Below are 72,089 nucleotides of genomic sequence, written 5' to 3' on the forward strand. Positions count from 1 at the left end.
ACATCGGTTATTATGGAACGCAATAAACAGGAGACAGAAAATATGGGGCAATTTTCTACTTTTTAAGAACAAATTGGAACACCTGTGATAGGGCTTAAAAACAGGACGTATGGTCATCCTAGTAGTGCCCATATTTTTGGTGCCAATAGTGCCATTCCAAAATGACATCCATGGTATATACACACATTTATGGTGCTGGTTATCCCAGATGCCATTTTGGCAAGAAGGCTGGGAGAACACAGAGAACATGATCAGGACATCCATAAATGTGTTCAATAACAGGAGGCACCTCGGCATCTGTGGTATTCAAAAGAATTATCCATTCAGGTTAGTTGCTGATTGATTTTCACTGGCCTCTTGCTGAGTTGGTAGAAGTGTTTGATGGTTTGTATTGCCACTTAAAATTGGTGAAGTTGATAGGGCGTCGTGCGGCATGTGGTGAAAGCAATGGTTATGACTTCAAGGGTTTATGCTCAGACCACCTACACTCAGGCATCGGTGCTATCCCCTTTGGCCTTTACAGCATGACCAAGACAGTGAGCAGAAAAAGACAAACTGCTCAAAGAGGAAGTAAGAGGAGGGGGAGAAAGGCTCTCAGCAGGTCACATCCAGCCAGGCTTTTCAGGGAGCAATTTCCCTGCCTCAGCCTCAGCAGTGCATCAGATACCCCTGCTTAACTAAGAAGGTGCACACTGAGATCTGCCACCTATTGCAGCCTGGAACCTCAGAGAAGGGCGAGGACAGCGTTGTCAGTAGCTGTGAAGGTGACTGTGGACATGAACCTTTATGAATTGGATTCCTTCCATGCTGTAGAAAGTGATATTTGCAATATTTCCCAGTTCACTCTCCACTGTTGCATAAGGGGTGTCACTGAGGCTCTGTATGCAAAGGGAGCTGAATGAATTTCATTCTCTTTTGCCAGAGAGAAGCAGGTGGGGCTAGAATGCAACTTTGCATCAGGCAAGTGTCCCAAAGTCAAGACGCACTCACACGATATTTCGGTCGGTGGGCACACATGGGAGACAGAACCACGCTCACCATTAATTAAAAGGCCAGTTAAGGTCCTTAGCACCCCAATTGTCGGCGATTTAACATTGCCCGTGTGATTTCTTGCCGTTGCATGGGCAAAATGGGCAGACAGGCAGCCCACAATTTGCAAAAACTCATCCACGGGCAGGATAAGAAGGTTCAGCAATCTTGTCAATATGAATAATGAGATCTTGTGCTGCTGGTTGCTTATTTGGACTTGACAGTTTCATCTCAGTTCAGAGCTTCATTCTGAGCATTTCTAGGCTTCATTTCAGGACTCATTGGTGTCTTCCAGGCCCCCGGAGGATTCAGACTGTGTGGGCCCTTCCAGGTATCAGACAGCCTTCCATAACCCTGGTAATGGGGATTGTAGTTTCCGCTGGAGGAACCTCCTCTGAGGAGGAACAGAGGGGCAGAAGGGAGAGGAGGCCAGGTGTCCCAGTGCAGCTTCCAGGGGAGGGACCTTTGGAGGAGAGGCGCAGGGCCAGCAGGAAGTCCAAGGCAGAAGGGGTCGCAGAAGACAGTACTATCCAGCTGCCAGGGTTTACAGGCGATGTCCGAGGTTCAATGCTGAAGGAGGCTCCACCTCTCCAGGGAGACTGTTAACCCCATTTGTCAGATGATCAAGCCTGAGATCAGCTCTGACTGGGTGGGCGGATACCCTGTGACTGCTCTGAAGGTCACAGCGGCCCTCAACTTCTATGCCTCCGGTTCTTTTCAGGGCTCAGTGGGGGACCTGTGTGGAGTATCCCAATCAGCTCTCCGCGTTTGCAACAAGCAGGTGACAGATGTTCTGTTCAGGCAGGTAATGACTTTCATTCATTTCTGCTTGGACGTGGCAGCCAGACTGCCCGAGCCAGAGGCTTTGCAGCGATTGCTGGGTTCCCTGCGTCCAGGGTGCAATCGACTGCACACATGTGGCCAACAAAACACCAGTGGGTGAGCCGGGTGCCTTCGTCAACAGGAAGGGCTTCCACTCCGTGAATGTGCAGATACTGTTTGATAAAAAAATACAGATTCAGCAAGTCTGTGCAAGGGACCCTGGCAGCTCCCACCCTAGACCCCAGAAAGGAGCATTTCCTTGGCCACCAAGATACACTCAGTGCCTGTGCAATAAAGTTTCAAGAGACCCACGCCCAGCATTAAATACTGGCCTACCCTGCACCTACAGAACAAATGAAGAATACTCAGGCCAATAACACAAAATCAAATGTCACTTAATGTTGGAACTCACAGGTTCCTGAACTGAACATTAACCGGTGTTGGTAGTCACACCATTAAAAAGCTAAAAGCAAAATGGGGGAACAAAAGATCACTCATGACCAGCCCCTCTTGAGCTTAAGGTGCTTTAAACTAACGTTTACGGGTGTTACGTTTAGGTGCTCCCCCCTCGCTGGCACCGGCATTGGACACAGTCTGCTCACTCTGCTGTCTTGTTAGCCTTGATGACCTTGGAGTTTGTCCTCTGGACAGTGGAGCCTGTGCTGGCTCCACCAGCGGCCAGCGGCCAGCGGCCACGGCTGGCATCTCTCTAGTTGCCGCAGCCTCATCAGATGGCACAGTCACTGGCAGAGGGGCGGAAGAGTCGCTGCAGTCATCTGGAGCACCCTGAGAGGAGCCCAGAGAGACTCCAGGCAGCTCGTAGCCAACGCGAGGTCGCTCCGGACCTCCTTGCTCACCATTGATGGACGGGCCTCTAGCTGGGATACTGGGTGCCCCATCCATCTCACACATGGACACTGACCAGCTGAGGTCATTGCCTGTGTGAGGGCTTGCAAGTCCAAGCGCAACCCCAGGAACCCCTGATTCTGCCCTTGGAGGAGCCTCTCCATAAGAGTCACCACTCTCTCCATGGAGGAGGCATTGCGCTCGGCCATGAGGGTTAACGCAGTGATCATGCTCCACAGGGACTCCTCCACAGTGGGCACCATGGCACACATACACTCATGGATCTCCACCAGATCCTCCTGCACATCTCGCTGGACAACCAGCACCTGCTGCATAATGGACGACTCCAGAGGCCCATCATCAGCCTTCGATTGAGCATTGTCCTGCTCTCGAGCAGTCCTCCAACTGCCAGCGCCCTGGGCACTCTCTGTCTCCATCTGCACCTCAAGCGAGTGTGAAATGCCCTCACTGCTGTGCACTGAGGTATTAGACAGTGATCTAATGTCCACTGAGGTGCTGATATCTGCGGTGGTGCCTGCTTGACAGAGCGAGTGTGACGCAGGTGCGTGGGGAGCATGGTGGTCCTCCGGGGTCAGGGGTGGGCTTTCAGGGTCCTGAGTGCGAACGCCTGTTGGTGAACCTAAAAAGGAGAAGAAGGACATGTCATTAGTTAAAGTCATCACACTGTCACGGTGCATGCCAGGCACCCTGGTGAGACAATGGAGATCTGCATCATGATGCCTTCGTCTTTCGATTATCAATAGGGACTCTAGGTTTGAGGTTCACATCAATGAAGAGAGTCTGACACCCCAACCTCACCGTGGCCGGTTGATTGAGGTGCATGATGCCTCTCAAGTGCCAAGGCCTCCTGTTCATGGCGGGAGAGGATGAGGAGGTGTCAGGGTCCCCCGCCAGTCCGCGACCTCTCAATACTGTTATGGGGTTTCTTCTTGTGAAAGGGCAGAGGAGCATTGATTAGTCCACTCTCTACCTGCAGCGCCATCGCAGCCTGGCCAACCCCAGCTGAGGAACACCTCGCAGGGCACATCCAAGTCTTGGACTTCGAGCGGCAAGTCACTCAGTCCAAGCAGCCAGGGCTCAACCCCTTGGCCAACTCCGGCGTCATTGGCAGGTGGCACTCAGACTCTAACACCCCTGATGTCCATGGGGGGATGGCCACACTTTAACACTTTTGCACACTGATCCATGCCAACACGGTACTCACCCTTTCTGAGCGCAACAGGTCATTGAAGCGCTTCCAGCGCTAGATCCATGTGCACCACACCACATCGTGGCTGCTCTCCCTGGCTGCCTCCTCCTCCCATGCCTTCTTGGTGAGGTGCGGTGGCCATGTCCTCCTATCTCTGGGGACAAAGGTGTCCGTTCTGGCAGCCACCTCCTCCAGGAGGGCAATGAGGCACTTTCGGAGAAATACGGGGCTGACTGCCCTGCTGACCTCACCTCCTGCATGGATTCTCCTTCCTGGATCGCAGCCATGTCGCTGTTCCAACTCCGATGCGGGCAGCCTCCCTGGGGCTGCCTGCGCTGCTTTTGGATCGGCCGCCAGGTCGCTATTGGACCCGGCGGACGACAGGCCCCCGTCCCCGCCCCTTCTCGGAGGTTCTCCAGCCGGCTTTCATGCTAGGCAGGCCTTAATTGGCCCACCAGCGTGAAATTGCCTTCCAGTATCAATCGCTGGCGGTGGTCGACTTCCCGACCGCCCCGTCCACCCCCGCCGAGCCCGCCCGCCCGCCGAGGTCAAAGTTCTGCCCTATGTGTTAGTGGTCATGTAAGAGAGTTTACAAAATTTGCTGCTATGAGATGTCACCATCGTTGATGTGACGTGACCAATAGCACGTCAGGATGAATCCTTTGTTGAATACTTGGCAGAATTCGAGATGGGCTGAAGCAGACTGGGTGGTGCTGTGTTGTCAGCCTGTTCGTGAGTGATAAGGAATCATGGTTAGTTCAAGGGAATACTGTTCTTGAGCTTGTTCTTATCCTTTCAAACTCCATCAACAGGAACATTAAATATATATAAAATATGTATGTATGTATGTACAAAGAAATAGGTTAACTTTGAATCAGTGATCATTGGAAACACAAGTATGAAGAAAAACATTCAGAATTTTGAACCCAAACATTTTGATTAACTAATTAATATCAATGATGCTATTCATGTTGTTTAGGTCTCTTGTTTATGCCTCTTAGCAGCCACTTCCTCTTTCAGATAAGAGTGGTGTTAGGGGTGTGGTGAATGCAGACTTTGAAGTTCTTCTTAGTCATCACTATGATTGTGTCATCACGTGTTGTTGACAGAACACACTTCCTGTCAACAGGGCATGAGGGAATCATCCCTCAATGACACTGAAGAATTTTGGAAGTAACCTCCCACCAAACTGTAAGACAACATCATCATTCTCCTTCCCAAATGGTAGGCTTCAACTTCACTGTTGCTCCTTCTACCAACTGAGAATTGGTGAAATTTAGCACACAGATGTGATTGGGAAATGGGTTATATTTGAGAAGTTTCAAAAAAATATTTTTAATTCAATCAGTAAATGAATGAAATTTATCCACAAAATCTAAGATTGGATGATTTTGGTCATTTTGTTGATATACCTGTCAACCATTTTAGCACATCATTTTCAATACAGAAACAGGAAATGTTGGAAAATCTCAGCAGGTCTGGCAGCATCTATGGAGAGAGATACAGAGTTTCAAGTCTGTATGACTCTTCTTCAGAGCTAAAGAGAAGTAAAATATGATGCAATTTATGCTGTTTAAGAGGGGGTGGAACAGGTGGACTGAGATAGAAGTTAAGGGATAGGTCACTTCAGGGGTTCCTCAGAGTAGTGTCCTCGGCCCAACCATTTTCAGCTGCTTCATCAATGTCCTTCTGTTGGATCCTGTACCCTGGTTTGTTGGGACTTAAGAATCCGGGTTGCACGCTTGCTGCCATTTTGCGTGGGCGGGCCAATTAAGGCCTGCCCAGCGTGACGCACACCAGGAAGCGCTCAGTGCTCAGGAATCGTAAGATTCAGGCCCGTGTGCTCACCTATTACAACATTTGTCTTAAAGGCATATTACACATCAGATTACTATACCATCCTTCCATCCTAAGGTCAGAAGTGGGGATATTCGCTGATGATTGCACAATGTTCAACACCATTCGCAACTCCTTAGACACTGAAGCAGTCCATGTCCAAATGCAGCAAGACCTGGATAATATCCAGGCTTGGGCTAACAAGTGTCAAGTAACATGGCACCACACAAGTGCCAGGCAATGACCATCTCCAATAAGAGAGAATCTAACCATCGCTCCTTGACATTTAATGGCATTACCATCACTGAATCCTCCACTATCAGCATCCTGAGGGTTACCATTGACCAGAAACTGAACTGGACTAGCCATATAAATACTGTGGCTACAAGAGCAGGTCAGAGGTTAGGAATTTTGCAACGAGTAACTCACCCCCTGACTCCCCAAAGCCTGTCCACCATCTACAAGGCACAAGTGAGAAGTGTGATGGAATACACCCCACTTGCCTGGATGAGTGCAGCTCCCACAACACTAAAGAAGCTGGACACCATCTAGGACAAAGCAGCCGGCTTGATTGGCAACAGATCCACAAACATTCACTCCCCCCACCACCGATGCAAAGTAGCAGCAGTGTGTACCATCTACAAGATGCACTGCAGGAATTCACCAAGGTTCCTTAGACAGCACCTTCCAAACCCACAACCACTACCATCTAGAAGGACAAGGGCAGCAGATAGATGGAAACACCACCACCTGGAATTTCCCCTCCAAGTCACTCACCATCCTGACTTGGAAATATATTGTCATTCCCTCAGTGTTGCTGGGTCAAAATCCTGGAATTCCCTCTCTAACAGCACTGTGGGTGTACCTACACCACATGGACTGCAGTGGTTCAAGAAGGCAGCTCACCACCACCTTCTCAAGGACAACTAGGGATGGACAATAAATGCTGGCCCAGCCACTAAAGCCCACGTCCTGTGAATGAATGAAAAAAAAAACAGCTAAGGAGAGATTGACAAAGATGTCATGGACACAAAACAAAGGAAGTGGTAGTGGTGAAGAGTAAAGAAGGTGCTGAGAGTGGCATAAAGGTAAGAATGCAGAAGGTGTTAATAACCTAACAAGGGTCAACCCTCATGAAAGCAAAACATAAAAACAAGTAACAGGTGGCCCTGTGGGGGAGGGGGCTTTGGGGAAAAGAATAAAAAAATGAACAAATCATTAAATATAAAAAAAGCAAATAAATAAAAATAAATAAATAAAAATTGGATTAAAAAGGATTCAAGAGGGAGGATACAGTTCATTATTTGAAGTTGTTGAACTCAATGTTATGTCCGGAAGGCTATAAGGTACCTAATCGGAAGATGAGGTGCTGTTCCTCCAGTTTGCTTTGGGCTTCACTGGAACTTTGCAGCAGGCCAAGGATGGACATGTGGGCATGAGAGCAGGATGGTGTGTTGAAATGGCAAGCGACAGGAAGGTCTGAGTCATGCTTGCAGGCTGAGTGAAGGTAAAGTAGTCACCCAGTCTACGTTTCATCTCCCCAATGCAGAGGAGACTGTATTGGGAGCAGTGAATACAGTAGAACAAATTGAAGGAGGTACAAGTGAAGCGCTGCTTCATCTGAATTGAGTGTTTGGGCCCTTGGACAGTGAGGAGGGAGCAGGTGAATGGGCAGGTGTTGCACCTTCTGTGATTGCATGGGAAGGTGCCGAGGGAAGTGGGTGAGGTGTTGGAGGTGATGAAGGAGTGGACCAGGGTGTCCCGGAGGGAACAGTCCCTATGGATTGCTGACAGGGTGGGTGAGTGGAAGATGTGTTTGGTGGTGGCATCATGCTGGAGTTGGTGGAAATGGTGGAGGATGATCCTTTGAATGTGGAGGCTGGTGTGATGAAAAGTGAGGACAAGGGGGAACCTACCATGGTCCTGGGAGGGAGGGGAAAGGGTGAGGGCAGAGGTGCAGGAGATGGGTCGGACACGGTTGAGGGCCCTGTCGATCACAGTGTGGGGAATCCTTGGTTAAGGAAAAAGGAAGACATGTCAGAAGCACCGTTTCGGAAGGTGGCATCATTGGAACTGATGCGATGGAGCTGGAGGAACTGAGAGAATGGGATGGAGTCCTTACAGGAAGCAGGGCATGAGGAGCTGTATTCGAGGTAGCTATGAGAGTTGGTTTTCTTGTAATGAATATTGGTGTACAGTCTATCACCAGAAATGGAGACAGAGAGGTCAAGGAAGGGAAGGGAAGTGTCAGAGATGGACCATGTGAAAGTGAGACAGGGGTGGAAATTGGAAGCAAAATCGATAAATTTTTCCAGGTCCAGACGAGAGCATGAAGCGGCACCGAAACAGTCATCGATGTACTGAAAGGAGAGTTGTGAGAGGGGGCCTGACTAGGATTGGAACAAGGAATGTTCCATATACCCCATAAAGAGACAGGCATAACTGGGGCCCATACGAGTACCGATAGCCACACCTTTTATTTGAATGAAGTGAGACAAGTGAAAGGAGGAATTTCAATCTGCATGTCAGCTAGTTAGTGTTTTACAATGAGCTTTTCTCACTGGAAATTGAGATTTTTGGTATCAAGACCCAGCAGCTTGCATTCATTGAGTACTTTTAAAGTGCCAAGGAACTTTACAGAGGTGCTTTCTACAGCTTCTCTGTGCATCAAATTAACAAAAGTCAGTGACAATTCCCACCTCCCTCCCTCCCTGGGACCAACGCTGTTACTGGGGAACACATATTTGGTTCCACATAGTCTTCACTCTCATTGCCATTTCTCTCCATGGCCATGGCATGAGTTGTAAAGGCTCATAGCACAGGGATGTCTCCAAACACTGTCCACAAAAGGTTTGTCAGTAAAATGCCCCCACATCCTGAGACTCAGATTCCACACCCTGCACTGCACAACCTCAGCCATTGCTTTAATATTTCTAATCACAGTCAACCTTGTCAGTGTATCAGTGGCATGACTGCCTCTTCTGTTTAAAATGTTAATATGGTGTTTTAAATGTTCTTCCACTAAATCTTTCAGAAATCCAATATCAGTAGATTTAAATTCATAATTGATATTATAATTTAAATGGGGAGTCCATGATTAATAATTCATTTGAAAAGAGATCCTTCAACCAAAAAATTTGAGACTGGGTCCATGGACCCCTGAAGGTTCTGCAGAGACTTTCTAAGGGGGTTCTGAAATAACCTCTGCAGTGGACGACAAACAGAGCAAACCACAAGGGAGGAAGAAAGAATGGAAATAAAGGACAAGCTGTCTGATCTGTATGCATCAATAGTAGTTAGTCACACCCAATTTTAGAAAGTTTTTTGCTGCAGTCAATATACAATATCCACCAGAAACCTGCCTCATTCATCACCACAAACCAGAGATACTAGGCTGGTAATCATGATTCTTTGTCTTTGAAACAGCGATAACAGGAAGGATTTTTTTGCAGAGCATTTTCAGAGGTGGTAATATAATAAGAGCTCTGACCTGTTCACAATTAAATAAACCATTAATGAGGCTTATAAACCAACTCATCAGTTTATATTGGTTTGTAAAAAAGAAAGCAACTCATAATCTTTAAAGCAGTATCCCTTGATTTTTAAGGGTCTGTCTCTTGATTTATGAGATGATAGGGTTGGCATGTCTGCAGTGGTAATGCACTGGAAAGATTGAGGGTTTTTGGTTCCAATGTTGAAAAGGTCTACATATGTAACAGCAGGTTTGTGGGTATGTAAAGATTGCTCTGATCAGTGCTTTGTAATCTTTGTGTGTTGGAGAACTATTCCTCAGCTGAAAAATTGAAAGGAACTGAGCATAAAGTACAATTTTGGGCAGGTGATGTTATAAATTATAATTCAATGTAATTATAGCTTTTGTGATGCTTAGAAAAGCAGTCAAGAAATGTCCATTCTCTGAAAAAGCAACAGTACACTACAGTGCAAGTAAAAAGCAGCTGACCACAAAAGCATTGCCCTTATCCAACATGAAAGAAGATATCATCACTAACATGTGATTTGGTTAAATTGTGAATAAAAACCATCATTGGTACTTAATCTTGTTTCACACTCAGCATCTTTTTTGTTGTACCCCACCACTTAATATAAAGTTTTGCTGCATCCGTTGGCGAATATCATTCTTTTCTCCACATTGCAGTTCTTCAGGGAAAGTAAGCTGCATCAAAATATTTAAAATAATTTTAATCCGACACAAACAGCAGGAGGGTGACAGGGTCAGGTAAAATGATGATTTTACACCGCACTTCAATTCTGCTCTCCATCAACTTCAGTGGCTAGTATGGTAATTTTAACCAAAGATAAGCAGCAGGAGGGTGACAGGGTCAGGTAAAATGACGCTTTTACAGAGCACCCAATTTTACTCTCCAGTGGCTATGATTAGGGTGGCCTGTGAGGTGAATTACTAAATGCCATTGTTCTGGCCACAGAGTCAATTGCACAAAGCACTGGATATAATTGATGCAATAAATTAGCAAGTATTTTAATGGATCTTCCAAAACTGTAACCGTCTGATGGGTTCAAATAACTCATAACGCAATCCAGTTTTGTTCTGCAGGGATGATATATGGTACGAAGCTTTCAATACGTTACCTACTTAGAGCTTCTTCCTGATTACATAGTTTTTGTTTTTATAGCTGAAGTATGCACGGAGCATTATCGTTCTGTTGAGAGGCTCATGAATGGCTTTTTATTCAGAAAAATAGACAAGCTTGCAAAACCAGTAATATGATGGTAGTCACTCTCAGTCACTTCTGAGTGTGATAGTAAAGATAAAACATTCTTTGAATAACTGTATTAGGCCAATATATAGTAAATCAATGAATAATAATCATGTAAGACAAGAACATTGTCCATCATTGTTGTTACTGCACTAGTCAGATAATCTACGCCTGTCGCTTCACATTAGAGAGTCTGGAAATTCCTATCATTCGCTGGTAAGGACAGGAGCAAACTATATTGCTGAAATTGTTCATTGCATATGCAATGGGTTTGTTCCATTCATATAATCTGAACATTGGAGCTGCAGCATCACCGAAGCAACAGATATCTATAGTGATCAGGATTTCCCACCAGGCAGGTAATTTTGACAGAAGCGCAATCTCATATTTAGTATTTTTTTCAACCTATTACATTGTTTTGTTTATACTATCAACATCCCTCTCAAGAATGATCACTTTGTAATACATGGATTAACAACTTTGTTAAAAAGATGAACTTGCATCATTACATCTCTTAGAAACACAGCAAAGTGCTCCAGATACAGCAAATTGCTTTGATATGTGTCACTTCCATTTTGGTGAATGTACAGGGCAGAATTTTCCAAGCCCGCTGGCGGTGGACTTGATAAGTGGCATATGCGGAAAATATGGCATGACCTACTTCATGATGGCGTGAAGGCAGGTCGCAATCATTCGCTCAGCCCGCCAATGGCGGGCCGAATTTCCCGTCATCGGTCAGCAGGGAGCTAATTGTAATACATCAGCATATAATTAATAGGTCACCCCGCCAGGCTTTTGGAACCCCACCGTATCGTCCGTCCACATCGGCGGGAAAGCACGCAGGCAACGTGCACTTGGCGGCCTTCACTTTGGGGGAACTGAGGTGAGTGAGCTGCAGTGTCCTCCACAGCTCGCCCATTGTTTACAGGCCTCAGGGGCAGCTGTGGGGGTGGGGGGGGGCAGAGGAAACTGATGCCTGTCCCCAGAGGCGACTGCTGAAAGAGGGGGGTGTGCGGGGGCAAATGCTGGCCAGCCTCGGAGGTGACTGCTGGAGGTGGTGGGGGGGGGGGCAGGGGCAAGTGTTGGCCAGCCTCGGAGACAACTGCTGAGGGGTTGGGGGTGCCCGGGGGCAAGTGCTGGCCAGCCTCACAGGCGACCGTTGTCATTGGGGGTTGGGTCAAGTGCTGGCCTGATGCTGCATCCTGCGCACAGGCAATCAATGTGGGGGTCAGGGTAAGTGAAGGAAGTGGCCATGCATCAGGGACACCTGTATAAACTGACCATGCCTCTGCAACTGAGGCTGATCAGGCGCAGCCACAGTGATATGATTGGGGACAGGCTCCTACCCTACCCGCCAAAGGGCTACCAAGTGCTCCGTAGCTTACCACCGCACCCCTCCGCCCCCACCTTCCTCCCACCCTCCCGGCACAGACTTCGAGTCCGTCACCACTTTATTGGACCGCGGAGCAGTTGGACTGCACACTTTATACAATCTCCTCGCCAACGCTGGCCATGTAGCAGTCACTGCGGGAAGTGCTCACATCCCCTTGCAATCCAGCATCCTGGTTTGGACCAGTGTCCCCCATGTCGTAGGTTGACAGGGCAGCCATGCAGCACACTCATCTCTGGCCATCTGACGGGTGACCAGCACTCTCCGGGAAGCGTTAAGGGGCGGTCACACAGGGCCAGGAAAGGTGCTAAGTACAGCCATGATAACCACGTCTCTCTCTCTTTCATGCTGCAGGAGGACCGCGTCAGGATCATGGATCCTGGTGACCTAGCTGTATGCCTGATGGCCTACAGAGAGCGAAGAAGATGGAGGAGAGAGCGACTGAGGCTCCTTGTTGTGCAAAAGCAGGAGCAGCAACCTCATGAAGAAGGGACAGCAGGGGCTTCCACATATGCTAGCCAGGACTGACAGTGAGCCTTGGCTGGTCAGCACCTAGCGACGCCCAGGGTCTATAGATGCCGCCTGCCATCCCCGCAGGTGACTGAGAACCAGTGTCGCCGACGACTGCGCATGTCTAGGGACCTGGTGGCTCACATTTGTCACTTACTGCAGGATTTGGCACAAAGGGGACATGGATGGCATGTCCCGGTGCTCAATTTCTATGCCAGTGGCTCCTTTCAGGGCTCCACAGGTGGCCTCTGTGGGATTTCACAATCTGCCACCCATAAATACATTCATGAGGTCACGGATGGTATCTTCTCCATGGCACACAACTTTGTGCATTTTACCCAGGACAGGGACAGCCATGATGCAAGGGCCATTGGATTCGCCCGGATCTTGGGATTCCCACAGGTGCAGGGTGCGATTTGGCTGCACTCATGTGGTGCTCAGGTCTCCGTCACAACACATGTTGGACTTGATCAACCGCAAGTGCTTCCACTCACTGAATATGCAGCTGGTATGCGACCACCAGAAACACATCCTGCAGGCGTGCGCATGGTTTCCAGGGAGTGTGCATGATGCCTACATCCTGAGTCACTCACAGATCCCTGCAGTCTTCCAGGGTCCACAGAGGCTGCAGGGTTGGCTCCTCGGGGACAAGGGCTACCAGCAGAGAACGTGGCTGATGACACCTCTGCAGTGGCCTCAGACTGCAGCAGAGCGACGGTATAATGAGGCTCATGCAGCAACTCGCAATTTGGTGGAGCAAACCATCGGGATGCTGAAGATGAGGTTCCAGTGCCTGGACTGGTCTGGTGGAGCCCTGCAATATAGTCCACAGAGGGTGTCACGCATCATCGTTGTCTGGAGCGCCCTTTACAACCTGGCACTGCAACTGGGAGAGGAGCTGGCGGAGGGGGAGATGGAGGAGCTGCTTGTCCCCTCTAATGTGGAGGAAGCCGATGGGGATGAGGGCAAGGGGGTCCTCGGTGGTGATGATTACGGGGATGAGGTTCTCGCACTGGCTAGACGAGGCAGGTGCACTCGGAAGGCCCTCATAGCTGCCAGATTTGTGGAGGATGATGATGACATACAGTGAGGTGACCCCATAGATCCTTGCATCGCAGTTATGAACATTTGACTCCAGTCTGGCTTATGGCAGTGCAAATACCCTCAGTGAGAATACTCCTGTCATGGAGATGTGTTGAATGCCCTAATAGTCGCTCGATCACAGGAGGATGATGACAACATGCAGTGGGGACACTCCATAGATCTTCACACAGCCTCTGAGAATGTCTGACTCATGTCTGGCCAAGGGCAGCTCACCTCCGCTTCATGATCAGGGCCATCTTAGAGATGCAGCCATGAAACTTTAGATGCATCTGATGCTGTGTCCGCCTTCTGCACCTCAGCCCTTCAGCAGATGGTGCACAGCATCACAGGTTGCAGATGCTGATGTGATGGGGGCCAGCCCCACCTTAAAGGTGCTGAGAGCACACAGAGAGAATGAGAGAACTCTGTTGTGCCTGCCCATGACATTCTAGCAACAATTAACAGCACCGCCGAGGTGCAGGCATCAGTAATGTTTCCAGTAAGTGTGAGGCTGGACCATCACTGTGGTCTGAAGGCTGCACAGAGCACAGGGAAGAGGCCCTTGACTGAGACACCTGCCTTTATCTTGTGCAGAAAGGTTTTGCATCTGAGTGACAAGAACACTGCTCATCAGAACAAGGAGCCACAGGCAGGGAGACATTCTTAGGAGTTTACTGACAATAGTGAACAGTATGTATGAGTGATTAACACCCATGCCCAGGCTGTGCAACTACTTTTTTTTTTTACCTAAGGGGTCCGTCAGCAGCTCTTTACGCTGCTGGCCGACGACGGATCCCTCGTCTCGGATCCGGAGGGCATCAGGGCCATTACCGGGAACTTTTACACTGCCCTGTTCTCTTCGGATCCGTCCAGCGAGGATGCTTGCAGAGTTTTGTGGGAGGACCTGCCGCAGGTCGGCCCGGAGGGCGCCGGAAAGCTTGACTCCCCTATAAGTCTGGGGGAGCTGACCGGCGCCCTCGACGGTCTCTCCAGGGGAAAGTCCCCGGGACTTGACGGGCTGACCGTGGAGTTCTTCAGGGCGTTCTGGGACGTCCTGGGGGGCGACTTCGCGGGGGTCCTGGGGGAGAGTATCGCTACCGGGGAGATGCCCCTTTCGTGGCGCAGGGCCGTGATTGCCCTGTTGCCGAAGAAGGGGGATCTCCGCCTACTTAAAAACTGGCGCCCGGTCTCCCTCCTCAGCACGGACTATAAAATATTCGCCAGAGCCATGTCTTGTCGGCTCGGCACCGTGCTGGACCGCATGATCCACCCTGACCAGTCCTACACCGTCCCGGACCGCTCGATCTACGACAACGTCCATCTGGTCCGGGACATAATCCACCATTCCCAGAGGGCTGGTCTGTCGAGCGCCTTCCTGTCCCTTGATCAGGAGAAGGCGTTCGACAGGGTGGATCACGAATATTTACTCGGGACTCTGCGAGCATTCGGTTTCGGGACGCACTTTGTCGCCCGGATCCGACTTCTGTACACCGCCGCGGAGTGTCTAGTGAAGGTTAACGGGTCCCTGACGGCGCCCCTTCGCTTTGGGAGAGGGGTACGTCAGGGCTGCCCCCTGTCCGGCCAGTTGTATTCTATTTGCGTGGAGCCTTTCCTGCGCCTCTTGCGGAGGAGGTTGTCGGGATTGGTTCTGCGCGGGCCGGGCATCGGGGTGGTCCTTTCGGCATACGCCGATGACGTGCTCCTAATGTTTAATGACCCGGCTGACCTGCGGAGGATGCGCGAGTGCCAGGAGGTCTACTCTGCGGCTTCTTCTGCCAGGATCAACTGGGAGAAATGTTCTGGACTCCTGGTCGGCCCGTGGCAGACGGATCCCCTACCCGAGGAGCTCAGGCCTTTCACCTGGAGCAGGACCAGCATCCTCTACCTGGGGGTCCATCTCTGCCCTGCCGAGGAATCCTGGCCGGCCAACTGGCAGGAACTGGAGACGAAAGTCACCGCTCGCCTGCGGCGCTGGACAGGACTGCTCCGAGTGCTGTCTTACCGGGGTCGAGTTCTGGTCATAAACCAGCTGATCGCCGCCATGTTGTGGTATCGGCTGGTCACTTTGACCCCTCCCCCGGACTTTGTCGCGAAAATCCAGAGAATGCTAGTCGACTTCTTCTGGGACAAAAGATTGCACTGGGTCGCCGCTGAGGTTCTGAGTCTCCCGCTTAGGGAGGGCGGTCAGGCGCTGGTGTGCCTACGCACGCAGGTGGCGACTTTCCGTCTTTAGACCCTGCAGCGATACCTTTACGTCGAGCCTCCTCCGAGATGGTGTGCCCTGGCGACGTATTTCTTCCGCCAGGTGCACGGCCTGAATTACGACGTGCAGCTCCTGTTTGTAGATCAGAGGGGCCTCGGCTCCTTCCAGGTGTTGCCCGTCTTTTACCAGGACCTGATCAAAGTCTGGAACGTGGTCGCCACGCGACGCAGCTCTCCCCCGTCAGGAGTAGCGGCTATCGTCAGAGAGCCGCTGCTCAGGAATCCGCCCCTCCGTCCCTTTCAGTGGCTGGCGGAGAGGAGGGCTGTGGCTGCCGGGGTGACCAGGGTCGGGGACGTGCTGGGTGGCGGAGGACTGGGCTGGATGCTCCCGCAGGAGTTGGCGCGTCGCGCGTCAGTGAGTGTCCAGGTCGCAGCCGATGCCATCCAAGACCTAAAAACGGTCGTGCTCGGACCCGAAGTCATTTTAGGTCTGGAGGTGGCTCAGGTGCGCGGTGATCTTCCGGCTGAACGTTCCCCTGTTCGGACGGAATTCCACATTGGCCCCAAGCCCCGAACCCTCCCTCGGGTGCCGGTGCCCCGCAATAATATGAGCCGCCTCGGGGACATGCCCTCCGTGCCATTTGGCACGGCGCGGAGGGGTTTTCTGTACGGACTGCTGCTGCACACCTTCCATTTTCTCGCCCTGGTCCGCCGCCCGGACACGCCCTGGCGTGCCTTGTTGCCGTCCGGCGGCGGAGGCCCCCGATGGGAGGCCCTCTACGGAGGTGTTCTCCCTCTTTCTATCGGGGACCTGGGTTGGAGGGTGTTGCATGCAGCAGTCCCCTATAATCGTAAAATGTGTAGGTTCACGGACTCCCAAGACACTTGCCCTTTTTGCGGTCTTGTGGAGTCCGTGGACCACGTGTATATAGGGTGTCTTAGGCTGCACTCCCTTTTTAGTTATTTAAAAAATCTTTTGTTACTGTTTTGGTTGCACTTCAGTCCCACGCTCCTGATCTACGGGCACCCGGTGCGGAAGGGGGTCGGGAAGGAGGAGGACCTCCTCGTGAACCTGCTCCTGGGCCTGGCCAAGTTGGCCATCAACAGGTCCAGGCAGCGGGCGATCGACGGGGGAGTCCCGCCCGATTGTTTGTCCCTCTTCCGCGGCTACGTTCGCGGCCGGATGTCCCTGGAAAGGGAGCACGCGGTGTCTGCCGGCACCATCGAGGCCTTCCGTGCTCGGTGGGCACCGCGGGGTCTGGGGTGTTTTGTTGACCCCTTTAATCACATCTTAGTTTGATGTTTATAAGGTTCCTTTAAAGTTTTTCCCTTGATTTTACAGCTGACCTGACTTAGGGGCTGTGCTTGTTTTCTCCCTTGTTCCTTTTTGCTCATTTAGTTTATTGTTTTGACTCAAAAGAGTTACTTTTACCTAACTTTCCTAAACCTGCCACCATGTCTTGGTGCTCCCCAGCCTCCGCAGCAGAGGTGGAGACAGCCTGCTGACTGCGATGCCCTGCCTGTGATGGCTTTGGTGGGTGTTTTCTGGAGGGCTGAGACTTGGAGGGCCCTGGACTGCTTTTAGGGTCCTGCTGTGTGGCAGTGCCACCCTCCATAGCCTGTGAAGCTGGAGATGCAGAGGTCACAGGAAGAGGGGATTCGAATGGGCCGCTCACTCCCAGAGTCACCTGGGTGGATGGCCCCAGAGTGTGCACCTGCTGATCCTCCTCCCTGTGGGTGCCCGAGGGCCCCTGATTGACTCTGTGAGTGGAAGGGGTAGCTGGAGTGAGATCGAGCTGCCCAGCATCCCTCTCATGTAGACACTGTTGGAGGCCAACTATAGCATCAGAGATGGAGTTGAGCCTGTGCAGCAATACAGGAGCGACGTCCTGGACCACGGTCTCCATGGTGGCCACCATCCTGCCAGTGTTGACCTCGCTGCGTTGCAATGCCGGCACTACCTCCTCAGCCTGAAGATGGATGGGCTCCTCCATCGTGCCTTGTAATCTGAGGGGTGCAGTGGACGTCCCTTCCTCATGTTCCTGAGTTTGTCTTTGCAGATCCAGCAACTGTGACATGACCGAATCCAGAGGCTCGTCATCTGACTCAGACTCAGCAATTTTCTGGCCTCCAGCAATCCTCCGAGTGTCGGGGGCCTGGGAAGCCCCTGCCTCCACCTGCTGTGGATCAGACAGTGTGATGTGCTCACCAGATTGTGATCCCGTGACTACTCTAAAGCTAGGTCCCACCGAGATGTGTGTCTCTGCGCTGGTGGAGGGTGTGGGTGAGCGCTGTGACTGGACCTCAGGGCGGGTGCCTCCAGATTCCTCTTCAGAGGTTTCTTCGGGGCCTGATTGGAGGCCCTGGGTCATGGACTCTGTCGGCTGATAAGCAGATGTGCCTGCGAAAGCAAGGGGAGATAATTAGTACATGGCAGGGGCCTGTGAGACAGGACACATCACTCACAGCATGGTTGTCTGATGGATGTTGCATTGCTGGATACTAAATTTGCAGAGCAGCAGCGAACTCACCATCAGCACCAGACCAGTCCAGGTCATCGCCGGCCAGCTGGATGGCTCTGTTTTCGAATTCTGTCAGAACTTTGATCTCCGGCATCCCTCTTCCTGTCTGCGACCTTTCCCTCCTGTTGTGAGCCAGTTTGTGCTACATGGATAGAGATGGGGAGAGTGTATCAGGATGCCTGCCAGGCCCAATGATAAGTATGCCTGGCATGTGTGGGTTCTGAGTGGTCCCATGGGCAGGATGAGGACAATGATGGTGTGTGTGAATGGTGATGTCACTTGCACTGGCAGTGAGTGAGGGCCCTGTGGGTGTGTGATGGGCTTGTGGGTGTGTGAGTTGGGAGTGATGAAAAGAGTGACTTACCCTGGTGGAACGGAGGAGATCATTCATCCTTTTGGGGCACTGAGTGCCTGTCCTCCTCTGTAGGGCGTTCGCACTGACCACCGCTGCCACCGCCTCCCAAGCCGGGTTGGTGACTTTGCTGCCCATCCTGTGGCCAGAGCGGGGGTAGAGCACATCCCAGCGGGCCTCTACGGCATCCAGCAGTTGCTCGAGGGACCCGTCGTTGAAGCGGGGGGGCTGCCGTCTTTTATCGTTTGCTGGCCATGTCTCCCGGACAGTGGTGGTGAGCTGGCAATGAGCGCTTTGCTGACGGCTACCTTTTAAAGATGGCAGCTGGCACGATGCAACAGCGCAGCAATGGCGGACAGACGTATGAGAGCCCACTCGCCATGGAAACGACGTGTTTCGCGGGAGTGAATAACTAATACGGTGAGCTCCGGATGATACGGCGTGAAAACCTACCATTTTTGTTGGTGGGTAAGACTCCATTTTACCTGCCCGCTACCGCATTTAGTGCAATTCTGGGAAAATTCCATCCACGTGCCCCACATACAATAATGAGATGACCAGTTAACGTGTTCTTGAAGGAAGAATGTTAGCCAGGACACTGGGAGAACTTTCTGCTCTTTGAGTATTGTCAGCAGAACTTTAACGTGTACCTGAGACAGCAGAGAAGGCAGACAGTTCTTCAGCTTAATGCCTTATCTGAAGGAAAATGTACTGGTTAAAGATCAATCTCATTTGATATCCTAAAAGCCACTGGGAAAATTCTGCTCTGAGCATTCAATGCAAAGCTTTGTGCTCCAGGTATGTCTATTAGAAATTCAGGCATCTGTCTTCCATCGTTTCTCGCATAGTCATTTTATTAAGAGATATGAGGGGAGTTTGCATGCAAATTTCTGCTTTGCGCTCTTGGAGGACAAAGCTTGACATCCGGTATGTCATAGAGGCAAACTTACCTTTCTAGATTTTCAACGCTTCCTAGATCCTTCAGTTTCATGAAATCATGCTGAAAGTAGCCTGTACGAGTGTCGATGTAAACACATTGGCTTCGGGCGCAATCATCAATCTCTACAAATTTTGCTCAAAATTGGGTCAGTTTCCCAAAGTGAAGTTACGGTTCAAGTTTACACTCCAGCACATTTACAAGTGTAAAATCTGCTATGGATCGGACATTTGAGCAACATTTTAAAATGGCATTTTTCCCCCCCCTTTGCATATAACAATATTTTGTGATGCATTTCAGATTGGTATCTTGGGTGCGGTTTTATTAATACAAATAAATTGGGTTTATCACCAAAAAAAGCTTTTTTAATAGGAGTGGTTAGTCCATTACTTGTGTGTAACAGATGTTAAATAACTGAAAGTGATTTAAAATATATATTAAACCAAACCATTTAACAGTTGCACTGGTGTACACTTGTCAGTTTCTTAATGAACTTAATAAAAACAGCCAAGGAAATGGCTCAGGATGAAGTATCAGCAGAGAATGAACAATTGGACCTGCCTTTGGGCAGAACGAACATGAATGAATAAAACTTACCCTTATCTACCTCCTCAACTAATTCAACTAGGTTTGTTAGACTTGAATTACTCTGTACAAATCCATGCTGGGGTCTGTCTGATTAGTCCATATTTGCCCAAGTGTTCAGTTATCCTGCCCTTAATAACAGATTCTAGTAACTTTTTTACAACAGACTAATAGGCCTATAATTTCCTAGTTTGACTCTCGTGCCCTTCTTAAATGCCCTTTAGAATAGCAAAGAATTCCATTTTGTCTAAAAATAGAAATAGTCAGTATTTAAACATTTGGAAGAGCTTCAAGATATCCGGAAAAGATGGTCAATTCTGGGCCTGCTTTTTAGATCTTCCATTTAGAAGTTTGAAGATCTCTCTTAATTAGACTGTAAATTCTGTCTGAATGGGGTTTATTACAATGAGGTTTCCTATTATTTATCTCTTCTATTAGCCATATATAACTTCTTGTTTTTCTTCAGCGTTTCCCTTCCTCCAAGTAGGCAGTTCACCACCACCAAGAGCAATTAGTGATGGGCAATGAAAATGTTGGCCTAACCAGTGATGCCCACATCCTGTGAAAGATTTTTTTAAATGTACCAATTCTAATAAAGAAAATGTCTGCTCCTCAGCTGTACAATGGTACATTAAAATACCATGTAATTTGGGATGAAGCATATTACTCCTATTTTTTGCTTCCCTTTGTTTGTCCAGTTTAGATAATTGAAGGTTGGATAGGTGCTGGCCTCAGGCTTGCTCCCTCCAAGGAGTGAGAGACATAGATAAAGGTACTCTAGAGTCTCCCCATATTCTTCACATACAGCCCATTATCAGGATTGTCAGCTCAATAATAACATTCATGATCAGACCAAAAGGATCTACACCAGTGTAAATCCTAATATTGGATTCCATTTGCCTGTCCATGGTGGCCAAGTATTCTTGGATCCATGAGTGGATGCAGAAAACATGATGAGAGGCTATTTCAGCTCTGGAACCCTTACAATACATGCCAGAGGTGTGATATTTGATATTTCTAATAAAATAACATATCACTCATGTTAGCAATAATATATTTACTAGATCAACTCGATGAAGAATTTTCACAGCAGCAGCTCCAGTTTGGTACACGGCATAGTGAACAATTGTTCCTGCTTCCTTTGGGCCCATGTGCAGACACCAATCACGCAGACATCACCACATTTGCCACTTCCCATCTCCTTGATCAGCATAAATAAAATCTGTGGTCCAAACAAGGACACCAGATATGCTTCCAACCTCTCAGGCTGGTCTCCCTGCTTTGCAAAGTTTGTGAGCCTGCCTACAGCCATAGTTTTGTGGGATGCAAAGGTAGTCATTGGCACCATTGACCAACACACAAAGTTGTTGCTAAGGAAAGTTTTCTGTTAAGATTGCTGCTTCACTTGAGGCTGGATGTTTTTTCTTAGTAATTGCATTGATATGATTAATTGTCAACAGAATCCAACAGAGGTTGAAGGCATAACTGTTTCATTGGATGCAATGTCTTGTAAGAATTCAACTCTTTTTGTCTTAAAGTATGACAATTAGACACTGGATGGGAAACACATTCACTTTGAGGTCCAAAATGTTATAATTGAAGCTACAACATTGTGTATCTGACTTTGGTCCTGAAATTAATTCACAGCAATGTTCCCTTTAAGTTACCATGGGTGCATGGCCACACAAAAAACTAAAGGGGCTATGTATTTAAACAAATCACCCATGTACTGAATAAAAATTAGGGTATGTTGGCTCACACTATGACATAAAAGCAGGACACAATTTTGATCAATAGTAAAGTAGTATAAGAAGTGAAAATAACCTTTATACCAGATTTCTCAATTTCTCCTGCCCTTACCGCCTGTCATTGGCGTGCGTTGGAAGGATTTGCAGGTTGATACTCAACCTGTTTGGCCATGTTATGAACGCACCTCCCTAGGTTATCAAGTCCTGGGTGGCAGTCGAACCCGCAGCTTCTGGCTCAGAGGCAGGGATATGCTGTACCATAAGACCTGCTTGCTTAGCCTCCCTTTAAATACATCTACACCATTCACTTTAACCAATCTTCAATGCGTTCCACATTCTTGCCACTCTATGTGTAAAGAAGTTTCTTCTGAATTGCCTATTGGATTTCTTGGTGACTATCTTATATTGATGGACTCTACTTATGCTCTTCCCCATAAGTGGAAATATTCTCTCTGTATCCAAGCTATTAAAGATCTCTATTAGGTCACCCCTCAGCTTTCTTTTTTTAAGAGAAAAGGAACCCAGCTCATTCATTCTTTCCTGATATATATGTTCACGCATTTCTGATATAATCTTTGTAAATCTTCTCTGCACCCTCTCCAGTGCCTCTATAACCTTTTTATAATATGGCAACCAGAACTGTACACAATACTCTAAGTGTGGTCTAACCAAGGTTCGATACAGGTTTAACATAGCTTCCTTACTTTCCAATTCTGTTCCTTTACAATTGCACCGTTGCTTTTTTAATGGGCTCTGGGTGACTTTAAGAGATTGGTGTATTTGTACTCCCAGATCTCTTTGTTCCTCCATCCACCTAGGTTGTGCCTCCCAATTAATAAGTGACCTCCCCATTCTTCCTACCAAAATGTACTACCTCATATTTATTTATGTTGAACTTCACTTGCCAGTTATTTGCCCATTCTGCAATTTTACTAATGTCGTCCTATAACTTGCTGCACTCCTCCTCGGTATTGAGCCAATTTGGCATCATCAGAAATTTAGGAATTGTGCTTTTGATTCCAAAGTCCATTGTTAACATAACAGCGGCCTCAGCACTGATCCTTCTGGAACACCACCACTCACCTTCTGTCACCCTGAATGCCTATCTGTTACTCTCACTGTCTGCTTTCTGTCTTGAAGTCAGTTAGCAATCCATTGTGCCATGTGCCTCCTGAGTCCACTTTCTCTGATTTTATTCATTGCACAATCCTTGAAGCACATCCTTTCCAGCACGGAAGTGATGTCCACTTGTGAATCCAAACATGTTGCAGTGTGTGATGGCTGATATCTCCGTTCCATTGCAGCACAAGCCGAAGCCACCCTATGCATGGATGCTGCAGTGGATAGTAAGGTTAAAGTCATGCATGATGAGATTGCTCACATACAAGTTGAGCTTGCTGCCATGGCAAGTTCAGTTGGTGCCATCATGGCTACCGACACCAGTGTTCAAAAGGATCTGCAGGGTATCACAGCAGTTTGTAATCTGTGCTGCAGCAGATTACTAGGATTGCTGAAGCACTGCCCTGGGGGAGTCAGTGGGTCCATAGAGCACAAACCTGTCTCTTCTCAGGATGACAGCATTTGTCCATTTACCACTGGCATTTTGCTAGTGCCCTTGCTGCCGCCTGTCAGCCAGCCCAGACTGGTACTGGTTATGCTGATATTTGACTCCTGTCAAAATGATGCAGTATGAAGTCCGGCCTCTTAGGGACAAAACAGTTTGAGAAAGCCTAGCAAGGCCATCTGCAGTCCCTGCCACTGAAAGTTAGCAGCATTTCACTAAACGTGCTGCAGCCACTGGGTTGGACTGTGTAGGAGCAGAAAGACCGAAAAAGGCAGTTGGAGAAAGACACTAAAGCAATGTACAATGGTGATAATCGACATTGGTATGCGATGTGGTACAGTTTGATTGGAATGTTTATTTTGTAGTCGCTTTTATTTCGGAATTGTGGTAAAGAGGAAACTCTGATGGTCAGTAACAGAGGGAAGGTAGGTTTTGGGAACGCTGCTGAATAGGGAATTCGAATTTGCATTCAATGATATCGCAGTCGGATGAGCTGATCACAGACAGCCAGGTCAGAAAGAGGGTGTTTTGGTTGTCTCCTCCCTTCCCCCTCCTCTCTTTCTCCTCTTCCTCTTCTTCCTCTTTCTCTTCCTCCTCTTTCTCCTCCTCGTTCTCCTGCTCCTCAGCTTCTTACTATATAGCAGCTAGCAAGGGCTGCCCCTCATGATGACGAGTTTGTGCAGCATGCAGCAGGTCACACAAATCTTGACACCAGCTCTGCCAAGTACTGCAGGGCTCTTCCTGACAGGTTCAAGCAGTGGAATCATAATTCCAGTGTGCCAATGGTCTACTCTTATCACATTTTGTGTGGCAGCATGGCTTTTGTCATACACATGCTGGTCACGTGTGTGTAGCTTTCATACCGGAATCATGAGGCATGTGGTCAAAGGATAATCCTTGTCACCCAGCAGACACTCTCTGGTTTGCTGTGATGGTTTAATGGAAAGCCACAGAAGGAAGGCATCATGACTGCTGCCAGGAGACCAGGCATTGACTACACAGTTTGCTGTGTAGGTCACACACCAGCCGGATGTTGAGGGAGTGGATTTTTTTCGGCTGTGGCCTGAAAGCATGGTGCAAGCAGGTTCAACTGAGGCATTCAAGTAATAATGATTAAAATCTTTGATAATATGTCTATTAGTACCCTGTAAAGCTTAACTTTAAGAGGTCTCCTTGAAGGGATGCAAACAGTTGCAATTATCAGAAACTCACCTTGGTGATTAATTTCATTTGGGGGAGCGACCAGCTTTGCGGATGAGCCTGGTTTTTCTGGAGCAATATGTTTTAAAGTGGCGCTAAAGATTGCAGAAACTCAATTTGCACTGAATGTAATTTGCAATTGAAATTCCTCAATCTTTTACACTGGCTTGGTCAATTTCAGGTGAATTGCACTGGGAAAAACCACAGCCACCTCAAAGAAACTCTACCCCATTATTTCTCTGATATGCCGGTACTGCAGCAAAGGTTAGTATGGGATACAAGTGCACCAGTGTCCTACGAACAATTACTTTGCTGACTGGGCCATCAACGGGGTGCGTCTGCCTAGAGTTTTTCAATTATCACATAAGTGAGTCATTGGTTTGGTGTTACAGAAATGATGTTGACCAGCGCACAAAGTGGCGAGGGGTGACGGGTAACAATAAACTTTCCATATGAGTGTTGGTTTGTTTGACGCCTTTACACATCATAGTGTTCATTTTCCAGGGGCCAGCATCCTGTCTCAAATTCACACCTTTGATAGAAATTTGTGTACAGCAAATGCAAACGTAGGCATTTTAAGAATAGGCACCTCCTTGATGATGAAAATGGCACTGAACTGCGGAAGTCTCATGGGGCGAGAGGAAAACATCTCTGTGTGGCACAATGTTTTGGAACCTCCTGTCAGTATTTTGTCCTGCTCCCTGGCTGACACAAAGGGCAGGATTTTCCTACGGCTTTGGGACCCCAATGAAGGGACCAAATGGGGGTCCCAAGGCCACACTTGCTGGCAGTGGGTTGACACTGGGGTATTCCTGGAGGCGTTCTTCAAATTGGCCACGTCTGCGCTCACCATCCAATTAAGGATGGTGGCTGTGCTCCCGATTCTGCTGGCCTAATCACAAGGCCAGCAGCTCTGAATCCTTGGCAGCCCCATTGGGAGAGTTAAGCACTGCTGGGGCTGGTTAGGAGTAAGGGGGCACTTCAACATGGAGGTACCCTTGAAGAAGTAAGCTCAAAATTCAGAGGGGAAAAGCAGGCAAGCCCATCTGATCAGAGCCCCTTATGATAGCTCATTGGGACTGCGAAGGCTAACATTCCTACATGCAGTCCTCTCTTTGCATCACAGATCCTCCTGCTCTGATGGACCCCTGGACTGGCGCAGCAAGGCAGCTTCCAGGAGCTGGTGGATTCCCAACATGGTGATAAGGCTGCTGTACTGTTGGGTGAATGCCAGTGGACCTTCTAAACCACCCCTAATTGGGGCATAAAATATGGTAATTGGCTGCCCACCTCTGTTTCATGTGCAAATGATCCGGGTCCCTCTTCATTGCTGGTGGCGGGAATGAGTAAGGGAGCTGTCCCATTCCAGCCTCTTGCTATTTTCCTGGACTCTATGCCTCCACTCATGCCACTCCTAGGTTGGGGGAATTCTGCCCTTAGGTTCTACATGGGTGCTGAGTAGGGCTTTCAATGTTCCTAGACTGCCCCTGGAGCCTCCCGGAATTGAAGATTGCTATGACTGCAGCTGATGTTCTTCACTGAGAAAGCCAAATCCCAGAGGGAAACTTGTCTCACTGATCATAACTTTTTTTTTGTATTTTGAAAATGAGGGGGAAACTCCTGATCCCAGAAGCATAGAATCCCAGTAACACTTTTAGGATTTTAAAATTAAACCATTTATTAAAAAAAACTTAAGCACAGAAGATTAAAATTATACAGTTAAAACAGCCTTACAAAACACTCCCCCAAAAAGCACACTTGGTCAAAACACACAAGTAAACTACTTAGCAACAGCTTCCTTCTAGATTTTTAACCATAGAAATCCAGTAATATTACCCAAGGCAAAAACTGCTGTCACTTTAGTAAAAGATATACCACACAACTTCTCACTCTCTTCACCCAGCTGTGGAAATCTGAAGGAAGTTCAGAAACAGGTGGCTTTCTGAAAACAAAGGCTTTTCTGGTTTGAAACTGGATGGCTGCTTCAAATTCACAACTTTTCTCAGCACAGGGCTGGTCTCAGGACATCTCCCCCACACAGCCAACACTCAACTCAACCAAACATCTTTCCTTAAATATCCTTCTCCCCATTGATCTTAGACCCCATTGTTCTAAGCACCTCTTTGAACTCTTTACATTTTTGCAAAATATAAAAAATCTTTCATGTTTTCCTATTGCCTCCACTTTCAGGCCAAATAAAATTTAATAGCATTCCCTGTTTAGCTATGAAACCTTTGTAAGTTGTAAAAGCCCCGTGTTGCTTCTAAACTCCCTTTGAAAATTAACAGCTGAAAAGTCAAGTTTCCTTTTACCTTATAATGCAAATTCCAAACCCAACATATTTACACCATAGCCTCTCATTATAAATGCATGCATCTAGCTGCTTTACCTTTCATCTCTCTGCTCCCACAGCCAAGCTGTCATTACTAACCTCCCCCTAATTTAATTAGGCACAAACACACACACACACACACACACACACACAGCCTTCTTTACAAAATACCACCATATTCCCAAAAATATTTTTTAAAAATCCATCTTCACAAGATTGGGTTCCAAGGCACTGCTGCAAGCAATCTATGGGGAAAAACTTCAAGGGAATTAAAAACAAAGTGTGCCTTTTTGTTTTGTTTTCTTTGAACATCATTTTTCTATTAGTTATGAAAATAATGAACATGGAGGGGAAAAGAAAGCTGTTTGACTAAGAGTTCATCCAACTGGGTAGCAAGGAGTCTGTTTGTTCCCCAGTTGGTGTGGGAAGGTAGCGTATCCTGAGGGAAAACATGTTGGGACCAATGGCAGGGAGGGGCAGGTGGAGTTGAAAGGTCACGTGATGAAACTTTCACAAATATGTCCAGTGAGAGTTGGTAACTTTGGTGACGAGTGGGCCTCAGGCCCAAACATCTGTGCTGGTTACAAACACACTTCCAAAGAAAAGCAATTTAAGCTTAGTCCAGAGCAGTAAAATTTTGCTAAGTGTAATAGATACTCCTCTGCTGCTGCTCCTCCTGCCTATTATTTACTCTGCACTGAGTTGTACATGATACTGAACGTAAGCTCTCTTGATCCCGGTTACATTTATTCTTTCCCACTATTTTACAAAGGAAGACTGGTTTCTTGATCAGCTCCAAATGTTGAGGGGAGGATATAAAAAGATGTGTTTCAAAGGTCCCCATTTACGTGGAAGAACTCGAAGCCTGTCACCCTTGTAGTTTTGTGCTGGTGTTGATTATGCTGCTATTACTGCTGTTATCACACAATCAGGAAGTCATCTTTCATGTCAGTATACAATTAACCAAACATTCAAACAACATAAAGAAACAAAAGGATGCATAACTCAATTTCTGGTGTTAGGTAAAGTGAAGAAAGGTTTCTTCAAAGTGCTAATATTATCTCTCTAGGGAAAAAAAAACTTGCATTTATTTAGCTCTTTTCACATCTTCAAGACATCCCAATGCTTTGTAGCCATTGAATTGCAATTGAAATGCAGCCAGCATTGTTGCTTAGGCAAGCACGCAATTGATGTGCAGACGGTAATAGCCCCTTAATGCCAAACAAGAGCAATGGTTCGTTAATCTATTTTTAATGTTGTTGGGTGAGGGATAAACGATAGACAAGAACACCTGGATAATTTCCTGCTTTGTTCCAAATAATGCCAAGGGATCTTTAATGTCCATTTGAGCAAACAGTTGGGGCCTCAGCTTAACATCTCATCCCAAACTTTGCATCTCCAACAATGTTGCGCTCCCTCAGTGCTGTAGATTATTTACTCAAATTCTGGACTGGTGCTTAACCCCCTGACTTTCTGCTTTTATCCAAACTGTAATCACTCAATGCACCATTTCTTCATCAACATTGTCGCATTTTCATTTGTTTGGGGCTGAAGAAGTGAAGAAACTGTTATTCACGCATTATGGTAAATTGCAGACTTGTTTTTTTTAGGTTTGCTGCTCTAAGTTAAAATGCCATCCATTTTAAAAGTGCATTTTGACCTAACACCAAACATTTTGCTTTCAAAAAAATTGCTAATTGCAATTAACAATATAAGGGACTTTTCTGTTAATCCCATCCGTTGCTGTGCATGCATTCTGCATTTTCTTCTGAAAGAAAATTATTGCTTCCTTAGAGGTCTAGTTACAAACGCATTCAAACTTTTCAATAAATGACACATGAGAAGAAAGATAACTGAGAGATAGATAAACAGGGACAACCACAGACACATAGGGTGGAATCTTCCGTTCTCGACGGGTGTCCCATGCACTACCTGAAAAATACCCATGCTGATTCTTAGCAGGAAGGCCTGGCCTTCTGCCCATCAGGCAGTTAAGTGGACAGCAGTGGGCCTTCCTTCAAACTGAGGACCCTGGAATACGACATAACTCCTATCAAGAGCTGTTGGCCAATCAGAGGCCGACAGCTCTTGCACTTGGCAGTGCCATGGAGGAGGCTGTGGCTGCAGCCCAAACAACATCCACCAGAGTCCCAGGATGACAGAGCGATCCAGAAACAAGGTAAGTGCTGTGGGGTGGGGGTGGATGGTGGTGTCTCACAGGGTGGGGATCATGGGGGTCAGCAGCAAGGGCAAGGGGTGGCTGTTAGCGGCTACACCCCTGCCCCGTGTCCATGCTCTCAATCATGCATAAGTGCAGGTCGAGAGACACCCCTCCTCCAGCTGACAAGCAGCCCGCAGAGTTTTACCAGTCGTGCAGGCTGCATGTTGGCAAGCCGGCCTGAAGCTGGGAGGATTGCAGTGGAGGTGGGAAGAGGCACTTAAGTGGTCGTTAATTGGTCATTTAGGGTCTCAAGTGAAGGCGGGGTGGGAAGGTTTACCATTCCTGCCCAGAGCTTACTTCCGGTGGAGGCGGGCAGACATTAGGTATCGGTCCCAACACCAACCCAGCAAATTTTCAGCTGCCCGCCTCCTTCTTCGCCTCATACGATTCCAGCCAAAGAATGAGAGACAACTACAGGTAAAGAGAAGAAGAGAAGCATTCACAACCACATGGCGAGAAAAAGAGGCACTACCGGAGAGAAAGAGAGGCATTACTACAGAGAAAGACAGCCACAGTTAAATAAAGGGGAAAAAAACATAAATAAGCATAGGCACTTTGTGAGTTGCAACAGATGGGATGGGGAAGGGAACAAAGAGCAAAAATACCATAGATCCTAAGTGGGATAGATAAGGGTGGAGATAAGTGCATAAAGGAATACACAGAAATAGGGGGTGTGGTATTTTGTGACTATGTTATTGGACTAGTAAATGACAGGAATATGAAGTTAAATCCTAGCACAGCAGTTTGAGAATTCAAATTTATGTTTTTGTAAATCTGGAAATAAAATTAAAAGTGACCATGAAGCTGCTGGATTATTGCTAAAAGCACAAATAGTTCACTATTTTCCTTTAGGGACAGAAACCTGCTGTCCTTCCCCTGAGTAAGACTAACACATGGGATAGAATTTTCCGCTCGGCGTGTGGGCGTGTGCCCGACACACTTGAGCGTGAAATAGCCTGCGATGATGTCAAGCGAGCATCCCGACGTCATTGCGCACTCGCACGATGTTTCGGTTGGCGGGTGCGCTGGAGAGTCGGCAGCACGCCTGCTGACAATTAAGGGGCCTATAAGGCCATTAAAGTAGCAACTGATGGTGATTTTTCATTGCCCATCCAATGTTACGGTTGGCGGGTGAGTGAATCGGCCAGGCGGCCTTTGCCTTTTTGAGGAAACCTCATCCAAGGGCGGGATGAGGTTTCCGTGATTAATTTTTTAAAAATAAAATGGTTTGAAAAAATTGTCACCATCCGTATGTTGAGGTGTCTGATGCGTGGACATTTTTTTCCCGATTTTACAATCTGTTTTTATTGATCTTAAATTTGTCTGCTCCCTGAGGCAGCTCTCTGCACTCTGTAGTGGCCTAGCAAATCACTGAGCTGCACTAAACTGATCACAGAGAACATCAAGAATGGGAGCACCTCCGTCAAACAGACTGCAACAGTTCAAGAAGAAAGCCCATCATCATAGTCTCAGAGCAACTAGGGATGGGCAATAAATGCCAATAGCACCTACGTCCCGGGAATGAATTGTAAACAAAATGGAACTAAAAGGAATGCACTTAAAGAGATAAAGTCTCACAGGTACACATAGGGAGAGAGAAAGAGACAGAGAGCCACAGATACATATAAGGAGGTAGAAGGTACAAAGAGTGAGAGAAAGCTGTAAGAAAGCCTGGGAACAGACAGGGAGAGAACACATCGAATACAGAGAGAAATAATAGGCTCTGCTCTGTCGTGGTCTCTTATGGTCTGCTGCCACCATATATGTTGAGGGTCTTGATATAGACGTCAAGGGATCTGTCTCTACGCTAGCTATGCTAAGCAAGATATTGAGACTGATGAAGGTTCTGGTCAAACACAATTACATGGAGTTTATTTATTACTAGCAACAACTGTATACAGCTTTGCACAAGCCTTTATCTAACTGGGTCCTAACATAGGCCGATTCCTTGACTATATGCCTAACTCATAAGGTATACATAAAGTCTTTCTCATACAGTGTCACAGACAGTAGTGAACATCTGCAGTAGAGATCACAGGCAATAGTGAACATCTAACATGAAGGCTGTACCTTTTATCCTCCAGTCTTACATACGGAGATGTCATAGTGATGTCACGATGCAGCTTCTTAAAGGTACATGTCCTTGTCTGCATTGGCATGCATACAATATCACAACATTCTCCCCAACAGTACTTGCTAAAGGCCAATTGGTGTTGCTTCCAGTATCACACAATGCTTCTCCCATCCTGATGTGAATGAGACAGTTTCCATATTCTATTTAAGGATCTTTCTCTTCTGCTGAACCCTTGCAAAGAGTTACTCGGTCATATTGCCAACAATATTCTGCTGCTTTTCATTGCTTAAACCTTCCCTTCATAGTCTGATCCAGGCAAAGTTCATTGAGTTGTGGCTGAAAATTAAAAATACACTATAAATGTTAAATGAAAATAATTTTTAAAAATCCAAAAGGATTTTACTCCTGTCCCTTTAAACTGGACAATAGGCAGATTCCCGGGATGGCAGAACTGTCATATGAGGAGAGATTGGTTCGACTGGGCCTGTATTCATTAGAGTTTAGAACAATGAGAGGGAGGATGCAGGGAGGATGTTTCCCCTGGTTGGGGAGTCTAGGACTAGGGGCCACAGTCTCAGGGTATGGGGCAGGCCATTTAGGACTGAGATGAGGAAAGATTCCTTCACTCAGAGGGTGGTCAACCTATGGAATTCTCCAACATAGAAGGATGTGGAGGCTGGGTTACTGAGTATATCCAAGGAAGAAATTGATAATTTTTTGGATATTAGGAGCATCAAGGGGTATGGATAGAAAGCCGGAATATGATGTTGAGATAGAAGATCGGCCATGATCATATTGAATGGTGGAGCAGGCTCAAAGGGCTGAATGGCCTACTCCTGCTCCTGGGGCAGAATATTGCCGTCGGCATGCAGTGGCGGGCCCCACACGCCAACGCATAAAATGACACGTGATGATGTCAGGTGTGCATCTCAACCTCATCGTGCGTCATCTTGATATTTCATTCGCCGGGCGCGCGCCAGAGGCGGCTGTGCACCCACCAAGCTATCAACGGCCTATTAAGGCCATTAAAAAAGTACTTAAGCTTGTTAAGAATGCTGCCTGTCCAACATTAAGGTTGGAGGGCAGGCAAAGAGCCCAAGCGGCCTTCACGTTTTTCAGGAAACCTCATCCACGGGCAGGATGAAGTTTCCTGAAGCTTTTATAAAATAAATAAATACATTTTCCCACCTTTGCAAACATTCTGGCATGCACAAACATTCAGGGGTTTCAGAATAACATTTGGCTGCCTTTATTCTCCTCATCTAAAAAGTTATTGGGTTGGCATTTGAGACTTGGATTAAACTCCAAATCAGGCTGATAGGATGAACATTCCCTCTCTGCTAACTTGTGTTCTGTGTGAAATTTTAACTAGCAAACACCTACTGTATCTTATTCCATTGCTAATCATTCGAAAGATGATTTGGTCCCAGCGGAAACCAATTTATAATTGCTCATCATCAACCAAATTCTAAATGGTAATAAATAATCTCAACCCAGATACATAAGGATAGAAATTAATGTGGAAAATGGAAAACATATGCTTTTATTCTCCTTTAGCTGGTTGAAGAACATAGTTGGCATTGAACAGCTTGACAGTAGCTGACCTAAGAGTGTTTAATGGTGAAACCTGAGAGTAAAGATTATGGTTGATGATGTCGCATACATATGCTTAACATATACCAATTTTTTCTCTGTCCTACCTTGCATGTATTGGGTAACCGCTGCATTAAGATAGTAGAGATAGAGAGGAACTTGGTGCAAGTGTTTTGAATGTTTGTATGGGACCAATGACAATCAACATTCCTACCCATTTGGTGTCCAGAGCACAAGATATAGTTTTATCACCCTCCTGGGTATAATATATAAAAAATGCAAATATTATATTTAGAAACATGCTGCCTCATTATCTTGACAGCTCTGGTGTAACTTAGTTAACACTCCATTTGTGTGGTGAATGTGTTAGAAACCAGTCAGCATGACTAACGCACTGTGTGAGAACATTCAAAAGGTGGCCTGATAGTTTTATTTCCTGTGAAATTGCTGTTAATAATTTCAAATTAGCACTGTATGAGATCTCACACACAAAAACAGAGTCTGGTTTTGACTATTTAAATGACAGAAGAAATGTCTATTTTATGGAGTTAACGTATGGCGGAAGAAATTATTAACCGATGGAACACTTATCATTGTGAGCTTGCCATTTTGTCACAGCAACAAAAATCCAGCAGCCCTTTGCAATATATCTGCAATAATTAGTTTTCAATGGTTCACAAGATTGCATGTCAGATAATAACAAAGATGGTGCACAGGATTTTGGTTGGGTGTGGGGGGTGGGGGGTGCTGCAGGAAATCATTGAACCACAAGCAAGAAAATACAATTAAATGAAGAGCCCCCCGCACCCCCTATCCCACCAAAGTGCTGGTAACCTTTGTAAAAGAGCAGAGGCACTTTGAAGGCAAAGGGCAGAAATCTAAAATTCAAATGCCAACCTGGTAACATTTATCTGACAGAGTGAATTCTGTCTTGACTACTCAGAAGATGTGGAAGCATATTTGAATGAACTTGCAAGACTTAAAGAAGGGAAAAGTGTCGGAGCAGAGAAGTGTTGAGGCAGATCAATATCTAGAGTTCTGTAGCAAAGTAATACTTTGAGTTCTAAAATAAATAGTTAAAGTGTTGGTAGATTTGAGAGCTAGAATGTTGAAGCAAACTAAAGCCGGAGAAGGAGAATGACAGCTAGAACAGTAGGGCTGGGGTGCTTGGGTAGAACTGGGATGAGAGTGTTGGTGGGATTATTGGTTAGAATGCTGAAGAATGATAATAGAGTACTGGAGTGCAGCAGCAGTCAGCACATTGGGGACTTAATTACAAGAGCAAGGATGTATACTGTGGTGGTAGGCCCCAGAACACTGTAACAGAGCGGTGCCAAAGTTCTGTCCAAAGTATTGGGTTAGAGTCGGTGCCAAAAAATGAGAGCAGAGTTGTTCCAAGAGTACTGGGGCAGAGCTGGAGCTAGGGTACATGGTTGATTAGGGGTCTCTCCGCCATCTCCCTGTCATCTTGCAGACCCAGAGGCACTGCAATTGCAGTCCCCATACCTGTTGCAGCCTTTGTATGGACAGGTCACCTAACCCTCTTCGTTCCCTGTAAGGATGAAGCGACACTCCATGCAAAATCCAGAAACTTCCATCTCCAAGAAAACTCCAGAGTACTCCCAGAGACATTTCACTCACAGAAATTCTTCAAAATCACTTTATCTGCAAGTTGGCTGCTTGGCCTATTATTAATGCCAGTGCGGTTCCCACCTTGCAGCTATTAATGTCTGATCTTTGGCAGGTAACATGCAGATTAAGGGAATGGAACTGTGTGGTCTAAACTTGGAAAATGGGTATCATATCAGATGGTTGAACCGTCAAACATCATGATAGGATGATTTCTGACCCTCTGGTGCATGCAGGAGACAACCTTAGGGTTGCCCTTCTGAAGATGGTGCATCATGCGAGCCACACCAGAAGCTATTGGTCACTGCTGCTTCCAGCAGCACTACTGATTCAAAGTTTATGTCCAGGGTGCTGGGGCAGTGTAAAGCCAGAACATTGGGGCAAAGTAGGGACAAGTGTGCCGAGGCAAAGTAGAGACAGAGGCCAGGATTTTACCACCCCACCACAGCAGCCGGGGTGTAATATTGGGTGGAATGGCGAGTCACCATGCCCAACACCTACCCACGTTACATCAGCAGGGTACCAGTTAAGCCACTTGGCCAATTCAAGGCCTCTTCATGCCATCCTTGTACTTTACCAGTGGTGGGGTATGTGACAGTCATGCCACGTGGCGAGGCTGCCAAGTATACCCTGATGGCCTGACTGTGGTCTTGGGGGTCTCTGTGCCCCAAGGAGGCCCCTCCCACCCCAGTGGATAGGGCTTGGTCATCCCTCCAGCTTCCTGATCGAGGCCCCCCGCCACCCCTCAAAGGGACCTGCCTATCTGGTCCAATTGAGGCCACCTCGTTCAGCTATTTCTCTAACCTCCCTTGCTGCACCTTGTATGTGGACTAGCTGCAGTCCTATTGCTCCTGGTAGCACTGCTGGAACTGAAGGGCTGCCAGCCACCTGATTGGCCAGCAGCTCTTGGAAAGAGGACATCCTGTCTCAGGGGGTGGAAGCCATGACTTCAGACAACTAATTGCCTGATGAATGTAAAATCCAGTCATGGCTTCCAGGGCCAGTGAAGTCAGGCTCACCCTCGACTTTCCAGCCATTGGGCAGGACCACCACCTCCGCGTTAAATCCCAGCAAGAGTACAGGGGAAGACTTGAGCCAATGTATTGTGGATGAGTAGTGATGAGGGAACTGAAACATAGTAGGTTTCAGAATTAATGAGAAATTCAAGTCATGAACCACATGAAAACAGGATATTTGACAGCCTCTTTTGGTATTTACAATTTGCAAATAGTCTTAACCACATTTACAAACCCTTTTCTCAAATCTTTTTACTTTTTTCCTTTTCATTCATCCATCAAATCTAACCTTGAACATTGATATAGATTTTGCCTCTGCCAAGAAAGTGAATTCCACCTCATCACAACTCTCTGGGCGGAATCGTCCCAGATTGTCACAAAGTGCACTAGCGGGCGGGAAAACAGTCACTTTACCCACCGGCCGCAATGGCGGGCTTTGGTGCCATCTTGTCCCATTCCCACCTCATTACTTCGCTGGCCTCCAATTTGCCCGCCATGCCGTTATCTTGCCGCTTCCTCACGCATATTTAAACCGCAGCTGGGCATACACTTCTCTATGCTTGCAGCCCAGGAGGGCACTGGTCAAGGCATGGCCCCAAAAGCCAAGAAGAGTGCAGCCCGCCGATTCAGTGACCCATCCTCCGATGTCTTCTGGACACCGTGGGCGCCCGCTGTGATGTCCTCTACCCCCACTCTGGCTGCAGGAGGCCCACTGGCCTCACCACTCCGGCTTGGGAAGCAGTGGCAGAGGTGGTCAGTGCCAAAGCTGCACACAAGAAGTCAGCCAGCCACTCTAAACTCACACACTCACAAGGCCAACACACATCCATTGGCATCTCTACCATTGCCAACTCAAGGGACATCATCACCCAATCTCACACACATACCCTCAGATCTCCATCTGGCCTCATTTCCTCTGGAGACCACCTCCTCAGCCCTCACCATCTTGAGGCTATTTACACAGATCAACAGCCATCCCTCCACACACCCTGGGACACTCCCCTTCCCCAGTACAGTCCTCAACCTGCAGCCTCTTCCCTTGCCTGAGGCCACTTCTCCCCCTTCCTCAAGCAAACCTTAGCCCTGCAGCCATTGAAAAGCCACCCCCCGCCTTATGGCTGGTCTGATAGATAGAGATCTGCCCATGAGCCCCCCAAAAAGTGATGTGGTGCTGCCTGCGAAGCCTGGTGCTGATGACTGCGAGTGCTGCCCGAAGCAAGGTAGGCAAACAAGCCTCAAATTCCCAAGCAAAGTGCAGCTTGCCAGGTGCACATTGCTTATGCACAGTTGTGAAACACTGCCTGAGTGAACCAGCGTTGCGGGGATGATTCCAGTAAGCAGGGCTTGCAATGGGATGCTAAAGTATTGAAATTAAATTCCCGATGTGTGGCGACGGGAAACACGGCCTGCCATTGACTGGTGGAGCGGATGATTACAATCTGCTTTCACGACGGCATGAAACCGATTTTTGACCTTCTTGAAATATTGTCCATCCCCACCCCCACCCCCACCCCCACCCCCCCACCCTTCCATGACGCCCGAAGCCAACGGAGCTGGAAAATTCTGACCTCTGTGTAAAGACTTTTCTCCAGCCCTATGTTCGAAATTCCTTAAACTTGTTGCTATTGTCCTCTCACGCTTGACCTCACAACTGCTGGAGAGAAATAGTAGCTAAAAACTTAGAAGCAGAGATGAGGCCAGAATACAACTGAAAGCTGGTGCTTGAATGCTTAACTTTTCCTGGAAGTAAAGTCAGACGAGATGAAGTAATCGCTGTTTAAAAAAATAAAATCTTCAGACTTTTGTTTGGGGAATTTCCAAGCCAGTGCTTTCCCTCCATAATGAAATGTAGGCAAGCACCCACCCCACCAGAATCACCACCATCCCCCCCAACCCTGCCCACACCACTTTTCTCAAATATTAGTGTTCAATAAGATTCAGGGGTTAGACATTGCTGCAAAAAATCTATTAAAAGATTTCTTTGAAATTATTTTTAATAAGTAACTTGTTAAGATAGGTGTTGTTGGCCACACTTTGGAGGCTCTAAAATTCTACATTGACATGAGCAACAGACAAGGGAGGTGGTGTTAGTGGTAGACCAAGAGCTAAATGCTACAGTTAAACACGGCAAATTCAGAGAGAATGAAGAAATTCTGTCTTTAATCCAGAGGTCAGCAACCCTAGATATAAATTTTGACAAGATATTTTGCAGAGTTCAAATAATAAATCATTAAAAAGCAGCTTAATAAGGAATACTTGAAAGCAAAGCCATTTGTAAAGCTATTGCAATAATACAAAAGCAAAATACTGCAGGTGCTGGAAATCTGAAATAAAAACAAAAATAGCTGGAAAAACTCAGCAGGTCTGATAGCATCTGTTAACGTTTTGAGTCCGTATGACTTCATCAAAACAAAGGAAATATAGAAATGAGGTGAAATATAAGCTGGTTGAGGGGGGTGGGACAGGTAGAGTGGGACAGAGGGCTAGTGATAGGTGGAGGCAAAGAGATTGCCAAAGATGTCATAGACAAAAGGACAAGGGGGTGTTGACGGTGGTGATATTAGCTAAGGAATGTGCTAATGGTGACATTAAGGGTAGAAAGCAGGATGAGCAAGTGACAGATAGCCCTAGTGGGGGTGGGTGGGGGGAAGGGATCGAAATAGGCTAAAAGATGGAGATAAAACAATGGATAGAAATAAATTTAAAAACAATGGAAATAGGTGGGAAAAGAAAAATATATTTAAAAAATTATAAATTATTGCAAAAAGGGGGATCGGAAAGGGGGTGGGGATGGAGGAGAGAGTTCATGATCTGAAGTTTGTTGAACTCAATGTTAAGTCTGGAAGGCTGTAAAGTGACTAGTTGGAAGATGAGGTGCTGATCCTCTAGTTTGCGTTCCGCTTCACTGGAACAATGCAGCAGGCCAAGGATGGACAAGTGGGCATGAGAGCAGGGTGGAGTGTTGAAATGGTAAGTGACAGGGAGGTCTGGGTTATGCTCGTTGACAGACTGAAGGTGTTCCACAAAGCAGTCACCCAGTCTGCGTTTGGTCTCTCCAATGTAGAGGAGACCGCATTGGGAGCAGCGAATGCAGCAGACTAAATTGTGGGAAGTGCAAGTGAAATGCTGCTTCTCTTGAAAGGAGTGTTTGGGCCCTTGGACGGTGAGGAGGGGGGAAGTAAAGGGGCAGGTGTTGCACCTTCTGTGGTTGCATGGGAAGGTGCCTTGGGAGGGGGTTGAGGTGTAGGGGGTGATGGAGGAGTGCACCAGGGTGTCCCAGAGGGAATGATCGCTGCAGAATGCTGCCAGGGGGGTGAAGGGAAGATATGTTTGGTGGTGGCATCATGCTGGAGTTGGCGGAAATGGTGGAGGATGATCCTTTGAACGCGGAGGCTGGTGGGGTGATAAGTGAGGACAAGGGGGACCCTATCATGGTTCTGGGAGGGAGAGGAAGGTGTAAGGGCGGATGCGCGGGAGATGGGCCGGACACGGTTGAGGGCCCTGTCAACCACCGTGGGTGGAAAACCTCGGTTAAGGAAGAAGGAAGATATGTCAGAAGAACTGTTTTGGAAAGTGGCATCATCAGAACAGATGCGACGGAGGCGAAGGAACTGAGAGAATGGGATGGAGTCCTTACGGAGTGTGAGGAGCTGTAGTTGAGGTAGCTGTGGGAGTTGGTCAGCTTGTAATGAATATTGGTGGCCAGTCTATCACCAGAAATTAAGATAGGTCAAGGAAGGGAAAGGAAGTGTCGGTGATGGACCATGTGAAAATGACGGAGGGGTGGAAATTGGAAGCAAAATTAAAACTATTACATTGTGGATTTTAATTTTTTTTCGAATGCAAAAATACAAACAATTGTTGGCTAAAGATATTTAAAGTGACGTCTCGTGTGCTACCCCGCATAGTCTGTTCCTTTAATAGGATTAATGTTGTCAGATTAGATTCTGTTTCTTTACACACATTAGTCAGCAGGCAGCTGCAGTGGGATTTTCCCAAATTAGGACCAAATATAAATACTTCTGGGTTTCACACAGAATAGTGGCAAACATTGCAACACACTTAGGCAGTTCAGCTTCATACTTTTTATAGACTAATGCAGAGAATGGAACTTATATTTAGTTGCACTCATGTGCAGGTCACATGGAAAGTCAAGCTGAGTGGTCATAAAATGAGTATCATTATATTGTAAGCCGATACCAAGAGGACAGCAGAGGAAAACTTAAAAGTTAAGATCCCATCTATAGTATTGAGTTCATAGCCATTTAGCCTGGTACCATTGTGAGAGTGACACAGGCTGCAGTAGTTCAAGGAGAAGCACCAGCCTGCAGAGATGGGCAACGATTGCCAGCTTGTCAGCATCTGCCATATCATTTAAATATATTTTTGTAAAACAGTCCCTGAAGCTAGGTTTAGTGAACTCAATGTCCAAAGACGGAATTTTACCGGCTCCATGTTGACGGGCTTGGAGGCCGGGGTTTGGGGGAGGAGGGTGGTGAGGAAAGTTAAAATGGTGGGAGAATGCTTCAGAGCAGAAACCCAGCCTCTTCCCACCACCTGAGCAAATTTCCTAAGGGCAGTTGGGCAGCAGGATCAGGGATGTGGAGAACAGCAGTGGGGCAAAGGTTGTTAAGCAGATTATTGACAGCGATTTTAAAGTGGATTTTTAATTTTCACTATGATGCACTGGTCCACGGAGCAGAGCTGTAAAACAGGCAGGTTGAGGTCCAGTTAAGCAAAGGATTGAAAAGTTGGAGCCAAGAATTACACCATGTAAGCTTATATTGGAGGGCAATTCTTGGAAGGGTGTCTCCCAGGTCCACTTCAGCCCGTGCAGGCAGTGCTAGTGGGTTGAGAGACTCTGAGCCTTGAGGGCTCCAATGCTCGACGGGTAGTGTGCACTCAGATTTTAACTCCTCCAGTGAGGCGGAAAGTGGGAGTAAGAGACAGGTTCAACCAAATGGACTGTGACAGCCTGAGGAGCATTAGCTCCTTGAGGGTGTGAAGAGATGCAGACAGGGGGACAGGAGCACATAGGGCCAATAATGCAGGCCATTATTTGTAGAAGTTGCTACCCAGTTGAAAGGACTTACAGACAGAGGCTTAGCTTCATGGAGATATTGGAGGACCAATGTCTCTGAAGACTGTCTGCCTAGGCAGAGTGTAGTGAATACAAGAAGAGGAAGAGCTGAGACCACCAGGATGTGCTGGTCATCCGTAGCCTGTGGTAGTGAAGGTGGCCGTGTGCTCAATTTTATACCTCTGGATAATTCCAGGGAACATCTGGAGGGATCTGTGGAATTTCCCAGTCAGCGGCTCATCACTGCTTTAGGCAGGTGACGGATGCCCTGGCAATACATCAAATATTGCATAGGTCAGGCCAGGAGGGTGAATAGATTTGGGAGCCATTGCTGGATTGCTTCAAGTGCAGGGGGTAATTGGCTGCACACATGTGGCCATCAAAGCTGCCACAGAGCAGCCAAGGAGCCTTTATCACCAGGAAGGGGGCCCACTCGCTGAATGTTCAATTAGTCTGCGACTACTGTGAAAGTATCCTGCAGGTGTGTGCATGGTTCCTGGGTAGCTGCCATGTGTCGTACATCCTGAGACAGGCCCAGGTGCTTCAGCTTTTCTGGTCATCTGATCACTTTTGGGGATGGATCCTGGGTAACAAGAGATATCCACTAAAGATGTGGCTCCTTCCACTCTGCAGTACCCATCACTGATGCAGAGAACACCTTCAACGACTGCTGTGTGACTACAAGGGCCACGACTGAACAGGCCGTCAGGCTTCTGGAAATGAAGTTCAGATCCCTGGATAGATATGAAGGAGCCCTGCAATACTCCCTAATCAAGGGTCTCACATTTCGTGGTGGGATGCTGCACTCTGCACAACCTGACAGAGGTAGTTGCATTGAAGACAGATGACCTCTTTGAGTGTGCTGTCTCATCCGCTGAGCATGAAGAGTTGGAGGAGGGTTGAGACCAGATAGCCAATGGAAAAGCATCCAAGTGTCCAATGTCAACAGGCATTGACCTGTGTGCTAGGGAGACATGCAATGTGCTCATATGGCACACATTTCTCTTTTGAACACCACTAGAGATGATTTAGTTTTTTCCCTGAGGTAGCCTTGGTGGCCTTTCCAAGCTTACCATCTCATTGACCCCATGAATACGTCATTACAAGGGCTACATTCACCAATGCCTTCATTCTGTGCACAGCTTTACATGCCCCCTATCTCAAGTGCTAACTATCTAGCAATGGTCCACTGATGCAGAAATGAACATACAAACCGTTAAAAAAATTATTTACAAGACCCATGCTTCTAAAGTGTTGACATTCAGCATAAAACAGTGAGGCATGTACTACTAGATGATTTATGCAAAAGCTTTCAGGAACTCTTATATTGTGCATTCTAGGTTCCAGCAGTTGAAGTGGAGGTAGGCTGCTGCCTTTTCTGCTCCAGTGCATGAGATGGCTATGGTGGTTGGCATCTGGGTGCCTGAGCCCGAGAGGGGACTAGCATCCATGCAGGTGCACCCTCTGTCATCGGAGCTTCATGCAGCATTCATGTCACAGTTGTTGAGGCCGAGGACCCACTGTCAATGTAAGGAGTGACTTGAGTAGATTCTCCAGAGGCTTCAGACAATTGCTCATCAATCTTTTCAAGGCCCACCTGCCTTTCCCTACATACCTGGACTGTTGAGCACCTGGCAATAAATCCAAGTGCCAAGTGGCCATCTCGCCTGCCCAACGCTCAACACAACTCACGAATGAAACCTTACTGTGGAGGTCAGTGCACACTTCCTGCATCCAGAGTGTGCTCTGCTGCATGTGGTCCTTCATGAGAAGATCGCCACTCTCCCAATGGAAGAAGCCAAGAACTCACACGCCAGAGACATGCCGCCACTCAGGGCATGGATGGACGACACCATTGATTTCACCTGAGAGTGAACAGCATCTGGGAACTCTGACAGATGTGCACACATCTCACACTACTCCTCCAACACCTGTCGCTTTGTTGTTGGTTCCAGAGGTTTGCCATCTGAATGAAGCTGAGCATCACTGCACCTGTCCTCAATCCTCTGATGGGGAGTGGCTGGAGCTATCACTGCCCCTGTTGCTTGCTCATGTGCATCTGTGCCTGGCTTACCAGTTGGTGCCACAAATTCTAACCTTGTGTAAATGCACATCAGCTAGAGAGCATCTGCACTGGTGGAGGATGTGCTAGTATGATGTGAATTGCCTCCTCAGATGGCATATCACCCTCTGAGGATGTTTGGACTCAAAGCACACTGCAGCTTGATGGGCATGCTGTCATTATTTTGAACAAAGCTCCTCGCAATCATTAATGTCAATTCTGCTGCACTTCAAAGTGTCTTTGAAGAGTTTTCTATGTCCTCATTTGGAACGCTGGCCATTTGAGAGTTGAGAAAACAGGACCTGTTGGGGGAAATGCTTTTTGGCCATCCAGCTTCAATGTCCAGTGCATCATAGTCGAATGCCTGTGGAGCCGTCTTCAAGAAGGACACTAGCGTTTATTTGATGGTATTCCCTTTGAATCCTGAGGATACGGCACACGTAAGCATGAGAAGTCCCTAGGAGACCGATGCTAACCCACGTGTCTCTCTCTTTCATCCTGCAGGAGGAGTACGTCAGGAACATGGAGCCTGGTGAACTAGCTATATGTTTCATGGCTTACTGAGACCAGAGACAAAGGAGAAGAGAGTGACAGAGGCACCTGGCTGGGCAGAGGAAGAAGCAGCACCCTTAGCAAGAAGGGGCAGCTGGGGCTCTTGTGCATGGTCCTGTAGATCCACAGATAGACCCAGGGTCTATAGACGCTGCCTTTCATTTTTGCAGATGACCGAGAACCAGTGTCGCCAAAGACTGTGTATGCCTAGGGAACTGATCAGTCACATCTGCCAGCTACTGCAGGATTTGGCGCCATGGGGACATGGAGGGCATCCACTGCCAGTGGCTGTGAAGGTGACCATGGCATTCCTTTCAGGGCTCCACTGGTAACCTGTGTGGGATCTCGCAAGCCTCCACCCACAAATGCATCCAGGAGGTTACGGACGCCATCTTCACGAAGGCACACAAATTTGTTCAATTCGCCCAGGATCAGGAAAACCAGGAAGCAAGAGTGCTGAGATTTGCCCAGATTTCATACTTCCCCCAGGTGCAGGGTGCCAATGACTGCACTCACGTGGTGCTTAGATCTCCATGGCAACAAGCAGTCAACTACGTCAACCACAAGGGCTTCCACTCGCTGAATGTTTGGCTGGTGTGCAACAACCACAAATGCATCCTACAGGTCTACGCATGGATCCCAAGGAGTGTCCATGACTCCTACATTCTCAGCAGGTCTCAGATCCCTGACATCTTCCAGGGTCCACAGAGGCTGCAGGGTTGGCCCCTCGGGGACAAGGGCTACCCACAGCGGACATGGCTGATGACACCCGTGTGGCAGCCTCAGAGAGCAGCAGAGAGAAGGTACAAGGAGACGCATGTTGCAACTCACACTTCGATGGAGCAGACCATTGGGATGCTGAAAATGAGGTTTCAACGCCTGGATCGGTCCAGTGGAGCCCTGCAGTACAGTCCACAGAGGGTGTCATGCATTGTCGTTGCCTGCTATGCCCTTTACAACCTGACGCTGCAACAGGGAGAGGAGTGGCTGAGGAGGAGATGGAAGTGCTGCACTTCTCCTCCAATGAGGAGGACGTTGATGGGGATGAGGGTGAGAAGGCCTTTGAAGGCGAGGATGACGGCGATGAGGACATCGCGTGGCCCAGATGAGGCAGGCACACTTGAGAGACACTCATAGCCGCTAGATTAATGGAGGATGATGACAATATGCAGTGAGGAGACAGCATAGATCCTTATATTACATCTGTGAATGTTTGACTCCTGTCTGGCTGATAACAGCGCACATACCCTCTATGATAAGGCTCCTGTCATGGAGACACAGTGGATGCCCATAGTCCCTACATTCCAGGAGGATGATGACGACATTCAGTGGGGACAGTCCATAGATCCTCACATAGCTTATGTGAATGTCTGACTCCTGTCTGGCTGAGGGCAGCTCACTTGAGCTCTGTGAACAGCATCATATCATGCAGTGGGGAAACTTTAACTTCTCCTAATTCCATGACATCCTTTGTGAGCTGAACCCTTCAGGACCAGACTGTCACATGACACAGATGCTGAAGAGATGGGGGCCAGCCGCACCTCAAAGGTGCTGAGAGCACACAGAGAGAATGATGGAACTCTGTGCCGCCGGCCCAGGACATTCTGGCAGCAATGATAAGGCCCATCGTGATACAGTCATGACTGATGTGTCCGGTGACAGTGAAGGTGCACCATTAGTGTGCTGGGAAGGTTGCACGAAGCACAGGAAGAAGGCCCTGGACTGAGACACGTAATGAGGCAGGACAGGCCAGGAATGGGACGATACAACGCAAAAAGCCGCCATTGTGGCCGACGGGTGAAACGTCCTTTTTCCCTGCCCGTTACCGCACTTTGTGCAAATCTGGGATGATTCTGCCCCTAGCCTTAGTACTAGTGACCATGACAACTATCATCGATTGTTGTAAAAACCCATCTGGTTCACTAATATCCCTTTAGGGAGGAAAATCTGTCATCCTTACCTAGCCTGGCCTACTTGCGACTCCAGGCCCACAATAATGTGTTTGACTCTTAACTGCCCTCTGAAATGGTCAAGCAAGCCATTTAGTTCAATGGCAATTAGGGATAGATGCTGAGGCCCCCACATTCCATGAAAGAATTAAAATAGGTCTGTATGAAGGCTGCTGATTGCCCTTTAAATATGGCGCCTTCCTTTGATATGCAGGAACTTCCTGTTGGCCCCTACCTTTTATTGACAGACTCCCCCTGCAGCCCAGCCATTAATTGGCTGCAGATGGGAAAATGCCTGAGGATGTGCTGTATCCTCCTGTGTGGCTGCTTGACCTGAATTTAATCCGGCATCGGGACTTTCTCTCAATTGGGAATATCCTGCTTCAATTCTTTCTGAATGACTTGCTTTTCTCTAATTTTTTCCTGCCTGTCCTTTTTCTGAAGGTATTAACGCTTTTGCCAGGGTTTGGTTGACTTTTAATTTGTTTTGTGTAATGGCCTAGCAAGCCACTCAGCTGTATCAAACTGCCCCAGCAGGAGGCCCACCAGGAATGCTGTGAGATTATGAAAGGTGCTATAAACGCAGGTCTGTCTTTCTTTTTATTGCTGAGTTTTTCTATTCTACTTAAAATCAAACTACACTTGCTTCAAAAATGTTACACGGTTGTTTACCACCATCGAGCAGATACTACAATCTTAAATTTGCCTGGTTAAAACCCTTGTGAGGAATTTTTTGTAACAGGCTCACTTCCTGTGTTGCCCGGAAATCTGGCTACTTGTAGCAGTAAGAACTTTGCAATAAGTAATTCTGTTTTGCTCGGGGATGAGGGCGATATTCTTAAAATAATTTATGTATTTTTCTAACGAAGATGCTTTGACATGACTAACATGCCTGATGTTGTGAAAGTCATTGACAATGGCTGCATAGAAACACCATTGGAATGAACTGTCAAATGCATTTCAATACCCATCTTGCCCCTTTAAGTAAAAGCCAAGGAATTGGAACCATGCCAATAGTTACATGTTTCCTGGTCTGATATCATATGGAGCCTGGGTGTGATTTAACGTTTCTTACAAGAATACGTATTTTTTATCTTTGCCTTTTTTCCACACTCCTCGATGTGTCATACTTTATTTCCCTCCTCGAACAGGAAATCCCCCAATGTACCGTCAAGTATAAAAGGACTGACTAACTCAGTAGACACAATAAAGGACTCCAGCTGACTGAGCATACTGAGTGAATAGACAAAGTTACAGTCTGTTGAATGCTTCACTTCTTCAACAACATGCGCCTGAAGGTTGCTGTGATCCTGGTTCTCTTCTCTGCTGTCTCAGTCTTAAGTAGACGTTGTAAGTTGCTGTATTTATTTCTAAATACATAGCCTTGTGACTGATGTCTTGGCGATTAATGATATTTTGTCCTCATGCCCTGTGGTTTGTAGTGCAGTTGTGTAGGGCTGGCCAGGCACAGTAATACAGTACAGATGCTGTGCAATGCCAGTACAACAAGCAGGCAGGCAGATAAGCACCCAAAGATTATTATTAATGTAAAGTAACTACTTGAGTTTAAAGTGGGTGACAGGGTATAATTAAGTATATAAAACAGCTTGAGTCAACCTTGAGTCATTGATAGTGTATTTAATGAAGCTTTGAGTAGAGATAAAGAGATCTTGGACATTAATGAACCTATTGAGTTCACTGTGAATAAGAGATATGAACATTGTGTGGCTAATGTTGTAGATCCTCCATTAAAAGACTTGACAACAATGGTCTTTCAGAGTGGTACAGTAAGCAGCTGCATGATTTTTGTTATTGACTGAATTAGTATTCACAGTATGAAATAATATTTGAAATGTATTTGACAAAACTTAACTAAAATAATGCTTGTTGTTTCAGTCCAAGGTCCCGGAATGGTTTCCACAAACTGCTGCACCAAGGTGTCCCGAAGGGTGATTCCATTTCAGGTTACACACTACAGGACACAGCCAGGGTTGTCTCCCTGCGTTGAAGCCATCATGTACGGAACTATTCTATTTTTTCTATCCAGAAATCTGTCCACCCTGAATGAGTTTTTGTTAACTTTTCTGACAATTTATCCATTTCAATTCATTTTAAAACAAAAAAACTTTTGATGATTTTCAATTTCTGGAGCTCCAATCTTTAGAGAAGGTTTTCTAAAAACCTTTTTGGATTACTTAGAGGGTGTAAGAGTTAAATTCTTATCAAACATTGAGCGGATTTTTGTAATGATTACAAGTGAAAGAACATTACGAGCTGACCTACTCTTAAAATGAACATTTATACAAGGGATGAGATTAGCCAACAGTGAATGCAAAACATTTGCTTATTATGTGTTACAAACACATTTGGATCAGATTAACTGAAAAACACTGATTGTCTAAGGATTGATTCAAGTATATTGACATGCTTAGACCATTTTTAACCCATTTTCCAGTGGTCTATAATGTGGTTCCTTCTGCTCTCTTTCAGATTTTACACTGTGAAAAAAGGACCTCTCTGTGCTGACCCGAAAGCACGCTGGGTATCAAGAAAGATTAGTGAGATTAAGTAAGTAGTGCTAATTGTGAAGTGAGTTAGTACAATTGTAAATGACTATTAAGAAGGTCTAGGTAACATAAAGAGTAAAGCCTACCCTAAATATTAGCCTAAAAAACTATATTGCAACATTTTTATACATTATATTTATCTCTTACATATCCATCCATCCATAATTACCTATAGTCCACGAGGGGCTGTATGCCTCTCTCTCTGTTCCCTGTAATTCTGCACACCGTTGTCATTCTACCTTTCATTCAGTTTCAGATGTTGTCCTTCTCTGACCTGGCCTGTTCTTTCCTGATGTTACACCTTCTACTGCCACCAAAATTAGACTCTCACCCCACCTTTTTCAGTGGCCACACTTTCTCAATTTCCACTTCTTCACTTCAGCTAAAAGCCCATGAGATGCTGGTATTCTGATTTTCCTGTGGGCAAAATATATATTTTATTTATATATATTTTTATACTTGCAGTTTACAGTGGCTGTTCCATTGGAATGGATCAATAAATTTGCAATTAGATCGGGTCATTGCAGGCACGATAATGAGTAGAGATTCTGACTTTCTTTAATAGTCGTATCATCTCAACTGTGAATGTCAGTTAAGTCCATTGGACTCAGTATTTTTTACTGAGTATTAGCAGTGTGCGATATGATAACGACAGAATAATATTGTGTATTTCACAGGAAGCTACGTTAATTTGTTCTTGTATGGTGGAATTATAAGGAAAGTGAAAGATTAGCACTATTATTAATAGTATTATTCATTACATAAATGTACTGATTGAAATATGTATTGAAATATGTATTTATCCACTCACAAATACTCAAAATGTCTTTTCATTAATGCCAGGGCGCAGAGTAACGGGGCCAATGTCAACTGAATTGCCTCCTGGAAGATTGAGAAAATAAGGAATCTGACATTTTCCTGTTGTTAAATTAGTTTATGTATATATTATATGTGTTGATGGGATGTGCTTGTCCAGAACAAAAATAAAAATACCTGGAAAAACTCAGCAGGCCTGGCAGCATCTGCGAAGAGGAACACAGTTAACGTTTCGAGTCAGCATTGCTTGTCCAGCATTTATTGCCCATCCCGAATCGCACTGTATATAAAACCATTTTGTGAATCTTAATTTATTTCCAGTGCCATTCAGGCAATGTAGCACTGTTCCAATGCTTTTTTCATTTTATTTCATAAATATGTAAATTTATACATTTATGTTATACTTTTTGTTGATGTTGAAATTATTTTTAGCAAAAAAATAAAAACAAACTTTCTCAAAAAGAATTTGAGTCTTCCTGTAATGTAAAGTAATAGGTATGTTCCTCTTTTAGACTTTATTCAAATGAATGGTAAATACCTGGCAGCAAGGATGGGAACTGGAGATTGTTTGGGGGTAGCGATCATTCAGATCTGAGGTCTGGCTTCCAATCCATTTAAAGATGTTGGATTTCAATGTGTACTCTCTAAGCTAGGTATAATATCCCTGTGTAAAAGAATCTAGGGCAATCTTCACTTATTTTCTGCAGGTGGATTCCACAGCCCAATATTAATCTAAAAACTGGCCCTCGATTGATAATTAAGTAGGGCATATTGGGAAAAGATTTTGTCTGGTTACTACATCTTGGCAGCATCATAAACATAGTGGGGAAATTTCCCCTGATTTATATTTTTAGCAGAAATGTAAGCATGTTCTTTTAGAGAAGATTGGAGGTGTGGAATTAGAGGTACGATAGCAAATTGGATTGAAAATTGGTTAGAGAGGAAAACCAACAGTCGGAGTTAAGGTCAGTTTTTTGAGTTGGCTGAAGTCGGTGGCAGTGCCCAACAGAAGGAGGAGGCATTTTATTCAGGGATATGCACTGCTTTGGCAATGCACTTAGTGTTAATGCTTGAAGCAGAGCCATGGGAGTACATTTCCTCAGACTTATTTCAACTCTAATGCTGTATATTCCCGTGAAGTGTGGTGGAAGCTGCACATAAACTGAGTTCCAACTGCACTTTCTCAAGAACCTACAACAGTGGAGCAGGAGCTTCAAGGAAATGCTGAGCCCATGTCAATTAAGAATAGATTAAACAGGTAGCTGAAAGAAAGGGTATGAAAACAAGCACATGAGGTTAGGATTACTATTCATGCATAGAATAAACACCAACAAGGACAGGTTTGAGTTGAATAGCCTCTTTTGGTGTTGTAATTTCCAGTTAACTCTGTGTAATTTTATGAAAGGCTTACGATATCCCACTAACACATAGCAACCAGAGGAGGCATTTGCCCAAGATTAGTACAATGAAGAGCAAGCTTTATTCCACATCTTGGTGTCCCTCTGTCACTATAATGCTTAGAGTGGTGTTCTCTGCTACATGGAGATGAATTGATTCTGAGAAGTGTGACGCATCAGGAAAACCTCATTAGTAAATCAGCCTGAGGTTAGACTTTCAAACGGCGTCATTTTCTAAAGGTGTCAATAAACCCCCACATAACACAGAAAACCAGTAAAATCACTATGGTGACTGGAGAAAGGCAATGGCCAGGATTTTCCCGATTGGGAGCGGGCAGGGGCGAGCACAGAGCCAGTTGCCGCCCACGATCAGCTCCGCACTGCCATTTTACGCAGGTGGGCCAATTAAGGCCTGTCCAGCATAATACGCAGCCGGTAGTGCTCAGCGCTACCTGTGCGGGCGGGGAGGTGCAGGGGAGAGTTGGGGCCAACGCTCTTTCGCGCATGCATGTGAAAGAGCGCAGCAATCTCCCTGAGGCACGAGCTGCCTCAAGGAGATTGAATGGACATTAAAATAATTAAAGAATTGATTAAAAAATTTATTTAAACGTGTCCCCTCATGTGGCTGTGTGGGGACAAGTTTTTATGTTTATGAAAACTAATTTATTTATTTATTTAATAAAAGCTTCAAGAAACCTCATCCTGCTCGTGGGTGAGGTTTCCTGAAAAACGGGAAGGCCGCTCGGGCTTTCTGCCTGCCCGCCAACTGTAAGGTTGGACGGGCAGCGTTCTCATGTGGCTCAATTGATTTCTTAATGGTCTTAATAGTCCGTTTACAATTCGGCGGGCGCGCAGCCAACTCTGGCGCGCACCCGCCGAACAAAATATCGTGATGGCGCGCAATGACATCAGGATGCACGCCCAGCGTCATTTTACGTGTTGGCATCTCGGGCCCACCCCCGCACGCCGACTGGAAAGTTCTGCCTAATGTTTAGGTTTATGTGTTCTCTCTTAGAGGTGAAGCCATGTTGGTAATTCTGAACATGTTCAGTTCCAGCAATGCCAGCTGACTGACTGTGCATGAAATTAGTCTAAGCAGCGCAAAACGGGCCCACAGTGACTCATCAGCCTATATTTCACTGTGTCTAATCTCCTTTCCACTGAAGTTCACAGGTTAAAGGCCAGAATTTTGACGTCGGCATGCGGGGGCGGGCCCGACAAGCTGATGCGTAAAGTGACACGCGGTGACATCAGACATGCGTCCCGACATCACCACGTGTCATTTAGATCTTTTGTTCGGCAGGCAAGCGCCGGAGGTGGCTGTGCGCCCTCTGAATTGTCAAAGGCCTGTTAAGGCTAATAAAAAAACTAGTTAAAGCAATTATCACAGCTGCCCGTCCACAGGCGGGATGAGGTTTCCTGAAGGTTTTATTAAATAAATAAATATTTTTTGCACAATTCATAAACACTTCCCAGTCCCACATGTGTAAATAATTTTTATGTTTCTTTATTCAAAAATTTCAGTATGAACTTGAAACGTTAACTCTGTCTTTCTCTCCACAGATGCTGTCAGACCCGCTGTGTCTTTCCAGCATTTTTTGTTTTTGTTTCAGATTTCCAGCATCCGCAGTATTTTGCCTTTATACTAACTTTTCGTGACTCATGTACTAGAACACCTAAATCCCTCTGCACCTCAGAATTATGCAGCCGTTTAAGTAATACTCCAGTTTTTTGTTCTTCCTGCCAAAGTGAACAACTTCACATTTTCCCACATTAAGCTCCATTTTCCAGATCTTTGCTGACTCACTCAACCTATCTATATCCATCTGCAACTCCTCATGTTCTCTTCACAACATACTTTCCTACCCAATTTTGTGTCATCTGCAAATTTAGCTAACATGTCTTCACTCTCATCAGCTAAGTCATTGATGTAAATCATAAAAAGCTGAGGCCCCAGCACAGACCCCTGTGCGACTCCACTGTCAATCCAAAAAACACCCATTTATTCATACTCTCTGCTTTCTGCCAGCCGGCCAATCTTCTATCCATGCTAATATGTTACCCACTACACTTTTATTTTCCATAACAATCCTTGATGTGGCACTTTATCAAATGCCTTCTGGAAATCCAAGTACAGTACATCTACAGGCTCCCTTTATCCACAGTGCATGTTACTCCTTTAAAAAATACTCCAATAAATTGGTGAAACATGATTTTCCTTTCACAAAACCATGCTGACTCTTCCTGACTGCCTTGAGCTCTTCTACATGCCCAGCTGTAACCTCCTTAATGATTGATTCTAATAACTTCCCCATGAAGGCATCAAACTAACTGGCCTATAGTTCCCTGTTTTCTGCTCCCTCCCTTCTTGAATATAGGTGTTATATTTACTACTTTCCAATCTGATGGAACCTTTCCAGAATCTAGTAAGTTTTGGAAAATTAACACCAGCGCATAGACTACCTCATTCACCACCCCTTTTAAGACCTTAGAAGGTAGTCCACATTGGGGCCCAGAGGCTTGTCAGCCCTCAACTCCATCAATTTGCTCAGCATAATTTCCCTAGTGATTTTTTAAAATGTTTTTTGCATCCTCTATAGTGAACACAGAAGCAAAATACTTTTATATTTTTTCTGCCATTTCCTTATTATCTACTATTAACTCCCCACTCTCTAGATGACCAACATTCATTTTGCTTCCTCATTTCCTTTTTAAGTACCTGTAGAAACTCTTGCTATCCGTTTTTACATTTCCAGCTAGCTTTCTCTCAGACTCTAATTTCTTTCTCCTGATTAACCTTTTCATCATTCTCTGCCTTCCTTTATATTCTGTCCAAACATCTGTCCTGCCACTCATCTTTGCGGAGCTTTATACTTTTTCCTTAAGTTTTATGCTTCCTTAACTTCTTTAGTTAACCACGGATGGTGGGTTCTCCCCTTAGAATTCTTCTTTATAGTAGGAATGTACTTATTCTGAATAATCTGAAATATCCCCTTAAATGTCTGCCACTGCTTCTCTATTGATCTATCCCCTAGCCTAGTTTCCCAGTTCACTTCAGCTAGCTCAGCTTTCATCCCTGCAAAGTTGTACTTATTCAGGTTTAATTTACTTGTCCTAGACCCACTCTTCTCCCTTTCAAACTGGATGTAAAATTCAATCATATTGTGGTTGCTGCTATCTAGTGGTGTCTTTACTCTGAGGTCATTAATTAATCCTGTCACATTACACAATACCAAGTCTAATATAACCTGCCCTCTGGTTGGTTCCAGAACATGCTGCACTAAGAAACTATCTCAAAAGCATTCTAAGAACTCCTCTTCCAGGCTACTACTGCCAATCTGATTTTTCCAGTTTACGTGTAGATTAAAATTATCCATGATTATTGCCGTCCCTTTATCACAGGCACACAATATTTCCTCTTGAATACTTTATCCTACATTGTTGCTACTGTTAGGGGGCCTGTAGACCCACTCCAACTAATGATTTCTTCCCCCTACTATACCTCATCTCTACCCAAACCGATACTACATCCTGATCTCCTGAACCAAGGTCATCTCTGACTATTGCAACAATGCCCTCTTTGATTAACAGTGCTACCCCTCAACCTTTACCTAGCTCCCTATTCTTCATGAATGCCATGTACCCCTCAATATTAAGGACCCAATCTTTGTTGTCCTGTAGTCATGTCTCCATAATTGCTATCAGATAATATTTATTTACTTTAATGTGGGCCATCAATTCATTTACTTTGTTATGAATGCTATGTGCATTCAGATAGAGAGCCTTCAGTTTTGTTTTTTTGTTATCTTTGTAATATCTAGTCTTGACTGTTGATGTATTCTTAGGTTTTTTCTCTCTGTCCCTTCCTGCCATTCTCTGACCTTTATTTCTCATATTACTATTTTGTTCTCCTGTCCTGACTCTACACCTTGAATTTCTACCTCTACCCAAACTTGATCCCTCACCCCTCTTGTTTAGTTTAAAGCTCCCTCTACTTCCCTAGTTATGCAATTTGCAAGGACCCTCATCCCAGCATGGTTCAGATGTAAACTGTCCCAATGGTACAGCCCCCACCTTTCCCAGTACTGATGCCAGTGCCCCACAAGCCGGAACCCACTTCTCTCACACTAGTCTTTGAGCCACGCGTTTGTCTCTCTAATCTTATTTGCCCAATGCCAATTGAGGTTCTGCTTCTTAATTTGGTACCTAGCTCCTTATACTGACTTTGCAGAACCTCTTTCCTAGTTCTACCTATGTCATTGGTACCTACAATAGTCACAACAACTAGACCCTCCCCCTCCCACAGCAAGTTCCTCTCCAGCCTTGAGCAGGTGTCCCAAACCCTGGTACTGGGCAGGCAACATAGCCGTCTGGACTCTCACTCTTTGCTGCAGAGAAGTGTCAATCCCCCTCATTATACTATCCGCTACTACCACTACATTCCTTTCTGCTCCTCCCGCTTGAACAGCTTCCTGTACCACAGTGCCATGGCCAGCCAGCTCATCTACCTTGCAGACTTTGCTTTCATCCACACAGGTTATGACCACTTCAAACCTGTTTGACAATTGCCAAGTCTGAGGCTCCTCCACTGCTGTCTGCTCAGTCCCATTACCTGCCTCACTGACAGTCACATGCTCCTGTCCCTCACTGCTGACCAAAACAGATAACCCTCTTCTAAAAGGTGTGACTGTCTTCTGGAACAAAGTATCCAGATATTTCTCCCCTCCCTTATGTTGCATAGTGTCTGCATTTCGGTTTCCAAATGAATAATCCTGATCCGGAATTCCTCAAGCTGCTTACACTTCCTGTAGACGTGGTTGTCATAGATCGCCTTGGCGTCCAAAAGCTCCCACATCCCAGAGCTGCAACATAACACCTGTCCCGTCATTCTAACTTATGTTATTTAGTTAATTTACTTTAATTAATTTCTTCCTATGTATGCTAGAATTTACTCTGTTTATTGAATGCTAGTACCACTGACAATGAAAGGTTATATGCTTCTTAATTACAAGGTATGTGTTTTAAATGTTTGTTTAAATAACACTGTTTTTATTGCTTTTTTAATCTTTATTATTTAATTTTAATTTTAAAGTTTTCAAATTTTGGTTTATTATTTTAAAGTTTTAGTTCTTTTCATTTATGGATCTACCTTAACTCACCTGTCCTAAGCTGGTTTCTTACACTGTCCCTTAGACTGAGCACTTACTGACCAATCAACTTACTAGCTTCCTGTGATGTCACAGCTGCTTCTTTCCCCCCTCCACCTGCATCTTCCCAGCTGCTGAAACAGTGAAGCAGCGTATTCCTCAGCTCCTGACTGTCTCCCGCAGGCCTGCACCGCTCCGACTGCCAGCAAGGTAGAACTCACTTGAATCCCCAGTCTGTATTTATAGGTGCATCTCAGCCCCTGACTGTCTCCTGCAGGTCTGCTCTACTCCAACTCCCAGCAAGGAATCCAGATCCCTTTGAATACCAACATTTCCAACCTTTCACCATTCAAAAAAAAAATTCTGCTTTTCTACTTTTTCTACCAAAGTGGATAACTTCACATGATATTCCATCTGTCAAGTCCTTGCCCGATTTATATCCGTTTGTGGTTTCTTTGTGTCCTCCTCACAGCTTACTTTCCACCTAGCTGTGTAACATCAGCAAACTTGAATATATGATACTCAGTACACTCATTAAATCATTGATATAGATTGTAAATAACTGAAGTCTAAGCACAGATCCTTGTGGTACCCCACTAGTTACATTCTGCTACCCCCAAAGTGACTCATTTATTCTCTGTTTTTTGTCTATTAACAAATTCTTACTCCATGCTAGCATATTACTGCCAAACCCATGCATGGGACCTAATTCCCTTTTTGTGTTGCAACCATTATCAGATCCTGTGATTCTAATTTTGTGTAATAAATCCTGTGAGTACCATAAGGACTATTTTTTAAAAAATACACTACTTCCCTGGTTCCCCCTTATCTACACTGCTGGTTATAAACTCAAAACATTCTAATAGATTTGTCACACTATTCCCCTTCATAAATCCGTGCTGACTCTGCCCAAACATGTTATCATTTTTTAAGTGCCCTGATATCATGTCCCAAGTAATATATTCTCTCACTTGTCCTAAACCTGATGTCAGGCTAACTGGCCAATTTCTCCTATTTTATCTCTCCTATCTTTTTTGAATTACACAGTTATGTTTGCTATCTTTCAGTCTGCAGACATCCTGGAAGATTAAAATGAATGCATTAACTTTCCATGTAAAAACCCTAGGATGTAAGTGATCAGGTCCAGGGGATTTGTTAGCTTTTGGCCCATTCATTTCTCTAGCACAGCATTCATCATTCTCCCTCTATATGAGGAGGATAGAAGTGTTATATACATTTTTGCAAGTAATAATGCAAGCCTAAGGACGCACTTAAGTTAAGATCTGAACCGATTACAAATGATTTAATTTGCAATGATGTTGGTGTAAAAAACACATTCAGTTGGAACTTCCATATTTGTGTTGCAATAATGGAGCCAACTGCAAAGCAAGACTTATGTATGCATCTTTAACAAGTTTATCCAACCACTTCTTTTTCACCACAGTAAATACAACACATCCACATAATGAGAAGGTGTTAAAACTCTGACCAATTGTGCAACATGTAAAAAAATTACAGTTGTGTGCGTCATTGACTTTAACTCTTTGATCTTGTAGATTATACACAGATGAGGACCTGTTCTGATCCTAATGCATCCTGGGTGCCAGAGAAGATCAATGAACTGCAATGACAAGATTCCTACAAGGTGGAAGTTGAAAACATTTGATCATTTAGTTCTACACATTTCATGTACTTGCTCCCCTACCACCACCAATTTATTTGAAAGATCCCAGAACTCAAATATGATAATTCAAAATTTGTTCAATGCACATAGGATCACACAAGATGTATAGCACAAAAAAAGGTCATTTGGCCCACAGCCCAGGCCAGTGCTCTACTTGAGCCTCCCCCTCTTTTCTCATCTAAATCCAACGTTATAACCCTCTATTCCCTTCTCCCTCATAGCTTGACTAACTTCTCTTTAAATGCATCTATACCCTTTGCTTCAACCACTCCCTGTGGTAGTCTTCCACAAACCGACCGCTCGTTGGGTAAAGTTGTTTCTTTTGAATCACCCGTTGGATTTCTTGGTGACTATTGTACATTGATGACCTCCAATTATGCTGTTCCCCATGAGAAGAAATGTTCTCTCTGTACCCACTCTATCAAAATCTTTCATAATGTTAAAGACCTCTATTTGGCCACCCTCTCAGCTTTTTTTATCAAGAAAGAAGAGACCTAGCCTGTTAATCCTATCCTGATATGTATACCTGTACATGTCTAGTATCACCCTTGTGGATCTTCACTGCACCGTCTTCAGTGTCTCTACATCCTTGTTACAATATGGCCATCAGGACTGCACACAGTACTCTTAAGTGTGTCAATAGCAGAAGCCTGATTGGAGGAATTTAAACATGGGGTTTGAGGAAGGATGGACACAGGATTTGGATGTGACCACACATTCAAGGACTTTGGAGCCGATAGAGAGGTTGGAGTTGGATAGAGAGTTTACAAGGACAGTGGGTTTAAGGGCAGCTTTTTTGAGGAGAGGGCTATTGATGGCAGATTTGAAAAAGGTAACAGGGCATCATTAACTATAATAGTTAACATGGAACCAAGAAGAGGAGTTTGAGTGGTCAGCAGTTTAATTGGAATGGGGTCAAAGGGTGCCAGGAGGTGGGTCTCTCGGGCAAGATGAGTTCGAAAAGGGTATGAGGGGAGATAGGAGAAAAATTAGAGAAATGTTTGAGTTTAGGACTAGGACAGGTGCGTCCTCAGGGGAAGTGACTGAGGCTGCTGAACAGAATGGTCTTAATCTTAGTGACATTGAAGTCCAAGAGTTCCTCAAAGAAAAAGAAAAAGATTCAGAGAGGAAGAGAGAGAAAAGAAGGATTCAGAGTGAGAAGTTTATTAATAGAGACTGCATTCAGAAAGGGAAAAGTTCAAAGACAGCTAGAACTGGAGAGCGAGAGACAACATTAACATACATGGACAGAGATAACTCATGACAATTTACAATCACCAATGTGTCTGTTGTCTGAACGAATTGTCCATTACGTCATAAAAAAGGAAAACATGGGGCTCGATTTCATGGGGGGCGGTGGGGTGGGGGGAAAGGGGGGGTGTGGGGTATTGCTTGGCACCGCCCAACCCCCACCCCCTGGTTGCAAGAGCCAGCCGGAAGCCAACACACTGAGAAGAATTACATCCCGTAGCAATAATGTGCTGATGGGATAAACACACCCAGGATGTAATTGACCCAGATTTGCGCCAAGTGTAGTAGCAGGCGGGAAAAAGAACAATTTACCCACCGGTCACAATGGGGGCTTTTCACACCGTATCGCCCCGATCCCGCCTCATTAATCATGCATTCCCGGGAAACAGACCGTTTCAATGGTTGGCGGCTTTCATTCAGCTGCCATGCCGTCACCTCGCTGTTTCATCACGCCGGGCGTCATATTTAAAGTGCAGATCTGCGCACACCTTTCAGTGCTCCCAGCCCAGGACTGCTACAAAGAAGACATGACCCCGAAAGGCAAGAAGACTGCAGCCCCCTGAATCTGTGATGCACCCTTGGGACAACCTGTGGACATCGTTGGAGCCCGTCCTGATGTCCTCTGCTCCCACTCTGGCCGCAGGAAGCCCATCAGTGTCGCCACTTCTGCAGTGCAGAAAGAGGATGAATGATCTCATCCAGGGTAAGGCAACCATTTCATCGTTCTAAACTCACACACTCACAAGGCCATCACATAGTCATATCACTCACTGCCAGCTCAAGGGACATCACCTCTCATTGTCTCACACACACACTCTCACATCTCCACCTGGCCTCATCTCCTCTGGATACTGCCTCCTCAGCCCAACCTGAGGCCAATTGCACAGACCAACTTGTGCCCCCACACACACCCTGGCATACACCCCTTCCCCTGTACAGCCCTCGCCTTGCAACTTCTTCCCTTGCCTGATGCCACTTCTCCCCCTTCCCCAAGCAAGCCCTAGCCCTGCAGCCATTGAAAAGCCACCTTATGGCTGGTCTGGTAGGTAGAGACCTACCCATGAAGGTGATGTAGTGCTGTCAGTGAAGCCTGGCACTGATGACCACGAGTGCTGCCTGAAGCAAGGTAGGCAAACAAACCTCGAAGTCCTGAGTGAAATGCAGTTCATTAGGTGCACGTCACTTATGTTCAGTTGTGAAACACGTTCGCGTGATCGGAAGATCCAGCATGAGGGGATGATTTCGCTGAGCCTGGCTTATAATGATATGCAGATGTATTACAATGGAGTTCCCGTTTGCGTGGCGGCAGGCCTGCCATTGACGGGCGGAGCGGACGGTTGTAAATGGCGTGAAACTGGTTTTTGGCCTTCCGCCATATTGTCTGCTCATGTCCGCCATGATGCCCAATGCCAGCAGACATGGGAAATTCAGTCACAAGAATTGGACTTCCAGCCCTTACCGGGAGGAAATCCCGCCTTTGAGAGCTTTCAGCCAATTTGATTGGTCGGCAGTACTAGCTATCTCATCAGTGCCAGAACTGGGTAGTTGGTCCTGCTGGGACTGAAAGCAGGCCCATAAAGAGCATGAGTGTCGGCAGTCTTGGACCAGGAAGGATTGGACAAACTAGGGAGTGGGGTGAGGGTGTGGAGGGCCCACTTTGGAGACCAGGGGAGGAACAAGGAAGGGGGGTAACCACTTTGGGGTGTGTGTTGGGGGGGTGCACTACTGCGCAGTGGACTTCCCCTAATGATGTTCCTCCCCCTTCCTTCCTGGCCTGACAAAAATGTTTATTAAAAAAGGGCCCGCCCATTCCTGCCAGCCTGCCCACACCAACAGTTTTCTGCTGTGGGCAGTATATTATCCGGGTCAGTCGGCTTATTAACAAGATAAATTGACTCTTGATTATTTATTTTAAAATGCTGGGTGCGTTGCCGATTTTGATGCTCACCCACTGACCGTGTTATGGGGGACAGCTCAGGGATGGGTGGGGAGGTGATGGACTCATTGCCCCTCGTGTTTCACATGCTATCCCACCACTCCCTCCCCACCCAACCCTGCCACAAAACCGCAAGGCAATGGGCTATAAAATCCAACCCATACTTTCTCTGCCCTCCAGTATTTTGCTTCAACAAATCGGGCAAGTCAGCTCCAGGACTGACCTGGTCCAATCTACCATATTAGCAGAACAATCATTAGCTTTCTGCTTTGTGATTGGCTGAAAATGCTGCCTTCCAAACTGTTTGTTCAGCCAATCGAGGGATGATGATGAGAATGTGTCAGAGAAAGAATTCGAAAAAGATTTTTTTTAAAATTGATGTATAGAAAATAATTGAGGTGAAGTTAACAAATGGAAATGGGACAAATAGAAGAAATAAAGAGGAAAGGGGACAAGGAGAGCAGAATTGGAATTTTTAAAAACTGTATTTTAGATTGTTATTTTCAGATTTTGTGGTAATCTGTCAGTAATAAAGTTACTTCCACAGCTTCAGCAGTATTAGCTCTGCAATATTAGTGGTTAGTCCAGCGTCATTGTACACAAACTGAAAAACCTCATGAAACTGTTTGGCCCAGGCAATTTACAAGTTAATAATAGTTATATTTTCAAAGCATTCAAAATACATTTTCATTTTCCGTGCAATATAAATAACCTTTGCCTATTGTGTCATGTAGCTGTCTTTGCTCAAGTTAATACAACTGATTCTTTCAGTGGTATCACTGCTGCGAAATTTCTTAAGGTTAATGCACTGGCGGTTTGTTATTGAGCAGGAACAGTTCCAGTCTCAGCCCTGGTATAAACTGATTTGAAGTGTACAATTTCAAAAGGACATAAATAGATGGAGTGGGCATATAGGTGGCAGATGAAGTTCAATGCGGAGAAGTGTGAAGTTATTCATTTTGGTAGGAAGAACATGCAGAGACACTGTAAAATAAGGGGTACAACTCTAAAGGGTGTGCAGGAACAGAGGGACTTGGGTGTATATGTGCATAAGTCATTAAAGATATAAGGACAGGTGGAGAGAGCAGTTAATAAAGCACACAGTATCCTAGGCCTTATTATTAGGGGCATAGAGTACAAGAGCAAGGAGGTTATGATGAGCTTATATAAGTCACTAGTTAGACCTCAGCTGGAGTATTGTGCACAGTTCTGGGGACCACACTATAGGAAGGATGTGAAGGCATTGGAGACGGTGCAGAAGAGGTTTACAAAAATGGTTCCAGGTTTGAGAAACTTTAGTTATGAAGATAGATTGAAGAAGTTGGGACTGTTCTCCTTGGAGAAGAGAAGGCTAAGAGAAAGTTTGGTAGAGGTGCTCAAAATCATGAGGGGGCTGTACAGGATAGGGAGAAACTGTTCCCACTTGTAAAAGGATCAAGAGTGAGAGGGCACAGATTTAAAGTGATTTGCAAAAGAAGCAAATGCAATGTGAGAAAAACATTTTCACACAGCGAGTGGCTCAGGTCTGGAATGCACTGCCTGGAAGTGTGGCAGAGGCAGGTTCAATTGAAGCACTCAAGAGGGCATTAGGTGGTAATTTAAATAGAAACAATGTGCAGGATTACAGGGCAAAGGCAGGAGAATGGCACTGAATCAAAATAATCATTCGGAGAGCAGGTGCAGACACAATGGGCTGAATGGCCTCCTTCTGCACCTTAACAATTCTGTGATTCTGCAAATAGTCTCAGTTGGGGCAGCAGTTGGGTGATGTAATTGGTCTCAGCGTGTCAGAATACATATGAGCATAAGAAATAGGAGCAGGAGTCATAAGGGCCATCGATCCTAGTCCACCATTAAATACAATCACGGATGATCTTGGGCTTCAACATTACTTTCCCATCTGCTCCCCTTATCCCTTGATTTCCTGAGAAACCAAGAAGCTGTCCATCTCAGCCTTAAATATATTCAATGAAGGAGCATCTACAATCCTCTGAGGTAGAGAATTCCAAAGATTCACAACCCTTTGAGAGAAGAAGTGTTTTCTCATCTCCATATCCTAAGAATGTGCCGTGTGTTCCAGATTCCCCAACCAGGGGAAACAGCCTCTCATTGTCTAACCTGTTAATCCACCTCAGAATCTTGTATGTTTCAATGAGATTACCTCTCTTTCTTCTAAACTCCAGAGAGTATAGGCCCAATTTACACAGCCTCTCATCATAGGACAACTCTCTCACCCAGGGACCAATCCAGTGAATCTTTGTTCTACTGCCTCCAGTGCAAGTATATCCTTGCATAAATAATCACACAGTGCTCTAGGCATGGTTTCACCAAAGTACTGAAAATCAGCAAAGGGTTCCCATTCCTGGTTTCTATCCAGTGTCTTCTGCTGGAACATGAGATTAGATGAACGTTGGATGATGACTAGCTTTGGTCTGGCAACTGGTCTACTGATCCTTACTTCCCAGATGCATGGGAGGCAAATGGTCACTTACCTGGGCTGCCGGAAACAAACTCCAGCATAGGTGATAAGAGGTGAAATCAGGAGCCAGCTTGTACAGGAGCAGTGCAGAAAAACTGCCCTCCCTCCTTACAGATACATCAGGTCAGTCAGCATCTGGAGGAAGACGCATATTTCCAACTGGAGCATGAGAGACAGACAATCATATTGATACAGCTTTGGCTGTGTAATATATCAGACCTGGGGGTGCCTAATGGTGACATTGGATAATATCAGTTAGGAGTGCTTCCATTCTCATGGATCCTCACCTTGATGAACATAATATCTAATCTGCTGTGATAAACCCACTTGTGTCAATTCAAACACAAGGATAAGCCTCCATTGGTCCTGACTGCTTTCATACCTAAGGGACAAACCATAATTTGCAAATATTAAGGAGCACGCAGTTCAATAGAACCAACCTGACATGCAACCAAAGTATGATAAAGGAACCAAGAATTACTAACCATGTGCTTCTTTTTTGTCACGATCATAAGGATAGTCTGCATGTGACCTAATGACAAAAGAGGGATTTCTGAAACATTAAGAAATACTGGAAGGCTCTTATAGAGTTGTCGATTTAAAGAATGGTTACAGCATAGAAGGAGATAATTCAACACGTACAGCTCATATCACCTCTCTGCAAGAGCAACTCAGATGGTTCCACTCCCCAGACTCTCCCCATAGCCCTGCATTTTTTTCCTTTTGTGTACCCAATTCCCCTTTGAAAGCCAAGATTGAATCTGTACCCAGCACCCTCTCAGGCAGTACATTCCACATCTTCCCTCTAGTTGTGTAAAAAACATTTTCCTCATGTCACCTTTGGCTCTTTTGTCAATCACCTTAAATCTGTGTCCTTTGATTCTCGGCCCTTCTACCAATGGGGACAGTTTCTCTCTATCTACTCTGTCTAGACACCTCATGATTTTGAACTATCAAAATCTCCCCTCAAAATTCTCTGCTCTAGGGAGAAAAAAAAACCCAGCTTCTCCAATCTATCCACATAACTGAAGTCCCTCATCCCTGGAACCATTCTCATTAATCTTTTCTGCACTCTCCCTAAGGCCTTCAAATCCTTCCTAAAATATAGTGTCCAGAATTAGGCACAATACTCCAGTTGTGGCTGAACCAGTGTTTTATAAAGGTTCATTGTAACTTCCTTGCTTTTGTACTCCATGACTCTATTTATAAATCCCAGGATTCCCTATGCTTTTTTAATTTGCAGTCTCAACCTTCCCTTCTAACTTCAATGTTTTGTATATATATACTTCCAGAGTCTCAATTGTTGCACTTTCTTTTATAATTGTGCCCATTAGCTAATATTGCTTCTCCCCATTCTTCCTACCAATCGCCTTTTTTCAATTTAAAGACTTTTTGGAGAATGGTCATGCTCATCACTGTGATAGTTAGCTCTTTGGGAAATGGTGTGCAGCTCGGATCTGTATATTTTAGACACATTGGGTGGAATTTCAGCAGGATTTTATGGTCCCACTGAAGTCAATGGAGTTTAGAATGGCTCGCCGCATTTTACGGTCCTATCCCCGCTGTGACAGGGCTGTAAAATTCCGGCCCTTATCATCAGGCGAGAGGAAAAACTCTCGCCCCCTTTGCTCCTGATTGGCTTCTGACTCGGGGGGGTAGGGAAATTCATTGAGTGACTCCAATTATAGATTTTCAGTTTAAATTACAAATACTTTGAATACTTCAAGAACAGTTTCTGCATTTCAGAAATGCTCAGAACATAGGAACATAGGAACAGGAGCAAGCCATTTGCCCGTTGAGCCAACTCCGCCATTCAGTTACACCATAGTTGCTCACCGACCTCAGCACCACTTTCCCACACTATCTCCGTATTCCTGGAAGTCATTAGTCTCCAGAAATCTACTGATTTCTGTCTTGAACATGCTCAATGATTGAGCTTCCACAGCCCTCAGGGGTAGAGAATTCCAAAGACTCACCGCCCTTTGAAAAAATTCCTCCTCATCTCAGTCTTAAATGGCCTACCCCTTATTCTGAGCTCATCAGCGGAATTTCCCCTGAATTGCACTAAGTGCCATGGCGGGGCTGACAAAAGACGTTTGTCCTGCCGGCCGCAATGGTGGCTTTTCGTGCTGTATCATTTGCTTCCCGCATGTCCCGCCTCATTAATAGTGCATGCACAGGAAACATACCAAATCACAGACAGATGGGCTCAGATTTGTTCACCACGTTTTGACCTCAGTGCTCCCTGGCTCTGGCCACCATATTTAAAGTGCACCAGAGCGCAGCCCACTTCATGTCTACAGACCAGGATGGCTCCAGGTGACAAATGGCCCTGAAAGCCAGGAAGACGGCAGCCCCCTAATGTAGTGACACCTCACTGGAGCAACTATTGGACGCCTTTAAGGCCAAAGCGATGTCCTTTACTCCCGTTCTGGCCGCAGGAGGTCCACCAGAGTCATCAATCCAGCCTGGAAGGCAGTAGCCATGGCATTCAGCACCAACGGAGCACAGAGGAGGTCAGCCATCCAGTGCAGGAAGAGGATGAATCATCTCATCCATTCCGCCAGAGTAAGTCAGCCACCTCATCACTCTCAACTCCAACACTCACAAACACATCACACGTCAACAGGGATCTCAAACCTCAAGGGACAACACCACTAACTCTCACACACACCCTCACATCTACAACAGGGTCATACCCTCTCGAGCTCACGTCCTCATCCCATCCATGGCTCCGCTCACCACACAAACATTCCACACAGTGCCATGCGTCCTGCTCACACTCTCTCCATCTGTTTTCATGCAGGAGAAGCCTGCTCACATCAGCAGGAAGAGGTCCCAGACTGGGGGTGGGGTGGCCCACATTAGGTTCCACACTCACTTTGAGGAGCATGCCATCACGTTGGCTGGTGAGGGCACAAACAGTGCCTGCGGCAATGTTGAGGTCAGCGGTGAATACCCACGTGAGGATCCTGCACCAGATCATCTCTCTCTCAATGCAACTGTGAGTGCTCTCTTTCCTGCTTTTGACTCTGCCGCCATGCACTAACTATCACCTATCACTGGCCTTCTATCCAGCTTCACCTGTTCCCCCCCGCCTTAAACAGTACATATTTCACCACATTTCTGCTTCCCTTTAGCTCTGAAGAAGAGTCATACAGACTCGAAATGTTAACTCTGTCTTCCTCTCCACAGATGCTGTTAGACCTGCTGAGCTTTTCCAGCATTTTTTGTTTTTGTTTCAGATTTCCTGCATCCGCAGTATTTTGCCTTTACACTAATTATCTCTACTTTGGTTCACAGGGAGCTCTGCCAAGCAACAGGCACCCTCAGCCAGTCAGTCCCTCAGCTCCATCCAGGTCCTCATCTCCAGGGCAAGAGAACACATTCTCCATTGAAGAGCTGGAAATAAGCAGCCTGGAAGACCCGTCACAGCGCTTACCCACACCCTGCACCAGCACAGAGACACACACTTTGGTGGGACCTAGATCTAGAGCAGGTTCGGGTTCATAATCTGGTGGTCACCAGATGGACATGTGCCCGCAGTAGGAGGAGGCAGCTTTAGCTGAGCTCCCCAGCACCCAGAGGACTGCTGGGGAAGAGGCACCTGTGAGGTACGAGTCAGATGAAGAGCCTCTGGATTTGGCCTTCCAACTCGTCCTGGAGATTCAACAGAAGGTGGGGGAACATTACACAGAGCTGTTGGAATCCCTCAACAGAGCGGCACACGAGTTGGAGTAGTGCACCTGCCTGCTCTCTGATGAAGTGGTGCCCACATGTGCGGACGTGGAGGTCTTCATGGGGGGTTGGCGGACACCATTGAGACCCTGGTTCAGCAGAGTGCAAAGATGCACACAGAACTGCACTCCATCGTGAGAGCCATGGGTGAGTTCCTACAGTGCAATGTGAGAGGGAAATGGAGCAGGTTGATGTCCCTCCAGTGCTCCTTCCCCTCAAGGAATTAGGCCAGGGCCCTCAGGCACCTGAAGGGTGGGGAATGGCAGCTGGACGCCCCAGGTCATTCGCTCAGGAATCTCAGAGGTTTTCCTCTCTCTCTGAGTCCCTTTTGCCTGTGACCCCCTCAACCTCATCCTCTGTCATCGCAGAGGGGGCAGCTGGCCCACAGGAGGACAGCTAAAGCAAGCCGGGGCCCTCCAGGTCTTGGCTCTCCAGAGGACACAAGCTGAAGTCATCTGGGGCAACAGAGCCAACCTTTTCACAGGTTGTCTCCACCCCTGCTGCGGATGTCTTGGCAGCACCTAGAAGAAGTGGTAGGCTTAGAAATTCAAGAAATTCTGATCACAAGTGGTTGCATGGATGGACACATTTTGTCACTTTATAATCTGAAAATATGTTCAGTTTCACCGAATAATATGTAATGATGGCCAGGATTTTCCCTTCGGTGATTTGAGAGGGGGGCCCACTTGCCGAGGGGAAAATGATGCAGGATGACATCAGGAGGGATCCATGACATCATCCCGGTCCCTTTAAATTTTTAGGAAGGCAGGCGGACAGCAAAATCAGCTGTCCACCCGCCGACCTGTCAATGGCCAGGATAATTAAAGTAATTAAAGACCTGCCCGGTCAACCTTAAGGCTGGCGGGCAGGCCAGGAGCCCCAGTGGGCTTCTGATAATACATGAAATCTCATCCACTGGCGGGATGAGGTTTCATGTCCGTTTTGTTAAAAAGTTATAAAGTTTATGTGTTTTTTATTAACATGTTCCATCTCGTGTGACATTGTCACATGAGGGGGACATGTTCATAATTTTTTAATTTTTGTATTTTTAAAGATTTTCGGACTGTCACTGGTCTCCCTGAGACAGGACTTTGTCTCAGGGAGCAGTGCACTCTTTCGTGCGTATGCGGGAAAGAGCACACTTTGACAATTGGGGAATCTCTCCCCCACCCCGGCACAGGAAGCGCATAGCGCTTCCCGTTGGGCAGGCCGCTGGGCGGGCCTTAATTGGTCCGCCCACTTAAAATGGTGGCGGGCCCCGTTTCAGTGGCGGGGGTCAGCTGTCTGCCCGCTGCCGAGCCGGTGGGGCCCGCACGCCATCCGAGGGCAAGATTCTGCCCGGTGTCGTTCAGCTTCATTGGCAGGCTTTGCAAGTCCTCCCCCACCACTAGCAGTTCAGCTGCACACAGCCGGACCAGGAATGGATCTGGAGTGTGAAATGTGTGTGTGAGTGTGGCAGGGCCTTTCAGAGCCTCATGTAAGCACTCTCCCACACATGTGGAGCCTTCATCCTTCACACTCATCTCACTGTCTCAAGCTTTTTCAATGCTGCATGATGGGGTTCTCTTTCAGGTGTCCATCTGAGCTGAGCTGCATCTCCGCCCACCCACTGATCACACTCCCAGGCAGCAGTTGTACTCGTCCAACATAATGCTCCGCTCGCTTTTGATTTGTGCAATATGGTAGTCATTAAGTTTCTGGTAAGCTCCCTGTCCTTTCCCCCCCAAGTCGCCCATGTCCTTTCTCCTTCACAGTGGACACCCCGGCATCATCTTCCACTTCCCCACCGTTACCCTACAGCCCAAACCCTTCTCCTTCAGGAATGTCCAGGTGAACATGTACGTCCCATTGTGAGAATCCCACCCCCTCCACATTAACCTCCCTAAATTCCTCCTTCCCACCCCCAGGGTCCTTGTTTGCCTCAGTGTCCCCACCATCACCTTTCGCTTTTTCTACCGGTACCAACGTACCCTCACCCCCCCGCCCCCCCACCCTACCCTCTGCCCCCTCTCACACTCACCATTCCCTCCTACCATCCTCACCCTGAGTTTGCTCCCTAGGAGGCACACATTGATTCTACAGATCCCTCCCTGCACAGTCACCTGGACATCCCAACCCCCCTTACACCTTCTCCCACCAAAACTACCCCCCCATACACCTTCCTCTCTTTTACACCTTCCTCTCCCTGTCACCTTCCTCCCCGCCATACGCCTCCCCACTTACATCTTCCTCCCCCTTACACCTTCCCCCATCTGTACACCTTCCTTCCCCCCTTACATCTTCCTCTCCACTTACACCTTCGCAACCCCTCTCAGTTTCATCCCCCCAACATCTTCGCCCCCCGCCCTCCCAACTTCACCGCCCCCTCAACAACTTTTCTGCCCCTCTCCCAACCTCACCCTCCAGTACGCCTTCCTCTTCCAATCGCAGCTGGACCTCCCTCCCTCGCCCACCATCACCCCCCCACCCCTCTTTGCCACTCATATGTACCTGCCCATGGCGAATTCCCTGTAAGGTGGTGCAAGCCCATGGCGAAGTTCCTGAAGTCCTGAAGCAAATCTGCAACATCAGCAAAGTCCATGAAGATCCAAAGCCTCAGCGAAGTCGAAGCTGCTGCACGGAGACCACCCACCATCCAAGAACTGCTTCATGATGAAGCCATGTGCAGGACAATCCACCCAGCATGCGGTTCCTCCTGGGTCCGGTAGTTGTAGGCCTCCAAATCTTCTTCTCCTTGGATGTCCACGATCTGAGCAAGGCCCTAAATGTAAGTCCTGACTTTTGCACGTCACGCTTGTCCAAACGTATTCTGGACCGGCGTGTTTTCCCACTGGCGTAATGGTCAATCGTGCGTAGTGGATGATTCTGGTCGGGCCTTACATTGCATCCCATTAGCGGGATGCAAATTGGTTTCACGTTGGCCTCCAGTGGGTTTCACGATTTGTCATGGCGAAACTATTGGATGATCCTGCTGTGATTTCACGCCGGTGTGAAACCGATTTCTGTCCCTCCCACCGAAATCCCCCCCGCTCCCCCCGCCCATCACAAATGAGAGCAGAACATCCCGGCTTACTGAAAGGCCTGGATAGAGTGGACGTGGGGAAGATGTTTCCATTAGTAGGAGAGACTAGGACCCGAGGGCACAGCCTCAGAGTAAAGGGAAGACCTTTTGGAACAGAGATGAGGAGAAACTTCTTTAGCCAGAGAGTGGTGAATCTATGGAATTCATTGCCACAGAAGGCTGTGGAGGCCAGGTCATTGAGTGTATTTAAGACCGAGATAGATAGGTTCTTGATTGGTAAGGGGATCAAAGGTTACGGGGAGAAGGCGGGAGAATGGGGTTGAGAAACTTATCAGCCATGATTGAATGGAGGAGCAGACTCGATGGGCCGATTGGCCTAATTTCTGCTCCTATGTCTTATGGTCTTATGGCTTATGCCCCCTGGTTCTAGACTCACCAGCCAGGGGAAACACCCTATCTACATCCACCCTGTCATCATAGAATCATAGAATCACAGAGCAGAAGAGGCCCTTCGGCCCATCGAGTCAGCACCGACACGTGAGAAACACCTGACCTACCTACCTAATCCCATTCACCAGCACTTGGCCCATAGCCTTGAACATTATGACGTGCCAAGTGCTCATCCAGGTATTTTTTAAAGGATGTGAGGCAATCCACCTCCACCACCCTCCCAGGCAATGCATTCCAGACCGTCACCACCCTCTGGGTAAAAAAGCTTTTCCTCACATCCCCCCTAAACCTCCTGCCCCTCACCTTGAACTTATGCCCCCTTCAACTAAGGGGAACAGCTGCTCCCTATCCACCCTGTCCATACCCCTCATAATCTTGTACACCTCGATCAGGTTACCCCTCAGTCTTCTCTGCTCCAATGAAAACAACCCAAGTCTATCCAACCTCTCTTCATAACTTAAATGTTTCATCCCAGGCAACATCCTGGTGAATCTCCACTGCACTCCCTCCAGTGCAATCACATCCTTCCTATAATGTGGCGACCAGAACTGCACACAGTACTCCAGCTGTGGCCTCAACAAGATTTTATACAACTCCAACATGACCTCCCTACTTTTGTAATCTATGCCTCGATTGATAATAGCAAGTGTCCCATATGCCTTTTTCACCACCCCACTAACATGCCCCTCCGCCTTCAGAGATCTATGGACACACACGCCAAGGTCCCTTTGTTCCTCAGAACTTCCTAGTGTCATGCCGTTCATTGAGTACTTCCTTGTCAAATTACTCCTTCCAAAGTGTATCACCTCACACTTTTCAGGGTTAAATTCCATCTACCACTTTTCTGCCCAATTGACCATCCCGTCTATATCTTCCTGTAGCCCAAGACACTGAACCTCACTGTTAACCACCTGACCAATCTTTGTGTCATCCGCAAACTTACTAATCCTACCCCCCCAATTGTCATCTATGCTGTTTATATATCATATGTCATGCCCTGTAAAAATGTTGTAAGTCTGAATAAGATCATCTCTCATTCTTCGAAACTCTAGAGAATACAGGGCCAGTTTCCTCAATCTATCCTCATTAGGCAACCCTGCCATCTCAGGGCTTATGGTGTCAATAATTAATTTTGGAAATATTACAATAAAGTAAGAAAATAAGTACATTTTAACATATTACACCATGAACATAAAGTTGATTGAATAAAATTGAATGTTGCAAAAGTTCTAAAATGAAGCCTCACTCACTCTGTCCTCTCTTTCAAAGACAATAGCCTGACTTGACTTGTTGAATTAACAGAAGTTAGAAAATGTAATTGTTTTAAAACCTGTATAAGGTAATTTGTAAGAGGTTCCCTTTTGACTGCATATTTATTGTTCAATGCTGTATTGTAATCCTTAATATATATACATATTCACTGTTTTAATGTTAATTTGACTTCAGGATATGGTGTTAGGAAATGGCATTGACAGAAGGCTGTTTCAAGATGTGTTATCTTGCTAAAGCTGTGTTGAAACCTCAGCATGTGAGCTCCACGTTGTCTGGTTTGTGTATTCTTAAAGTCAGATGCACAGACCAGGGAGCGAAATAATGCATTTTCTAGTAAATTTAAGGTAAGGTTAACTATAACAAACAAAGATATACAACAACCGATCACAGTTGCTGCCAGCATCACAGGAAGAAAAATGCTACTTGGTGTAGCCCATTCACTGTGAACACACGATCAAGTTTTTGATGTGTGAAGAAATATTTTCTCAGTAAGTGGGTCACACAAAATGAGTCTGTAATTCTGCCATTCGTGGTAATAAAGAACTTAGGTCCTGACATTGTACAACAGTACAAAACAATTGACAGAGAGTGATAGAAGTTGGGTTAACTTTACTAGCCTAGTTAACAGAAAATGCTGGAAAAACTCAGCAGGTCTGGCAGCAGCTGTGGAGAGAGAAACAGAGTTAACGTTTCGAGTCCATATCACTCTTCTTCAGAGCTAAAGAGAGGCAGAAATGTGATGTTTTTTATACTATTTAAGAGGGGGCAGAGCAGGTGGAGCACGCTAGAAGGTCAGAGGTAGATGGGAGCTAAGGCTCCTTCTCAGGATTTAGGCATCCCTAGAAAGCTTATCGTTTATTGTCTATCCCATACTGCCCTTGACACACTAGTGGTGGACCGTTATCTTGATCCACTGCAGTTTGTGTGATGACAGTACTCCCACACTTTTAGGTGAGGACTTCCGTGATGAAGGATTTTTTCAAGTGGACCGTGAATGGTTGTTTGCTTTTTTGACAATTCCAAAAGCAGACTTCCCAATGTTAGTATAGGACTGGTGAGTTCTGTCCATTGTGAATATTGGATGAGTTGGCATGGGGGGATATGGAGGGCATGGGGATATGAGGACACGGAGGGATATGGGTGGGTGGGGGTTATGAGGAGGGCAGAGGGCTTGGAGTGGGAAGGGGGTGGATGGGGATGGGTGAGGGAGATAGGGGGTATGGGGAGTGAGTGGGCAGGTGAGCAGTGTA

General features: G+C 46.3%; 1 long non-coding RNA gene across 1 annotated transcript; it reads left to right on the forward strand.

Annotated features, from left to right (window-relative positions):
• The first annotated feature begins 4,840 nt into the window (after nucleotides 1–4,840).
• On the forward strand, nucleotides 4,841–46,340 carry LOC144693694 (uncharacterized). Its single transcript, XR_013579587.1, has 3 exons — nucleotides 4,841–5,131; nucleotides 24,754–24,836; nucleotides 46,232–46,340. It is a non-coding gene; the product is annotated as an uncharacterized LOC144693694 (long non-coding RNA).
• The last annotated feature ends 25,749 nt before the right edge of the window (nucleotides 46,341–72,089 follow it).

This window comes from Cetorhinus maximus, chromosome 19, assembly GCF_964194155.1.
Source record: "Cetorhinus maximus chromosome 19, sCetMax3.hap1.1, whole genome shotgun sequence".
Lineage (NCBI taxonomy): Eukaryota > Metazoa > Chordata > Chondrichthyes > Lamniformes > Cetorhinidae > Cetorhinus > Cetorhinus maximus.